Here is a 72,089-nt window from a genome sequence, read left to right as displayed (position 1 = left end):
GAATTTTTACAAGTAATTTTTTTCACAATTGTTCTATCTACAGCAAATTTTATCAAAATGTTCCTTTCTATGGAAAATTTTGTCAAAATTTTCATTTCTATAGAAAATTTTGTCAAAATTTTATTTTTATAGTAAATTTTGGCAAAATTTTATTTCCATAGAAAATTTTGTCAAAATTTTTCTTCCTATAGAAAATTTTGTTAAAAATTAAATCCATAGAAAATTTTGTCTAAATTTTATTTCTATAGAAAATTTTGGCCAAATTTTATTTTTATACAAAAGTTTGTCAAAATATTAATTTTATATAAAATTTTGTCAAAATTATATTTCTATAGAAATTTTTTTTCAAAATTTTATTCACATAGATTTTTTTTAATTTTATTTAAATAGAAAATTTTGTTAAAATTTTATTTCTTTGCAAATTTTGTCAAAATTTTATTTCTTTCCAAATTTTGTCAAAATTTTATTTCTTTGTAAATTTCGTCAAAATTTGATTTCTATAGAAAAATTTCTATAGAAAAAATTTTTATTTCTTTATAAAGTTTTGTCAAAATTTTTATTTCAATAGACAATTTGTTCAAAATTTTATTACATTTTAAATTTATTAAATTTTATATTTTATTAAATTTAAATTTAAATTTGTTCACATTGTATTTCTATAGAAAATTTGTGCAAAATTTTATTTCTATAGAAAATTTTCTCATCATTTCATTTTTTAGAAAATTTTATATCTATAGGAAATTTTATCAAAATTTTATATCTATAGACAATTTTGTCAACATTTTATTTCTACCGAAAATTTTGTCAATCTGTTTCTTTCTACAGAAAATTTTGTCAACATTTTATTTCTATAAAAAATTTTGTCGATATTTTATTTCAGAGAAAATTTTGTTATTTTTTTTATTTTCATAAAAAATTTTGTCAAAATTTTATTTCGATAGGAAATTTTGTCTAAATTTTATTTCTATAGATTTTTTATTTTATTTCTATAGAAAACTTTCCCAAGAGTTTAATTTTTTAGAAAATTGCGTTAAAATTTTATTTCTTAAGAAAATTTTGTTTAAATTTTTATTTTTATGGGAAATTTTGTCAAAGTTTTTATTTCTATTGAAATTTCAAGTACATCTACGGGATTCTAACAATATATATTCGTATTTAGGAATAAGTAAAAAAACATTTTGCTAATATTCCTTCTGTGGGTGAGTTAGCAGATTGCAATACTAGGTTTGCCCAATATCAAAATATAAAAGCCAACCCTGGTATGGTTACATTTTTACTTTAGTGTAATCTCAATGAAATGTCAATATCAATTTGATGTTATTGTATCACCATATAAAAAAGGATCATATGAATTGTTCATGTATTGAAACACTAACACATATCAAAATTGCAACAAATTAAGTGGCAAATAAAACACCAGCTATCTCACTCAATCAGCATATTACTACCTCCCTCCCCCCGAATTCCCACAATCGATGCAGTCAATGTGGTTATGTTGTTGTTGTTGTTTTTGTTTTTTTTAATATCGGTCAATATGTCAAACATATCAATTCCGTTGTCAATTTAAATTTAAAATTCATATGGTCTGGAATACATATCTGATTGGTCGGTTAGTCCATCGATATCGATGGAATGAGTAATGTGTTCGGTGTAATTTTGCAATTCATGCCGCTGGAGAATTTGTTTACCAGCAAAACATTGTTTATCACGAATTTTACAATAATTGGGAAAATTGTAATGTTTTTTCATTATTGTTTGTTTAACAAATTCAATTAGATTACTTACACAAGGTAAATAATATGGTAAATGTATGTATAAAGGATATGTGGATTAGAGTTGATTTTATCCTATGGGAAATTTTGACAAAGATTTTCTATAGAAATAAAATTTTGACGAAAATTTTCTATAGAAATAAAATTTTGAAAAAAATTTCTAAAGAAATAACATTTTGAAAAAATTTTCTATAGAAACACAATTTTTACAAAATTTTCTATAGAAATAAAATTTTTAAAAAATTTTCTATAGAAATAAAGTTTTAACAAAATTTTCTATAGAAATAAAATTTTTAAAAAAATTTTCATAGAGACCAAATAAAATTTTAAAAAATCCAAAAATCATTCATTTTGACAAAACTTTCTGTAGGAATAAAATTTTGCAAAATTTTTTATAGAAATAAAATGTTGACTACATTTTCTATAGAAATAAAATGTTGACAAAATTTTCTATAGAAATAACATTTTAAGAACATTTTCTATAGAAATAAAATTTTAACAAAATTTTCTATAGAAATAAAATTTTAAAAAAATTGTCTATTGAGGTTACATTTTGACCAAAATTTCCTTAAGAAATAAAATTTTCACAAAATTTTTTTATAGAAATAAAATTTTGACAAAATTTTCTATAGAAATAAAATTTTGGCAAATTTTTCTATAGAAATACAATTATGACAAGATTTCCTATAGAAATACAATTTTGACAAAATTTTCTAAAGCTACAATTGTGACAAAATTTTTCTATAGAAATAAAATTTTGCAAAATTTTCTATAGAAATAAAAATTTTAGAAAAATTCCTACAGAAATAAAATGTTAACAAAATTTTCTATAGAAATAAATTTTTGACAAAATTTTCTATAGAAATAAAATTTTGACAAAATTTTCTGTAGAAATAAACTTTTGACAAAATTTTCTATAGAAATAAAATTTTGACAAAATTTTCTATAGAAATAAAATTTTGACAAAATTTTCTATAGAAATAATATTTTGACAAAATTTTCTATAGAAAAAAAAATGTTGACAAAATTTTCTATAGAAATACAATTTTGGCAAAATTTTCTATAGAAATACAATTTTGACAAGATTTCCTATAGTAATACAATTTTGACAAAATTTTCTAGAGCTATAATTGTGACAAGATTTTTCTACAGAAATAAAATTTTAACAAAATTTTCTATAGAGACCAAACTTTGACAAAATTTTCTATAGAAATAAAATTTTTGGCAAAATTTTCTATAGAAATAACATTTTTGATCAAATTTTCTATAGAAATAAAATTTTGAAAAAAATTTCTACAGAAATAAAATGTTGACAAAATTTTCTATAGAAATAAATTTTTGACAAAATTTTCTATAGAAATAAAATTTTGACAAAATTTTCTGTAGAAATAAAATTTTGACAAAATTTTCTATAGAAATAAAATTTTGACAACATTTTTTATAGAAATAAAATTTTGACAACATTTTCTATAGAAAAAAAAATTTGACAAAATTTTCTATAGAAATACAATTTTGGCAAAATTTTCTATAGAAATACAATTTTGACAAGATTTCCTATAGTAATACAATTTTGACAAAATTTTCTAGAGCTATAATTGTGGCAAGATTTTTCTACAGAAATAAAATATTAACAAAATTTTCTATAGAGACCAAATTTTGACAAAATTTTCTATAGAAATAAAATTTTTGACAAAATTTTTTATAGAAATAATATTTTTGATAAAATTTTCTATAGAAATAAAATTTTGACAAAATTTTCTATTGAAATATCATTTTGACAAAATTTTCTATAGAAATAAAATTTTAACAAAATTTTCTATAGAGACCAAATTTTGACAAAATTTGCTATAGAAATAAAATTTTTGGCAAAATTTTCTATAGAAATAACATTTTTGATAAAATTTTCTATAGAAATAAAGTTTTGAAAAAATTTTCTATAGAAATAAAAAATTTTCTGTAAAAATAAAATTTTGACAAACATTTTCTATAGAAATAAAATTTTGACAAAATTTACTATATAAATTAAACTTGGACAAAATTTTCTATAGACATAAAATTTTGACAAATTTGTTTTATAGAAATAAGATCGTAAAAATTTTTTTTCAGCCATATATACTTGTCGTTATTAACTGTGGGTATGTCCTCTCACAAATTTTAAGTAAATTTTTGAAATGTTTACCATTGATACCTGACTCCGTAGCTGTGATTTAAGGCATATTTGCATATTGGCTATATCATTCTGTATATTGCCTTATTACATACGTACCTTACATGGCCAATTCACTTGTTCAATTGCCTATCTGTATTATGAAGGCTATGTGTTTGTTAAGGAAAATTTATTTTCTTTGCTTTTCATTGGTTTTGTTTATTGGTTTTCATGCTTAAACAACATCAAGAACAAGATGAACACTACTTCCACTACCCTTTAACAACGTCATCAACATCATCCACATCATCATCGTCGTCCTGGTAAAAGACCATCAGCATAACAACACTGATGCAAGTTGCAACACCAAGATTCATATCCCCCTCTCTCTCAACATCATCCCAACAATACTTGTTTGTTATTAAAGAGGATACGGAAATATGAGTAGGCTTGTATTTCCCAGGCGAGAGTGCTTTTATGAGCAAGTGTGTAGGTGTATATGTGTGTGCGAGTGTATGTTCAAGCATTGGGTAATTTTATGTTGTTTGTCATGCACTCTTGAATGCAATGCATGATGCAGTTAATGCATCACAGCTCTGCTCTTATGCCATACACATTTTCTGTTCTGGCCTCATTTTTACAACAATTTATCCATCAGCCAGGTTGAGTAGGTTACTTCATGGCATGCCTGCCACAAAGTGCAGAGTGCCTTAAATCCCAAGGCTAACAATCACAAGGAATTAACTTTGAGTGACGTCCAAAGAAAACAAAAATGAAAATGTAAAAAATCCCCCTTTCCCACAACAAAGAAGTAATGAAAAAATTCCTTATTAAACAATATTAAGTTTAATTAAAGTAAATGCAGATTTTTTTCCCTCTTCTCCATCCATTCCACGTTGATCGAGATTGTTTATTTCAGAAAGTTTACTAAAAATTTAAAAACAAAAATTGAATTAAGAAGAAAAATTGGTATACGTGGGAAAACATATCGAAAGATAGGTTGGAATACGAAAGCTGAAATCGATTTGCAAATCATAGTCCTTAAAATTTCTGTAGAAATAAAATTTAAAAAAATCTATAGAAATAAAATTTTAACAAAATTTTCTAAGAAATAAAATTTTAACAAAATTTTCTATAGAAATAAAATTTTGACTAAATTTTTTATAGAAATAAAATTTTGACAAAATTTTCTATAAACTAAAAATTTGGACAAAATTTTCTATAGAAATAAAATTTTGACAAAAGTTTCTATAGAAATAAAATTTTGACAAAAGTTTTTATAGAAATAAAATTTTTAAAAAAATTCTTCCGAAATAAAATTTTGACAAAATTTAAAAATGTAGACAAAATTTTCTATAGAAATAAAACTTTGAACATTTTTCTGCAGAAATAAATTTTTCGACAAAATTTTCTATAGAAATAAAATTTTAACAAAATTTTCTGTAGAAATAATATTTTAAAAAATCTATAGAAATAAAATTTTAACAAAATTTTCTACAGAAATAAAATTTTAACAAAATTTTCTATAGAAATAGAGGTTTGACTAAATTTTCTATAGAAATAGAGTTTTGACTAAATTTTCTATAGAAATAAAATTTTGACAAAATTTTCTATAGACTAAAAATTTTGACAAAATTTTGTATAGAAATAAAATTTTGACAAAATTTTCTATAGAAATAAAATTTTAACAAAATTTTCTATAAAAATAAGATTGTGACAAAATTTTCAATAGAAAAAAATTTTGAACAAATTTTTCAAAATTTTCTTTCGAAATAAAATTTTTACAAAATTTTCTATAGAAATAAAATTTTATCAAAATTTTCTATAGAAATAAAATGTTGACAAAATTTTCTATAGAATTTAAATTGTGGCCAAATTTTCTATAGAAATAAAATTTTGACAAAATTTTCTATAGATATAAAATTTTTACAAAATTTTCTATAGAAATAAAATTTTTAAAAATTTCCTTTCGAAATAAAATTTTGACAAAATTTAAAAATGTAGACAAAATTTTCTATAGAAATAAAACTTTGAAAATTTTTCTATAGAAATAAATTTTTTGACAAAATTTTCTATAGAAATAAAATGTTGCCAAAATTTGTTTATAGAAATAAAATTTGTACAAAATTTTTTTATAGAAATAAAATTTTGACAAAATTTTTTATAGAAATAAAATTTTAACAAATTTTTCCATAGAGATAAAATGTTGACAAAATTTTCTATAGAAATACAATATTTCTTTAGAAATAAAATGTTGACAAATTTTCTATAGATTTATTGTCCAACAAATCTTCATAAATGAATCACCCATAAAGTCGCCAAGCGAGTGATCATTTGATGCAAAACTTTTTTCTTCTTTGAGTGACCGTAGAAATGGGTCATTAGCTTCGCACATTTACACAAAAACACACACACACATCCTGCATTTTCTCTATAACAAAGAGAATGAAGCTCACCCATGTTTTATACCCATTCTCATTTAACGTTGACACACAAGCTTCAGGCTAAAAGTATCACCTGTCAGATTAATTTACGTGTTTATGCGGTTGTCACACAAACGGCCGACTATGACAATGATGCTACTTGTGTTGTTATTCCCACTGAGATGATATGCACTCTCTTGAACGCAAACACACACATCCACAAGGACAGGCTTAAGCAAATAAACAAAAGAATTCACACTCATCCTTGTTGGGAATCAAGAACAACACATGCATGTATTAAAGAGGAAATTTAAAAAGAAAAGGCAATATCACACAGTGGTCCACATTCACCTGCTACAACAAAAAAAAATATTTTTGAATTCAATCACGAAATTAATTGATTCCATTAATTTTTAATTGAAATGCTTCAATCACAGAAATCATAGTATCAATCACCAAAGGCAATTAAAAAATTATTTGATTCAATTAAATAATAAATTAATACTACCAATTTTTGATTGGTTTTTATTTTAATTAAAACATTTATTATATTTTTAAATGAATTTTATTGAAAATTAAATTAAAATTTGTGTTAAATCAATTCCATATTCATTTGAATATTGTAGAAAATTCAGTTAACATTTTAATTGGTAATATTTTAGTGATATTTTTTATGCGTAGTGGGACACAATGATTTTTTTACCCCCATAGGGTAGAAAGGGAAGGGGGCACGGGAGAACTTACCCACAATGGGCTTTGATAGCATGACGAAAACTAAATTTGATTTATATAGACAATTTTTGTCAAAATCTTATTTCTATACAAAATTTTGTCAAAATTTTTTTCTATAGAAATTTTTTGTCAAAATCTTATTTCTATAGAAAATTTTGTCAAAATTTTATTTCTATAGAAAATTTTGTCAAAATTTTATTTCTATAGAAAATTTTGTCAAAATTTTATTTCTATAGAATATTTTGTCAAAATTTTATTTCTTGTTGTTGTTTTTTTATTTCAGCTTAAAACCATACATTGACTAAACTACAAGAGTAGCTTAACCAACTGAGGAAAAGAATGTTTGTCAAATTTATTTGGGCAAAGCCCTATAGACTGCAAGATGGTTGGATGGACGCACGTTTCGGAATTACCACATTCCTCATCAGCATCCTCTACTTGCAGCAAAACTATCAACCAATTATCAGAATAAATTCAGGCAGTTTATTAAACCCAACAAAAACCACACTTGAACCCTCCGAAAAAAGGTTTTACATTGATAGCCGGCTTATGCCAAATAAATTCGAAACAAACATATCTCTTTTCCTATGCCACTGTCAAATCATCGATTTGAATTCACATGGCTGGGTTTATTTTGAGCGTGCCTCCTCTTCTTTTTCCATTTGTTTTGTTTTGTTATTGTTGGTTTTGTTCTTTAAGCATTGTTGTTGTTTTTTTATTTCAGCTTAAAACCATACATTGACTAAACTACAAGAGTAGCTTAACCAACAGAGGAAAAGAATGTTTGTCAAATTTATTTGGGCAAAGCCCTATAGACTGCAAGATGGTTGGATGGACGCACGTTTCGGAATTACCACATTCCTCATCAGCATCCTCTACTTGCAGCAAAACTATCAACCAATTATCAGAATAAATTCAGGCAGTTTATTAAACCCAACAAAAACCACACTTGAACCCTCCGAAAAAAGGTTTTACATTGATAGCCGGCTTATGCCAAATTTTATTTCTATAGAAAATTTGGTCAAAGATTTTATTTCTATAAAAAATTTTGTCACAATTTTATTTCTATAGAAAATTTTGTCAAAATTTTATTTCTATAGAAATTTGTGTCAAAATTTTATTTTTATAGAAAATTTTTGTCAAAATCTTATTTCTATAGAAAATTTGGTCAAAATTTTATTTCTATAGAAAATTTCGTCAAATTTTATTTCTATAGAAAATTTTGTCAAAACTTTATTTCTATAGAACTTTTTGTCAAAATTTTATTTTTGTAGAAAATTTTGTTAAAATTTTATCTCTATAGAAAATTTTGTCAAAATTTTATTTCTATAAAAAATTTTGTCAAAATTTTATTTCTATAGAAATTTTTGTTAAAATTTTATTTCTATAGAGAATTTTTCAAATTTTTATTTCTATAGAAAATTTGGTGAACATTTGATTTCAATAGAAAATTTTGTCACAATTTTATTTCTATAGAACTTTTTGTCAAAATTTTATTTTTGTAGAAAATTTTGTCAAAATTTTATTTCTATAGAAAATTTTGTCAATTTTTTTTCTATAGCAAATTTTGTCAAGATTTTTTTTCTATAGAAAATTTTATTAACATTTTATTTCTATAGAATATTTTGTCAACATTTTATGTCTGTAGAATATTTTGTCCAAATTTTATTTCTATAGAAAATTTTCTCACGGTATTATTTCATAGAAAACTTCGCCAAAATTTTATTTCTATAGAAAATTTTGTCAAAAATTCGTTTCTATAGAAATTTGTGTCAAAATTTTATTTTTATAGAAAATTTTTGTCAAAATCTTATTTCTATAGAAAATTTGGTCAAAACTTTATTTTTATAGAAAATTTTGTCAAATTTTATTTCTATAGAAAATTTTTGTCAAAATCTTATTTCTACAGAAAATTTTTGTCAAAATTTTATTTCTATAGAAAATTTTGTCAAAATTTTATTTCTATAGAAACTTTTATCAAAATTTTATTTCTATCGAAAATTTTTGTCAAAATATTATTTCTATAGAAAATTTTGTCAAAATATTATTTCCATAGAAAATTTTGTCAACATTTTTTCCATAGAAATTTTTGTTAAAATTTTATTTCTATAGAAAATTTTGTCAAAATTTTATTTCTATAGAAAATTTGGTCAAAATTTTATTTCAATAGAAAATTTTGTCACAATTTTATTTCTATAGAACCTTTTGTCAAAATTTTATTTTTGTAGAAAATTTTGTCAAAATTTTTCTATAGCAAATTTTGTCAAGATTTTTATACCCTGCGCCACACTGTGGAACAGGGTATTATAAGTTAGTGCATATGTTTGTAACACCCAGAAGGAGACGAGATAGACACATGGTGTCTTTGACAATAATGCTCAGGGTGGGTCCCTGAGTCGATATAACCATGTCCGTCTGTCCGTCCGTCTTTCTGTGAACACATTTTTGTGATCAAAGTCTAGGTCGCAATTTAAGTCCAATCGCATTCAAATTTGGCACATGTTCCTAATTTGAGTCAGAATAGAACCCTATTGATTTTGGAAGAAATCGGTTCAGATTTAGATATAGCTCCCATATATATCTTTCGCCCGATATGGACTACTATGGACCCAGCAGCCAGAGTTTTATACCGATTTGCTTGAGATTTTGTACAAACATAACACTTAGTCGTATAGTCAAGTGTGCAAAATTTTATTGAAATCGGTTCAGATTTAGATATAGCTCCCATATATATCTTTCGCCCGATATGGACTTATATGGCCCAAGAAGCCAGATTTTTGGCCGAATTTGGTTGAAATTTTGCACTAGCAGCACAATTAGTAGTATAGTCAAGTTTGCAAAATTTGATTGAAATCGGTTCAGATTTAGATATAGCTCCCATATATATCTTTCGCCCGATATGGACTAATACTGTCCCAGAAGCCAAAGTTTTACCCCAATTTGGTTGAAATTTTGCACAATGAGTAGATTTAGCATTGTAGCTATGCGTGCCAAATTTGGTTGAAATCGATTCAGATTTAGATATAGCTCCCATATATATCTTTCGCCCGATATGGACTTATATGGACCCAGAAGCTAGAGTTTTATCCCGATTAGCTTGAAATTTTGCACAAAAAGTGCAATTGGTAGTATAGTCATTTGTGCCACATTTGATTGAAATCGGTTCAGATTTAGATATAGCTCCCATATATATGTTTTTCTGATTTCGACAAAAATGGTCAAAATACCAACATTTTCCTTGTTAAATCGCCACTGCTAAGTCGAAAAATTATAAAAATGACTCTAATTTTCCTAAACTTCTAATACATATCTATCGAGCGATAAATCATAAATAAACTTTTGGGAAGTTTCCTTAAAATTGCTTCAGATTTAAATGTTTCCCATATTTTTTTTACTAAAATTGTGTTCCACCCTAGTGCATAACCAACTTAAATTTTTAGTCTATAGATTTTGTAAAAGTCTATCAAATTCTGTCCAAATCGAGTGATATTTAAATGTATGTATTTGGGACAAACCTTTATATATAGCACCCAACACATTTGACGGATGTGATATGGTATTGAAAATTGAGATCTACAAAGTGGTGCAGGGTATAATATAGTCGGCACCGCCCGACTTTAGACTTTCCTTACTTGTTTTTCTATAGAAAATTTTATTAACATTTTAGTTCTATAGAATATTTTGTCAACATTTTATGTTTGTAGAATATTTTGCCAAAATTTTATTTCTATAGAATATTTTGTCCAAATTTTATTTCTATAGAAAATTTTCTCACGACATTATTTCATAGAAAATTTCGCCAAAATTTTATTTCTATAGAACATTTTTGTCAAAATCTTATTTCTATAGAAGATTTTGTCAAATTTTTTTCTTTACAAAATTTTTTTAATTTTTTTTTTTTCTATAAAAGATTTTGTCAAAATTTTATTTCTATAGAAAATTTTGTCAAAATTTTATTTCTATAGAAATTTTTGTTAAAATTTTATTTCTATAGAAAATTTTGTCAAAATTTTATTTCTATAGAAAATTTGGTCAAAATTTTGTTTCTATAGAAAATTTTGTCAAAATTTTTTTCTATAGAAATTTTTGTCACAATTTTATTTCTATAGAAAAAAATTTCCGGCTAGGTTGAAAATTTGGACCACTGTGCATCTCCACCAACTAGAGAATAAGCAGTATCCGTTACGACAGTAACTCCAAAACTTTCAACTATCCACAGTTGACAAAGAAATCACCAGAGTAAACAACAACAATGACATGTTGCAGGAAAACAAAAGCCGAGTAAAATGATTGAGAATAGGTGAGAGTATCAAGAATGAGTGAGAGGACTGTTAAAATTAAAAATTTGAGAGCATCAAAGAATATTTATGAGAAAAGCTTTGAATGGAAGATCCAGTCAGATGTGACTTCGGGAGCCTCTTGAATGTTAATATACCTCCATTCTTTGGTTGAGGGTGTAACAAAAATATTAAATCCAATCCAATGGTTTCCCTTTGGTATTGATTTTGAACCAAAGATTTTCATAAAAACACATTTTTTTTTAAAATTTAAAACTTCTCTTTGTTTTAAAGAATTTTTCCCTTTATATTGTATTTATTTTGTATCCTTAAATTTAGGTTACATAGTCTTTCATATTAAGACAACATTTTCAGCCTTGTTAGTTAGGCCTTTCGTTTCATATCTCAAAGCTAGTTGAAATAATTCCTCCTCCCATATATTTAATTGCATTTCATAGGCATTTTCTGATATGCTTTAAATGCAATCTTTCCTCTCAAATACATGCACACACACTCTCTCTCACTCTTTGCCTATACTATTTGTGTATATGTCATCATAATTGTTCTAATTTCTTTTCCATATAGCATGGACATGAAACCCAAAGAAATTTTCCTAAACACAAAAAAAGAACAATATTTTGAACAAAATTCAATTTATGCAAATTTTGTGTGGCTATTACTCCATCGGTGGCTATTGTTTGGGAGTATGCATTGAGTCTTTTCTTTCGTTTTCCTCTGGAACAATAATTTTCCAGGCATTTTATTTTAAACTGAGACAATGAATTTTATGACCTAAACTAAAATATCTTTAAATTGACTATCTTCCAATTTTCTGATATATTCAACATGCAGATGTTAAGCCATTGCCATGACCAGGATTTTAGGGAAAGCTGTTTAAAGTCCTGGCATGAGTTAAGGCTTCAAGTCGAAAGCAAAGGCAATGAAAATTTGGGTTTTCATTTTCCCATTAAGATGGGTTAAAGCAAGGCAGGTGGTGGTGGTCGGTATATTCATTTGGGTATTTCTTTGCAATGGACAATTTATAAATTTTACTTTAAAAGCTTTGTTGAACTCTTATGCCAATGATACACTGAAAATAAAAACAACCAAATTTCTTTACTTGTCTGTTTTGAAAAACTCTAAATGTCAACAGTTAAGAAACGACTTTTCCAAAATTAAAAAGTCCAGAATGACTTTTCCAAATTTAGAAATATAGTTAATAGGTCGACCTATGAAAAACTCCCAAGGTCGAAAGGCGATTTTTTTTTAAATTTCGATGCGCGGTCGAAAGTTTCGTTTCCACTAATCGTAAGACTCGAATTTCAACTTTTACAAAATTTTCGAATGTTGAAAAGTGAATTTTGAAAATCTAAACAATCTATCTTTTCAATGAGATACTAAAAATCGCCGTTCAATAAGCGCAAAACTCTAAAATTGATTTTAAAAGAATTCTTGAAAGTTGAAGAGCGATTCTTTGCAGTTATGAAAAGGTCGATTTTCGTAATACTTGAAATCCAGATAGTCGATATTTTTTAAACCCCAAAAATCTATTTTTTAACGAAAGTTGACTCTTTAATAATAGCCGACAATTTACCTCTTAACATTTATAGAAAGTCGAAAAGCGATTTATTCGAATTGAGAAAAAATCGACTTTATGTTAAAAGCGGACTATTGAAATTACATTTCAAAAAATTTCCCAATATTTAAGCTTTTAAAAACTCTAAAAAACAAAAGTTGATTGATTTAACTTTTAAAAAAGTCGAAAAGTCAATTTTTCATGAATTTGGCTGTATAGGATGTTCATTTAGCATAGAAGAACGTTATATGGATTTTGGAAAAATCGGACAACATTTTTGTATCGCTTGATTAGCATACATATTACGTTATTATCGGCATTTATATTAATTATTTTATTATAATCTGCGACTACTCATATCGTAATTTCGGACTTGATATATTTCTTTGGCCATATTCTTTGTGTTTTGACGTCTCCAATCAGAAATTGGTGAAAATGGCATTTTATGGAGGTTTTTGATAATAAATAATATAATAATAATATGAAGATGGTTGATTTTTCCTTAGTCGCAAAATTCGAAAACCTACTTTTTCAAATTCAAAAAAACAAACAATATACAAAAGCGACTTAATCACAAAAGTCGACTTATACCAAACGTGCACTACGACGTTGCACGTTTAGTATAAGTCGACTTTATTTATGTATAATTTAAGAAAATTTTCGATTTACAAAAAATTATTGTTTGTCTATGCGCTGTCGACATTCAACTTTTCAATAATCGAGAAAGTAGAAAATTAACCTTTTCAAAATTTTAGTACTTTTAGCGACTTTTCCAAAATTTCGTAATTTTTGAATTTTTTAAAAGTCTATGTCGAATGTCGACTTTTTAACAATCGGAAAATTTGAAAATCCACATTTCCAATCACATTTCCAAAAAATTCCTAAAACGACTTTTCGAAATTTATAAATTCAATTTTTTATAAAATTTAAAACAAAATGTCGATTTTTAAAATGTTGAGGTTTCGATGCTCTGTTAAAAATTCAGTTTTCAATAAACGCAAACTATGACCTAACACGAAAATTAAAATTTTTAAAGATACGGAATTTATAAAAAATGTCAAAATATTATTTATATAATTTTTTTTCAAGATTTCTTTGTCAAAATTTCATTTCTATATAAACTTTTTTTCAGAAAATTTCCTCAAAATGTTATTTCTCTAGAAATTTTTGTCAAAATTTTATTTCTATAGAAAATTTTGTCACAATTTTATTTCTATAGAAAATTTTGTGAAAATTTTATTTCTATTGAAAATTTTGTCAAAATTTTAGTTCTATAGAAAATTTTGTAAAACTTTTATTTCTATAGAAAATTTTGGCAAATTGTATTTCTATAGAAAATTTTGGCAAATTGTATTTCTATAGAAAATTTTGTCAACATTTTATTTCTGTAGAAAATTTTGTCAAAATTTAATTTCTATAGAAAATCTTTTCAACATTTTATTTCTAGAGAAAATGTCAAAAATTTATTTCTATAGAAAATTTTGTCAACATTTTATTTCTGTAGAAAATTTTGTCAAAATTTAATTTCTAGAGAAAATGTCAAAAACTTATTTCTATAGAAAATTTTGTCAAAATTTTATTTCTATAGAAAATTTTGTCAAAATTTTATTTCTATTGAAAATTTTGTCAAAATTACATTTCTATTGAAAATTTTGTCAAAATTTCATTTCTAGAGAAAATTTTGTCAAAATTTCATTTCTAGAGAAAAAGTTTTTTTTTCTATAAAAATTTTTCTCAAAATTTTAGTTCTATAGAAAATTTTGTAAAACTTTTATTTCTATAGAAAATTTTGGCAAATTGTATTTCTATAGAAAATTTTGGCAAATTGTATTTCTATAGAAAATTTTGTCAAAATTTTATTTCTATAGAAAAACTTTTCAACGTTTTATTTCTAGAGAAAATGTAAACAATTTATTTCTATAGAAAATTTTGTAAAAATTTTATTTCTATACAAAATTTTCTCAAAATTTTATTTCTATAGAACATTTTGTCAAAATTACATTTCTATTGAAAATTTTGTCAAAATTTCATTTCTAGAGAAAAAGTTTTTTTTTCTATAAAAATTTTTCTCAAAATTTTAGTTCTATAGAAAATTTTGTAAAACTTTTATTTCTATAGAAAATTTTGGCAAATTGTATTTCTGTAGAAAATTTTGGCAAATTGTATTTCTATAGAACATTTTGTCAAAATTTTAGTTCTATAGAAAATTTTGTCAGCATTTTATTTCTGTAGAAAATTTTGTCAAAATTTTATTTCTATAGAAAATTTTGGCAAATTGTATTTCTATAGAAAATTTTGTCAACATTTTATTTCTGTAGAAAATTTTGTCAAAATATTATTTCTATAGAAAAGCTTTTCAACATTTTATTTCTAGAGAAAATGTCAAAAATTTATTTCTATAGAAAATTTTGTCAAAATTTTATTTCTATAGAAAATTTTGTCAAAATTTTAGTTCTATAGAAAACTTTGTCAAAATGTTAGTTCTGTAGAAAATTTTGTCAAAATTTTATTTCTATAGAAAATTTTGTGAAAATTTTGTCACAATTTTATTTCTATAGAAAATATTTTCAAAATTTTATTTCTAGAGAAAATGTCAAAAATTTATTTCTATAGAAAATTTTGTAAAAATTTCATTTCTATACAAAATTTTGTCAAAATTTTATTTCCATAGAAAATTTTGTAAAAATTTCATTTCTATACAAAATTTTCTCAAAATTTTATTTCCATAGAAAATTTTGTCAAAATTTCATTTTTAGAGAAAAAGTTTTTTTCTATAAAAATTTTTCTCAAAATTTTAGATCTATAGAAAATTTTCTCAAAATTTCATTTCTATAGAATTTTTTTTTTAAATTTTATTTCTATTGAAAATTTTTTTAAAGTTAAAGAAAAACCACCAATCTTATGGTTTGTCGAGAAGCGACTTTTCCAAAATTGGAAAAAAGTCAAAGTTTTTAAAAGTCGAAGATCTATGCCGAACCTGGAATTTTTAATAATCCCAAAATTCGAAAATTGCCAATTTCAAATTTCTTGAAAGCTCTTAAGCGACTTTTCGAAATTCAGAAATAGTCAACTTTTCCGTAACTCGAAATGTTCAAATTCAATTTATTCGAATTTTTAAAAAGTTAATTTTTCCACACGATGTCAATAGTCGATTTTTCACTAAGATTTTTTTTTTAATTTTCCTAATTTTGGACAAAGTGGTGTGTTAAAATTCTCGATAGGTCGATGATTTATTCAAGTTTTCAATATCCGAAAAAGTTTATAATCACATTTAAATAGTTGGTCCTATTGGGAAAAATTTGAGTCGAAAAGTCGATTTATTAAAATTTTGAAAAAGTCAAAAGGTTGATTTGTATATCCGATGTCGAAGATCAAATTTAAAATAATCTTAAATATGGACAGATCAACATTTCAAAAATTTGATAAACGGCTTTTTAAATTTGACAAAGTCGAATTTTTAAAAAGTTGAAAAGTCGAAAGCCGACATCTGCTAAAAGTTGAAAAAATTTCTAAAAACTTCAACGACGAATTTTCTAAATTTCGAAATAGTCAAATGTTTGACAACTCGAAAATTCAAAAAACAATTTATTCGAAATTTGAAAAATTTTCGATTTTTCGACACGTTGTCAAAATGCACAGTGGGACTTTTTGCAATTTAGAAAAAGTGGGTTTTGAAAAAAAAAATGGAATAGTCCAATGTCAATTTATTAAAATTTTTAAAAGACAAAAATTCGTTTTTTTTTGTTACCACGGTGAAATTACTTTTCGAAATTTAAAAACAAAAAGTTATAAAGTGCCTTTCCACATTTGGGAAATGTCAACTTATTAAAATTTTGATTAAATTAAAACTTTATCATCATTGATCTTGGCAATTTTATTGCTTAGTGTATGACTTTAGTTCATTGTCCTGCTAGCCAAAATGAAGAATTTCTTTCCATAGACTACGAAGGTTCAACTAGTTCAACTATTCAGCTTTTATCCTCAAGGGATGATAGTATTTTTAAATTTGCAAAAATGTTCACTTTTAATTTATGCAAATTGTCACTATTGTTGTTGTTGTCTTATACATCGACATTGTCGTTCATTACCATTTTGTTAGTTTTAGTTGGGAAAATGTTGACTTTAGTCTTGAGTTTTTAATTTTCCTGTTGTCCAATGGATTGTCCAGCCCATTGCTGTCCTTTGCATATACACATTGCATATGAAGTCTAAGGCAACGTTTTGAGTTTGAAGTATCTATTGAATTTGTTGCATTTAATTTATTACTACTAAGGTTTACATAGCTCCTCAAGGGGGGTCTTCGCAAAAGGAGCCAAAGGCTACAATTGGAAGCAAACTTTTGCACTGGGTACTTGTAACCTCTGTAAGGCCTCTGTAGGCTGAACGACTTTAAATCAATCCAAAAGAAGAACAATTTGGCATAATTGTTCTGAAAATTTTTAATAAACAAGAGCAAGCTGAATAAAATTAAATGACTGGCAAAAATATTTACCATAGGCTATTTACAATAATATGTGATATTAAAATTCCAAGCTGAAAGGGTCTATATTGACGGCTAGAAATGGTCATATCTTTATACGCCCGAGTACAATAAATTTGACTTGCATGTATCTACCAGAAATACCTGCGCTTGGTCCTAATGTCAATCGACTGATAATCACCTTCGATCTAACCGTTCCTTTAATAAATTCAAACTGATCGTCAAGTATAAATTGTGACATATTTCAAGTAAAAAGTCTTTAATCTAAAGTTTTCAATGATATTTCCAAATTTAGTTGATTTAAGCCTATCGATGATATTCACAATAAGCTAATCAATATTGAGCCATTTACACCAATACTCACCCTAAACTAGCGTTTCCACTCTGAATTTTTATTTTGGGCCAACATTTTCCCAAACTTGGACCAAAATTCGTACCAGCGGACAATTTTTTTTTTAAATTAATATAATTAAAAATTTAAAAAGTTTCCAAAAAATTCAATTCGATAGAAAATTTTGTAAAAATTTTATTTCTGTTCAAAATTTTTATTTCTATTTATTTCTACAAATTTTGTCAAAATTTTATTTCTATAGAAAATTTTGTCAAAATGTTATTTCTATAGAAAATTTTGTCAAAATGTTATTTCTATAGAAAATGTTGTCAAAATTTTATTTATATAGAAATTTTTGTCATAATTTTATTTTTACAGACGATTTTGTAAAAACCTTATTTCTATAGAATATTTTGTCAAAACTTTATTTCTATAGAATATTTTGTCAAAATTTTATTTTACAATAATATGTGATTTTTTTTAGCCAAAATTTTATTTCCATAGAAAATGTTGTCAACATTTTATTTTTAAAGAAATTTTGTCAAAATTTCAGTTCTTTAGGAAATTTTGTCAAAATTCTATTTCTATAAAAAATGTAGCCAAAATTTTATTTCCATAGAAAATTTTGTCAAAATTGTATTTCTATAGAAATTTTGTTAAAATTTCATTTCTTTAGGAAATTTGGTCAAAATTCCATTTCTTTGGGAAATTTTGTCAACATTTTGTTTCTATACAAGATTTTGTCAAAATTTTATTTCTATCGAAAATTTTGTCATTATTTTATTTGTATAGAAAATTTTGTCAAAATTTTATTTCTAAAGAAAATTTTGTCAAAATTTTATTTCTATAGAAATGTTGTCAAAATTGTATTTCTATAGAAAATTTTGTTAAAATTTTATTTCTTTAGAAATTTTGTCAAAATGGTATTTCTATAGAAATTTTGTCAAAATTTTATTTCTAAAGAAAATTTTAACAAAATTTTATTTCTATAGAAATTTTGTCAAATTGTATTTCTATAGAAATTTTGTCAAACTTTTATTTCTATAGGAAATTTTGTTAAAATTTTATTTCTATAGAAAATTTTGTCAAAATTTTATTTCTATAGAAATTTTGTCAAAATTTTATTTCTTTAGAAATTTTGTCAAAATTGTATTTCTATAGAAATTTTATCAAAATTTTATTTCTATAGAAAATTTTGCCAAAATTGTATTTCTATAGAAATTTTGTCAAAAATTTATTTCTTTAGAAATTTTGTCAAAATTTTATTTTATAAAAATTTTGTCAAAATTTTATTTCTATAGAAATTTTGTCAAAATTTCTTTAGGAAATTTTGTCAAAATTCCATTTCTTTGGGACATTTGTCAAAATTTTAATTCGATAGAAAATTTTGTCGGAATTTTATTTCTATAGAAAATTTTGTCATAATTTTGTTTCTATAGAAAATTTTGTCAAAATTTTATTTCTATAGAAAATTTTGTCAAAAATCTATTTCTATAGACAATGTTGTCAAAATTCCATTTCTATATAAAATTTAGACAAAATTTTATTTCTTCAGAAAATGAAGCCAACATTTTATTTCTATAGAAACTTTTGCCAAATTTTATTTCTATAGAAAATTTTGCCAAAATTTTATATCTATAGAAAATTTTGTTAAAATTTCATTTCTTTAGGAAATTTTGTCAAAATTTTATTTCCGTAGAAAATTTTGTCAAAATATTATTTCTATAGAAAAATTTGTCATAATTTTATTTGTATAGAAAATTTTGTCAAATTTTTATTTCTATAGAAAATTTTGTCAAAATTTTATTTTATAAAAATTTTTTCAAAATTTTATTTTATAAAAATTTTGTCAAAATTTTATTTCTATAGAAATTTTGTCAAAATTCCATTTCTTTGGGAAATTTTGTCAAAATTTTATTTCGATAGAAAATTTTATCAAAATTTTATTTCGATAGAAAATTTTGTCAGAATTTTATTTCTATAGAAAATTTTGTCATAATTTTGTTTCTATAGAAAATTTTGTCAACACTTTATTTCTATAGAAAATTTTGTCAAAATTCTATTTCTATAGAAAATTTTGTCAAAATTCCATTTCTATATAAAATTTAGACAAAATTTTATTTCTTCAGAAAATTAAGCCAACATTTCATTTCTATAGAAAATTTTGTCAAAATTTTATTTCTATAGAAATTTTGTCAAAATTTAATTTCTTTCGGAAATTTTGTCAAAATTTAATTTCTTTAGGAAATTTTGTCAAAATTCCATTTCTTTGGGAAATTTGGTCAAAATTTTATTTCGATTTTATTTATTTCGATAATTTTATTTCTATAGAAAATTTTGTCATAATTTTGTTTCTATAGAAAATTTTGTCAAAATTTTATTTCTATAGAAAATTTTGTCAAAATTCTATTTCTATAGAAAATTTTGTCAAATTTTTATTTCTATAGAAAATTTTTTCAAAATTTTATTTCTATAGAAAATTTTGTCAAATTTTTATTTCTATAGAAATTTTGTCAAAATTTAATTTCTTTAGGAAAATTTGTCAAAATTCCATTTCTTTGGGAAATTTGGTCAACATTTTATTTTGATAGAAAATTTTGTCAGAATTTTATTTCTATAGAAATATTTGTCATAATTTTGTTTCTATAGAAAATTTTGTCAAAATTTTATTTCTATAGAAAATTTTGTCAAAATTCTATTTCTATAGAAAATTTTGTCAAAATTTTATTTTATAAAAATTTTGTCAAAATTTTATTTCTATAGAAATTTTGTCAAAATTTTATTTCGATAGAAAATTTTGTCAGAATTTTATTTCTATAGAAAATTTTGTCATAATTTTGTTTCTATAGAAAATTTTGTTAACACTTTATTTCTATAGAAAATTTTGTCAAAATTCTATTTCTATATAAAATTCAGAGAAAATTTTATTTCTTCAGAAAATTAAGCCAACATTTTATTTCTATAGAAAATTTTGTCAAAATTTTATTTCTATAGAAATTTTGTCAAAATTTAATTTCTTTAGGAAATTTTGTCAAAATTTAATTTCTTTAGGAAATTTTGTCAAAATTCCATTTCTTTGGGAAATTTGGTCAAAATTTTATTTCGACATAAAATTTTGTCAGAATTTTATTTCTATAGAAAATTTTGTCATAGAAAATTTTGTCAAAATTTTATTTCTATAGAAAATTTTGTCAAAATTCTATTTCTATAGAAAATTTTGTCAAATTTTTATTTCTATAGAAAATTTTTTCAAAATTTTATTTCTATAGAAAATTTTGTCAAAATTTTATTTCTATAGAAATTTTCTCAAAATTTAATTTCTTTAGGAAAATTTGTCAAAATTCCATTTCTTTGGGAAATCTGGTCAACATTTTATTTCGATAGAAAATTTTGTCAGAATTTTATTTCTATAGAAAATTTTGTCATAATTTTGTTTCTATAGAAAATTTTGTCAAAATTTTATTTCTATAGAAAATTTTGTCAAAAGTCTATTTCTATAGAACATTTTGTCAAAATTCCATTTCTATATAAAATTTATTTCTTAAAAAAATTAAGCCAACATTTTATTTCTATAGAAAATTTTGCCAAAAATTTATTTCTATAGAAAGTTTTGTCAAAATTTTATTTCTACAGAAATTTTGTCAAAATTTTATTTTATAAAAATTTTGCCAAAATTTAATTTCTATAGAAATTTTGTCCAAATTTCATTTCTTTAGGAAATTTTGTCAAAATTTTATTTCTATAGAAATTTTGTCAAAATTTAATTTCTTTAGGAAATTTTGTCAAAATTCCATTTCTTTGGGAAATTTGGTCAAAATTTTATTTCGATAGAAAATTTTGTCAGAATTTTATTTCTATAGAAAATTTTGTCATAATTTTGTTTCTATAGAAAATTTTGTCAAAATTTTATTTCTATAGAAAATTTTATCAAAATTCCATTTCTATATAAAATTTAGACAAAATTTTATTTCTTAAAAAAATTAAGCCAACATTTTATTTCTATAGAAACTTTTGCCAAATTTTATTTCTATAGAAAATTTTGCCAAAATTTTATATCTATAGAAAATTTTGTTAAAATTTAATTTTTTGGAAATTGTGTCAAAATTTTATTTCCGTAGAACATTTTGTCAAAATTTTATTTCTATAGAAAATTTTGTCATAATTTTATTTGTATAGAAAATTGTGCCAAAATTTTATTTCTATAGAAAATTTTGCCAAAGTTTTATATCTATAGAAAAATTTGCCAAAATTTTATATCTATAGAAAATTTTGTCAAAATTTAATTTCTTCGGGAAATTTTGTCAAAATTCCATTTCTTTAGGAAATATTGTCAAAATTCCATTTCTGTAGAAAATTTTTAAAAATTTTATTTCTATAGAAAATTTTGCCAAAATTTTATTATATATACCATCATAGCGATTGAGAAAAACAGTTTGGCAACTTATAATCTACGACAAAGCTTAAGTTTCATTTCTATACCCTTGATCTTATCTTTAGTCCTCTTTAAGTATAAAATGATTAAGGTAATTAGTTGATTACTTTACCCCATGGAAAATTTTAGAAAATTTCATTAAGGTATTACTTAAATATCCTTACTTTTTGTTTTTAACCACTCGAGCTTTGTATAAAATGCGGTCAAATTCTCACCCACTGAGTATGGAATGTCCAGACACTGATAGTAAGCTTAAAGAGAGAAGAAGAGAGAGTGAGAGTGAGACACAGAGAATTACTTGGCTCTGAGTGTGATGGTATCATGCGTTACATATGAAAGTCAAGTACAAGTCAAGTCACATCATCGCCATAGCTCAAAGGCACAAACTAACCAAAGAATTTGTGTGATTGGGCGGGGGAGGGTGAGTCGGGAGAGTCATTCAATGTAATGCAGTCATATGATGGCTTACTCTTGAAACGAAAAAAAAACGTAGCAGTTTGATATTTTTAAGAGCTACTGCAGTTGAGTGCAGAGGAAACCTAAGCCCCATAGAAAGGGCTACACTTGACCATACTGTGAGTACCATGGTATGAGGCATTTGGTATGCCTGGCCAACCAACTGTAGATATTGAAGAGCTTCTATTTTACTGAAACAAAAAAAAAACAAGCAAATGGAACAAACATCAAAAGGTGTTCTTGGGTTATAGAAGAACGAACCATAAAATAACAACATTCTCAACATGCTGGTTGTTTCATACGAGGGATTCTAATGAGCAACGAATGGCTCACTTTTTCAAATTTAAAAAAGGCAAAAGTCTACTTACGATTTTTCGAATTTATTGTAGCTTAAAAAAGTCGATTTTTTGACTTTTTAAAAACTAGACAAATTTAGAATTTTTAACAAATTTTTAAATTGGGAGGCGTCTTTATAATCGACTCGACTTTATAATCGACTCGAAATTGCTAAAGTGGACTTTTCTACTTTCGACCTTTCAGAGATTAGAGAAATTGCTTTTTCGACACTTTAATACATTGAAATTTAGATTTTTCACAATTTTTTAAATTAGGAAAAGTCGATTATTCGGGTCCTTAACAATGAGAAAAATTCGTAAAGTAGGTTATTGCAAGAGTCGATTTTCGAAAAGTCTACTTTCGATTTTCAAAATTTGGAAAAAAACTATTTCTTTTTTTAAGTTTAAAAAATTTATAGTTTTTAATAACTCTTTCCAATTTAAAATTTGAAATTAAGATTTAAAAAAAGTTTTCAAATTAGGAAAAGTCAACTATTAAAAATGAGAAAAAATGGGTTATTGCAAGGATCAATTTTCGCAATGACAAAAGTCTTTTTTCGATTTTCAAAATTTGGAAAAAAATTAGATTTTTTTTGGAAAGAAATTATATTTTTAACTCTTACCAATTTAGAAAAAATCGACCATTGGACTCTTTTAAAATGTAAAAAATTCGAAAAGTGTCCTATTGTAAAAATTTACTTTTGATAAGTCAAAGTCTATATTCAACTTTTCAAAATTTGGAAAAATAGTTTTTCGGTCTTTAAAAATTTTATATATTTATATATTTTATATATTTACAAATTAAGGAAACTGTTCGACTCTTTAAAAATATGAAAAATTTGAATTGTTGGGGCTTGCCAGAGTTAGATTTTTTAAACTTTGGAAATGTCGAAAATTTAACAAATGTAACCATTAATTTTTTTTTGTAATATTCTTAAAATAGGATATTGCGATAGTCGACACTTGAAAATTTTGCTTTTTCGATTTTCAAATTTTGACTAGTCTAAGTGAGCCTGAATCTTAGTCGGGCTGCCACTTTAACCTAACCAAGTTTGTATCCCAAAATCAACTCAAAAAACTGGGGAGTGGTGGAGTACAAAACGCACAAATTACCAGCATGGAGAGAACATTAAAAACTGACTATCAAAAGTGTAAGCAAAACTGTCGCCCCATTGAAGTTTATGAGTCTGGCATTTAACCAAACCATTGGACGACGATTCCTATTTGCATGTTCCTCCATGGTTGGCATTCTCATTGACGCCCTTCTAGTGATTTTATTTTTGCAGCCCCTTGGCTAGTTTAGTTTGAACCTTACCCAGTATCCTTTTCCAAAAGGAAAATTTAAACTCTCACCCACTCGTAAATAATCAGGTATCTTCAATTGTATGGAAGCAGCTTTGTAGACTGATAGACATAACCAAGAATGAAGGACAGAGTTTTGCTGACATCACTAGGATTGTAGTAAATTGTACACCCTTCTTGCAATAATTTGGATGTTCAAAGGGTTTGGTTAAATGGGATATTGCATTAAATCAGAATTTAATAAACTCTGAGTGCTGTGGTCCGAGTGAGTAGTGTGGTGAAATTTCTATTAGGAATATAACCCTCTTATAAGTTGGTATTACTTGGAAATAAAATAAAAAATAATTTTGTCAAAAACTAATATCATTCCGAGGGTAAAAATATTTTCAATTTTCATATGTTAACAATGACAAATTTTGTATAGTTATAAAATATTTAAAAAATTTTGTATAGAAATAAATTTTTGACATAATTTTCTATAGAAATAAAAACTTTCTATAGCAATAACATTTTTACAAAATTTTCTAGAAAAATAAAAATTTGACAAAATTGTCTATGGCAATAAATTTTGGCATCATTTTCTATAGAAATAAAATTTTTGACAAAATTTCCTATAGAACTAAAATTATGAACACATTTTCTATAGAAATAAAATTTTGACAATATTTTCTATAGAAATAAAATTTTGACAAAATTTTCTATAGAAATAAAATTGTGACAAAATGGTCTATAGAAATAAAATGTTGACACAATTTTTATAAAAAAAAATGACAAAATTTTCTATAGAAATAAAATTTTGACAAAATGGTCTATATAAACAAAATTTTTGACAAAATGGTCTATAGAAATAAAATTTTGACAACATTTTCTATAGAAATAAAATTTTGACAATATTTTCTATAGAAATAAAATTACGACAAAATTTTCTCTAGAAATAAAATTTTTATATAGAAGTACATTTTTGACAAAATTTTCTATAGAAATAAAATTTTGACAAAATTTTCTATAGGAATAAAATTTTGCAAAAATTTTTTATAGAAATAAAATTTTGACACAATTATCTATGGAAGTAAAATTTTGACAAAATTTCCTATAGAAATAAAATTTTGACAAAATTTTCTATGGAAATAAAATTTTGACAAAATTTTCTACAGAAATAAAATGTTGACAAAATTTTCTATAGAAATAAAATTTAGACAAAATTTTTCATGGAAATAAAATTTTGACAAAATTTTCTATAGAAATAAAATTTTGATAAAATTTTCTGTAGGAATAAAATTTTGCAGAAATTTCCATAGAAATAAAATTTGCAACAATTTTTTATAGAAATAATATTGTGACACAATTTTCTATAGAAATAAAGTTTTGACAATATTTTCTATAGAAATAAAATTTTGACAACATTTTCTACAGAAATAACATTTTTGCAAAATTTTTTATAGAAATAACATTTTGACAAAATTTTCTATGGAAATAAAATTCTAACAAAATTTTCTATAGACATAAAATTTTGACAAAATTTTCTATAGAAATAGAATTTTGACAAGATTTTCTATAGAAATAAAATTTTGACAAAATTTTTTATAGAAATCAAATTTTTGCACAAATTTTCTATAGAAATAAAATTTTCTACAGAAATAAAATTTTCTACAGAAATAAAATTTTGACGAAATTTTCGATAGAAGTTATATTTTGACAAAATTTTCTATAGAAATAAAATTTAGACAAAATTTTTCATGGAAATAAAATTTTGACAAAATTTTCTATAGAAATAAAATTTTGATAAAACTTTCTATAGAAATAAAATTTTGACAAAATTTTCTATAGAAATAAAATTTTGACAAAATTTTCTATAGAAATACAATTTTGAAAAAAATTTCTATAGGAATAAAATTTTGCAGCAATTTCCATAGAAATAAAATTTTGCAACAATTTTTTATAGAAATAATATTGTGACACAATTTTCTATAGAAATAAAGTTTTGACAATATTTTCTATAGAAATAAAATTTTGACAAAATTTTCTATAGAAATAAAATTTTTACAAAAATGTTTATATAGAAGTGCAATTTTGATAAAAAGTTCTATAAAAATAAAATTTTGACAAAATTTTCTACAGAAATAAAATTTTGGCAACATTTTTTTTAGAAATAACATTTTGACAAAATTTTCTATGGAAATAAAATTTTGACAAAATTTTCTATAGAAATAAAATTTTGACAAAATTTTTTATAGAAATAAAATTTTGCAAAAATTTTCATAGAAATAAAATTTTGACAAAATTTTCTATAAAAATAAAATTTTTAAAAAATTTTCTATAGAAATAAAATTTTGAAAAAATTTTCTATAAGAATAAAATTTTGCAGCAATTTCCATAGAAATAAAATTTTGCAACAATTTTTTATAGAAATAATAGTTTGACAAAATTTTCTATAGAAATAAAATTTTGACAAAATTTTCTACAGAAATAAAATTTTGGCAAATTTTGTTTTACGGAAATAACATTTTAACAAAATTTTCTATGGAAATAAAATTTTGACAAAATTTTCTATAGAAATAAAATTTTGACAAAATTTTCTATAGAAATCAAATTTTTGCACAAATTTTCTATAGAAATAAAATTTTCTACAGAAATAAAATTTTGGCAAAATTTTTTATAGAAATAAAATTTTGACAAAATTTTCTATGGAAATAAAATTTTGACAAAATTTCCTATAGACATACAATTTTGACAAAACTTTCTATAGGAATAGAATTTTGACAAGATTTTCTATAGAAATGAAATTTTGACAAATTTTTCTATAGAAATAAAATTTTGACAAAATTTTCTATAGAAATAAAATTTTGCAACAATTTTTATAGAAATAAAATTTTGCAACAAATTTTAAGAAATAAAATTTTGACAAAATTCTCTATAAAAATAAAATTAAAAAAAAAGACTTTCTATAGAAATAAAATTTTGAAAAAAATGTTCTATAGGAATAAAATTTTGCAGCAATTTTCTATAGAAATAAAACTTTGCAACAATTTTTTATAGAAATAAAATGTTCACAAAATTTTCTTTAGAAATAAAAATTTGACAAAATTTTCTATAGAAATGAAATTTTGACAAAATTGGCTATAGAAGTAAACAATTTTTTTTTTATAGAATTATATTATTTTTGGTAGGAGTGGCAATCGTGATCCCAGCCCAGGTCTTGGAGGTTTAATTTAAACAGTGTAATTGGTTGGGTTCAGTGGTAAAAACTGTGGTGGTTTACCAATTGGTTTAGGGTTTAGTTATTACTTCTGATCTTAAGTATTTATTATGACTTGAATTAAGAAGAAAGTTTTAACTTCACTACTCTTCAATGTGTAGAATATTTTTTGTACAAGGGATTATGTTTTTTTTTTTTAATTTTTTTATTACCACTGCCATTTTACCATGTTTTATGGCCTTATATTATGCCTATGGTTTAACATTGGGATTGAGAATACTCTACTCGTAGATAACTTAATACAAAACAGGAAACATCCTACAAGGAAGATGTAAGGATTATGGTAAGGATCTACACTGAGTAGTTAACCCTTTTGGATTGCATTTAATCAGCTACACAGCAGTAACTAAAAAAATTTTAGGGAGTTGTGGGTAAAAACAAAAAGCAGAAAAATATCCCCGGGTTTTATAGCAAATATTATTATAAAGAAGAGTTCCCCCCATCAACTATGCAGATATTGGACTTTGAGAAATTTATTTAGCCCCTCACAAACCATGACTAACAAAGCTCTTTGCTTTTCCATTACTCTCGTGCACAAAGAAATACAGTTTGAAGTAAATTTTGAATAAATTACATCACAGCAAGTGGTAAATGGCTGGCATGTGTCTGATGCTCCTGAGTTTTTCCTTTTACCCCTGGGTGTGAGACTCTTTACATACCAACAGAAGAAGCTAACACTAACAATGGTCTTTGCTATTGACAATGTCTGATGCTCTTTGTATTGTCGGTAGTATTAACTTTTATAGCACAACCCTCATTCTCTATCTCAGGGTTATACATTCGTTTGATGCACAAAAATGCATTTGCCTGTTTAACATGTCTCTCTTACCCCTCTTAGCGAACACACATACCATCGCATCATCCTATACCAATGGATCCCTTGAATTGCGTTAATTTATTTTACATTTGTCAGTTATAAATATTAACATTTCATTTTATGGTATGTGTTTTCCTAGCAAGAAACACGTAAACACACATGGACTCTCACACAATCAAAGCAAAGGCCATCCTCTCTAGGTGGAGAGGAAGAGCGTATGTGAATTTGTGCATACGTGTTAATGTCATATTGTCATTGCATACTTTTGGGTGAGGGCTATGAAAAAATCATAAGAGAGGGTTAACAAGAGACCAAAGGGAGAGTGGGAGAGACAGAGAGCACGCACATATATCACACATCCCTCCATTATGAATTTTGTACTTTTGTCTGTTTACCATATAAGCTCGGTGACGTGATGGAGGGAGGTGGAGTTGGGGGTTCAAAATTGCATGACGTCTATACCAAACAACCAGCAAACCATTCAACCAGCCAGTCAGTCATCCCGTCTTTTCGACCACTCAGCCATTGCTTTGTAATGCAATTTCTTATTCACAATAAAGGAGTGTAAGTAATTTAAGGTAAATTAACCTAAGAAGGTTTATTTTGAAATTAAATCCAATATGGAGAGGATAATTAAAAGTGCAACAACTCGGTAGTATGAGCTGATGTGGTAGATTGGTGGGGGGATAGAATTTGTGTTTCCAGGAGAAGGAGATGTAAAAGTTCCTTTATTACATTACCAGGGCCAAATGCAATGGGCAGGAAAACTGAAGGCTATGACCAGCAATGCAGAAAGCTTTTAACAGTAGTCCATAGACATCATAGATCATTATCTAAATTAGCAAAATGGGCACATCCTGTCCACAGGAGTTCAATTACTCACATTCTATTTTGAGAGTTAGTTAAAAGAGGAGTGTATTCTTCAATAAGCTTTGCATATAGTCAGAGAACACAGAATGGTATTCAAAAATTTTCTATATAGGAGGGTTGACATTAAAATTTGAATGACCTTATGGTGCGCGAATTGATTGAGTTCCAAGATAAAGTGACTTGTATGCAGGCTAGGGGTTGTTAGGAAAATAAGACAAAGGTCCTTGTGATTTTTTTTGCTATAATTCATTTTTTGTCATGATAGCAATGATAAGCTCCATGAAGTAGAGGTGACCACGTGAGCTCTAAATAAAACTCAATACCACCAATGTTACCATTTTGCAACTTTAATGACTAAGTTTCGACTTTTTATACCCTCCACCATAGGATGGGGGGTATATTAACTTTGTCATTCCGTTTGTAACTTATCGAAATATTGCTCTAAGACCCCATAAAGTATATATATATATATATATATATTCTGGGTCGTGGTGAAATTCTGAGTCGATCTGAGCATGTCCGTCCGTCCGTCTGTTGAAATCACGCTAACTTCCGAACGAAACAAGCTATCGACTTGAAACTTGGCACAAGTAGTTGTTATTGATGTAGGTCAGATGGTATTGCAAATGGGCAATATCGGTCCACTTTTACGTATAGCCCCCATATTAACGGACCCCCAAATTTGGCTTGCGAGGCCTCTAAGAGAAGCAAATTTCATCCGATCCGGCGGAAATTTGGTACATGGTGTTAGTATATGATCTCTAACAACCATGCAAAAATTGGTCCATCGGTCCATAATTATGTATAGCCCCCATATAAACCGGTCCCCCGATTTGGCTTGCGCAGCCTCTAAGAGAAGCAAATTTCATCCGATCCGGCTGAAATTTGGTACATGGTGTTAGTACGTGGTCGCTAACAACCATGCAAAAATTGGTCCACATCGGTCCATAATTATGTATAGCCCCCATATAAACCGGTCCCCCGATTTGGCTTGCGCAGCCTCTAAGAGAAGCAAATTGCATCCGATCCGGCTGAAATTTGGTACATGGTGTTAGTATATGGTCTCTAATGACCATGAAAAAATTGGTCTAAATCGGTCCATAATTATATTAGCCCCCATATAAACCGGTCCCCCGATTAGGCTTGCGCAGGCTCTAAGAGAAGCAAATTTCATCCGATCTGGCTGAAATTTGGTACATGGTGTTAGTACATGGTCTTTAACAACCATGCAAAAATTGGTCCACATCGGTCCATTATTATGTATAGCCCCCATATAAACCGGTCCCCCGATTTGGCTTGCGCAGCCTCTAAGAGAAGCAAATTTCATCCGATCCGGCTGAAATTTGGTACATGGTGTTAGTACGTGGTCGCTAACAACCATGCAAAAATTGGTCCACATCGGTCCATAATTATGTATAGCCCCCATATAAACCGGTCCCCCGATTTGGCTTGCGCAGCCTCTAAGAGAAGCAAATTTCATCCGATCCGGCTGAAATTTGGTACATGGTTTTAGTACGTGGTCGCTAACAACCGTGCAAAAATTGGTCCACATCGGTCCATAATTATGTATAGCCCCCCATATAAACCGGTCCCCCGATTAGGCTTGCGCAGGCTCTAAGAGAAGCAAATTGCATCCGATCTGGCAGAAATTTGGTACATGGTGTTAGTACATGGTCTCTAACAACCATGCAAAAATTGGTCCACATCGGTCCATAATTATGTATAGCCCCCATATTAACGGACCCCCAAATTTGGCTTGCGAGGCCTCTAAGAGAAGCAAATTGCATCCGATCCGGCTGAAATTTGGTACATGGTGTTAGTATATGATCTCTAACAACCATACAAAAATTGGTCCACATCGGTGTATAATTATGTATAGCCCCCATATAAACCGGTCCCCCGATTTGGCTTGCGCAGGCTCTAAGAGAAGCAAATTTCATCCGATCTGGCTGAAATTTGGTACATGGTGTTAGTATATGATCTCTAACAACCATACAAAAATTGGTCCACATCGGTGTATAATTATGTATAGCCCCCATATAAACCGGTCCCCCGATTAGGCTTGCGCAGGCTCTAAGAGAAGCAAATTTCATCCGATCATGGTCTCTAACAACCATGCAAAAATTGGTCCACATCGGTCCATAATTATGTATAGCCCCCATATAAACCGGTCCCCCGATTTGGCTTGCGCAGCCTCTAAGAGAAGCAAATTTCATCCGATCCGGCTGAAATTTGGTACATGGTTTTAGTACGTGGTCGCTAACAACCGTGCAAAAATTGGTCCACATCGGTCCATAATTATGTATAGCCCCCATATAAACCGGTCCCCCGATTAGGCTTGCGCAGGCTCTAAGAGAAGCAAATTGCATCCGATCTGGCAGAAATTTGGTACATGGTGTTAGTACATGGTCTCTAACAACCATGCAAAAATTGGTCCACATCGGTCCATAATTATGTATAGCCCCCATATTAACGGACCCCCAAATTTGGCTTGCGAGGCCTCTAAGAGAAGCAAATTGCATCCGATCCGGCTGAAATTTGGTACATGGTGTTAGTATATGATCTCTAACAACCATACAAAAATTGGTCCACATCGGTGTATAATTATGTATAGCCCCCATATAAACCGGTCCCCCGATTTGGCTTGCGCAGGCTCTAAGAGAAGCAAATTTCATCCGATCTGGCTGAAATTTGGTACATGGTGTTAGTATATGATCTCTAACAACCATACAAAAATTGGTCCACATCGGTGTATAATTATGTATAGCCCCCATATAAACCGGTCCCCCGATTAGGCTTGCGCAGGCTCTAAGAGAAGCAAATTTCATCCGATCATGGTCTCTAACAACCATGCAAAAATTGGTCCACATCGGTCCATAATTATGTATAGCCCCCATATAAACCGGTCCCCCGATTTGGCTTGCGCAGCCTCTAAGAGAAGCAAATTTCATCCGATCCGGCTGAAATTTGGTACATGGTGTTAGTATATGGTCTCTAATGACCATGAAAAAATTGGTCTAAATCGGTCCATAATTATATATAGCCCCCATATAAACCGATCACCAGATTTAACCCCGGAGCCCCTTGGAAGACCAAAATTCATCCGATTCGGTTGAAATTTGGTACGTGAGGTTAGTATATGGTATCCAAGAACCATGCAGGGATTGGTTCATATCAGTCGATAATTTTATATAGCACCCATATAAACCGATCCCCAGATTTGACCCCCGGTCCCTTTTGGAGAAGCAAAATTCATTCGATCTGATTGAAATTTGGTACGTGGTGATAGTATATGATATTTAACAACCATGCCAAAAGTGGTCCATATCAGTCCATAATCATATATAGCCCCCATATAAACCGATCCCGAGATTTGGTTTTGGAGCCTCTTGGAGGAGCAAATTTCATCCGAGTTAGTTGAAATTTGGTACATTGTGCTAGTATATGGCCGTTAACAACCATGCCTAACTAGGTCCATATCGGTCTATAGTTTATCCCTCAGATAAATCGATCCCCAATCACACAAAAATTGGTCCATATCAAGTTCACAATTGTATATAGCCCCCATATAAGCGACCCCCATATTTCAATTCTGGCTCTCTACGTACGGTGCAAAAAGTCCTTATAGATTCGTAATTATTTGTAGACTTGCCTATACATAACTTTTTTGTCTAATATATACCACGTATGGACTAACTCACAATTTAGAAAACGATGTTAAGAAGTTTTAAGATACCACAACCCAAGTAATTCGATTGTGGATGACATTCTTTCGTAGAAGTTTCTACGCAATCCATGGTGGAGGGTATATTAGATTCGGTCTGGCCGAACTTACGGCCGTATATACTTGTTTTTTTATTCAATATGTTTGTAATTTGTATAAAACAAAAATTTATAAAATGGTTGAATTAGTATAAATTAAATTTATCATTTCCCAATCGTCAAAAATTAAGGATGACTGTCCAGGGTTAAGGGTTTCGCTATTCCTATATTTTTATTTCGCTATATTTTTATTTCTATAGAAAATTTTGTCTACATTTTATTTCTATAGAAAATTTTGTCAAAATTTTATTTCTATAGAAAATTTTGTCAAAATTTTATTTCTATAGAAAATTTTGTCAAAATTTTATTTCTATAGAAAATATTGTCAAAATTTGATGTCTATAGAAAATTTTGTAAACATTTTATTTCTATAGAAAATTTTGTAAAAATTTGATGTCTATAGAAAATTGTGTAAACATTTTATTTCTATAGAAAATTTTGTCCAACATTTTATTTCTATAGGAAATGTTGTCGAGAGAAACTTTGAAACTTTTAGTGCTAATGTTTTGGAAAATCTACTCTGTAATTTGGAATGCGGCTATTAACGACTTCAGCTTTTGCTTACCTGTTTTTCTTTCCAATAATAACTTTCCATAGGATTTTTATTATCTTGGTTCTTCCATAGAAATTTTCCAGTCGACCATAAAATTTAACCAACAATATACCATATTAAATATGAAGTAATTTTATATAAAACTACTATCAGTTTTTTTTTTCCTAGTCAACACCAACACAAAAAGACAGTTTACTTAAATTCATTTCAGACTCCGTTTTGTTATTGGGTTTTGTTTTGTCTGACATGTAGATAGTTTGAGCAAATATTTTGAAAATAAATTAAATTTCTATAAACGATGTATAGAATAGAGAATCTTCCATAGAAACCAACAAGAAGGCTAACCGCAAATAAATATCAGAGTCCGTTTGTAAGTCGGTCATCATGGATGTCGGTTTCTATTAAAATCTCAATGTGCTACAATTACTTTACCAATAAAAATCAATTCAATTCTGGAGTCATTTTTTCTTCTTCTCCTTCATGATATGCTTTCACTTTATTTGATGCACATGATACTCGTATGGGGAGGAGAAATCAAAAAAACAAAAAAAAAAAAGAAAATAACCATAGTAGATGCATTCCAAACAACTGACTGAGAATAATATACAAATTGTGATGATTTTGTAGAATAAGGCCGAATGGTCACGTCAACGTACAATACACTTTGAGTAAAATATGAGTTTTATAAAAGAGACAAAAGTTCGGCAAGGACGGATGTTTTATGGCCTACATCATGACTCACAAATTTTATTTCTATAGACAATTTCATCAAAATTTAACTTCTATAGAAAATTTTGTCAAAATTTTATTTCTATAGAAAATTTTGCCACAATTTTATTCATTTGAACATTTTGTCAACATTTTGTTTCTATAGAAAAATTTGTCAAAATTTTATTTCTATAGAAAATTTTGTCAAAATTTTATTTCTGTAGAAAATTTTGTCAAAATTTTGTTTTTATAGAACATTTTGTCAAAATTTTATTTCTATAGAAAATTTTGTCAAAATTTTATTTCTAAAGAAAATTTTATTTCTATCGAAAAATTTGTCAAAATTTTGTTCTATAGAAAATATTGTCAAAATTTAATTTCTATAGAAAATTATGTCAAAATTCTACTCCTAACCAATTTTTTTTCTCAAAATTTAATTTCTATAGAATACATTGTCAAAATTGTATTTCTCGCGAAAATTTTTTCAAATTTTATTTCTATAGAAAATGTTGAAAAAAAAACAAGTATATACAGCACTAAGTTCGGCCGGGCCGAATCTTAAATACCCACCACCATGAACCAAATATTAGGGTTTCCTTTGAAATTTCAGGAGGGCTTGAGGATTTGAGGACACTTCCCGAAGATAAATTTAAAGATTTCACCTATGAGGACTATATCAGATTCTGGATTTATAAGAACCATTTTTGTTTGAGTTTTAAAGGAATCAACATCTCTTGTAAGTGTGCAAGAAAATTATAAAATAACGTCTTGATTTGAAATCTTAAATCTGTAGAAGTAAAATCTGGAAATTTTACATTGAGTTTCAAGCAATTTTCAGTGTGCCTTCTACACCCTCAAGAAGTGAAGTCGGTCTATATGGAGGCATTACCAAATGGACCGATAAAAACTTAATCCGATACACGTTTTTGTGAGCCTAAAATACCAGAATATTTACAATTTCAGGCAAATCAGATAAAAACTACGGTTTCTAGAAACCCAAGGAGTTAAATCGGGAGATCGTTCTTATGGGGGCTATACTAAAATATGAACCGATACTCACCGTTTTCGGCACACCTCTTTATGACCCGAAAATACCTCTAGATTTCCAATTTCAGGCAAATAGGATAAAAACTTCGGTTTCTAGCAACCCAAGGAGTTAAATCGGGAAATCGTCTATATGGGCGATATACCAAAATATGGACCGATACTCACCATTTTCGGCACACCTCTTTATGGTCCTAAAATACCTCTAGATTTCCAATTTCAGACAAATTGGATAAAAACTACGGTTTCTATAAGCCCAAGACCCCAAATCGGGTGGTCATTTTATATGGGGACCATACCAAAACATGGACCGATACTCACAATTTTTGGCACACGTATTTGCGGTCCTACAATACCTCTAGATTTCCAATTTCAAGTAAATTGAATAAAAACTGCGGTTTCTATAAGCCCAAGAAGTACGATCGGGAGATCGGTCTATATGGGGGCTATACCAAAAAATGGACCGATACTCACCATTTTTGGCACACCTCTTTATGGTCATAAAATACCTCTAGATTTCAAATTTCAGGCAAATTGGATAAAAACTACGATTTCTATAAGCCCAAGACCCCAAATCGGGAGGTCGGTTTATATGGGGACTATATCAAAACCTGGACCGATATAGCCCATCTTCGAACTTGACCTGCCTGCAGACAAAAAATGAGTTTGTGCAAAATTTCAGCACGATTGCCTCATTATTGAAGACTGTAGCGCGATTACAACAGACAGACGGACATCGTTATATCGTCTTAGAATTTCTCCCTGATCAAGAATATATATACTTTATATAGTCGGAAATCGATATTTCGATGTGTTACAAACGGAATGACAAACTTATTATACCCCCGTCACCATTCTATGGTGGTGGGTATAAACATAATTTCGGTAGAAAATTTTGTCAAAATGTTTTCCTATAGAAAATTTTATGAAAAGTGTATTTCTATAGAAAATTTTGCAAAATTTTTTTCTATAGAAAATATTGTCAAAATTTTATTTCTATAGAAAATCTTGTCAAGATTTTATTCCTATAAAAAATTTTGTCAAAATTTTATGCCTATAAATTTTTTTTCAATTTTTTTCCTATAGAAAATTTTGTCAAAATTTTATTTTTATAGAAAACTTTGTCAACATTTTACTTCTATAGAAAATATTGTCAAAATTTTATTTCTATAGAAAATTTTGTCAAAATTTTATTTCTATAGAATATTTTGTCAAAATTTTATGCCTATAGAAAAATTTGTCAAATTTTTTTCCTATAGAAAATTTTGTTAAAATTTTATTTCTATAGAAAATTTTGTTAAAATTTTATTTCTATAGAAAATTTTGTCAAAATTTTGTTCTGTAGAAAATTTTTTATTTCTATAGAAAATTATGTCAAAATTGTATATCTGCCGAAAATTTTGTCAAATTTTATTCCTATAGAAAATATTGGAAAAAAAAAATAATTTCTGTAGAAAATTTTTTCAAAAAATAGAAAATGTTGTCATACTTTTATTTCTATAGAAAATTTTGTCAAAATTTTATTCCTATAGAAAATTTTGTCAAAATTTTATGCCTATAGAAAAATTTGTCAAATTTTTTTCCTATAGAAAATTTTGTTAAAATTTTATTTCTATAGAAAATTTTGTCAAAATTTTATTTCTATAGAAAATTTTGTCAACATTTTATTTCTATAGAAAATTTTGTCAAAATTTTATTTCTATAGAAAATTTTGTCAAAATTTTGTTCTATAGAAAATTTTTTACTTCTATAGAAAATTGTGTCAAAATTCTACTCCTAACCATTTTTTTTCTTCAAAATTTAATTTCTATAGAAAATATTGTCGAAATTGTATTTCTGGCGAAAATTTTGTCAAATTTTATTCCTATAGAAAATATTGGGAAAAAAATAATTTATATAGAAAATTTTTTCAAAAAATAGAAAATGTTGTCAAAATTTTATTTCTATAGAAAATTTTGTCAAAATTTCATTCCTATGGAAAATTTTGTCAAAATTTTATGCCTATAGAAAAATTTGTCAAATTGGTTTTGTCAAAATTTTAATTCTATAAAAAATTTTGTCAAAATTTTATTTCTATAGAAAATTTTGTCAACATTTTATTTCTATAGAAAATTTTGTCAAAATTTTATTTCTATAGAAAATTTTGTCAAAATTTTGTTCTATAGAAAATTTTTTACTTCTATAGACAATTATGTCAAAATTCTACTCCTAACCATTTTTTTTCTTTGAAATTTAATTTCTATAGAAAATATTGTCGAAATTGTATTTCTGGCGAAAATTTTGTCAAATTTTATTCCTTTAGAAAATATTGGGGAAAAAATAATTTCTGTAGAAAAATTTTTCAAAAAATAGAAAATGTTGTCAAAAGTTTATTCCTATAGAAAATTTTGTCAAAATTTTATTCGTATAGAAAATTTTGTCAAAATTTTATGCCTATAGAAAAATTTGTCAAATTTGTTTCCTATAGAAAATTTTGTCAAAATTTTATTTCTATAGAAAATTTTGTCAACATTTTATTTCTATAGAAAATTTTATCAGAATTTGATTTCTGTAGAAAATTGTGTCAAAATTTTATTTCTATAGAAAATTTTGTCAAAATTTTATTTCCATAGAAAATTTTGTCAAAATTTTATTTCCATAGAAAATTATGTCAAAATTTTATTTCCATAGAAAATTTTGTCAAAATGTTATTTCTAAAAATAAATTTTGTCAACATTTTATTTCTATAGAAAATATTTGCAAAATTTTATTGCTGTAGAAAATTTTGTCAAAATGTTATTTCTATAGAAAATTTTGTCAAAATGTTATTTCTATAGAAAATTTTGTCAAAAATTTTTTTTCTATAGAAAATTTTGTCAACATTTTATTTCTATAGAAAATTTTGTCAACATTTTATTTCTATAGAAAATATTGTCAACATTTTATTTCTGTAGAAAATTTTGTCAAAATTTTATTTCTATAGAAACTATTGTCAAAATTTTATTTCTGTAGAAAATTTTGTAAAAAATTTTCTTATAGGAAATTTTGTCTAATTTGTTTTTCTATAGAAAATTTGGTCAAAATTTTATTTCTGTAGAAAATTAAAATAGTCTAGTAATCAGAAAATTACTCCAAGTGTAGAATCTTATGGACAATCAGAATCTGGGGAAATTTATGTGGAGAGGTATGCAGTTTTCTAGCACAGGTTGCAAAAAAAATCCACAAATTCTAGTGTTTGTTACTTGAACAAATAATGATGACACACAAACATCCCTCGATCCCCAGCCTTCCCATGATCAATAGACCAGTACGGACATACTAGACTTGGATACAAAAGCCATCAATGAATTGAATGGAAGACCCCCAGTGAATGAATTAAGGGAGAAATAAGAAGAATAAAATGCTCAATATCTGAATGCATTGCTCAATGCGACTTAAGTATTATAATAAAGATGAAGCAAGTATAACTGCCCTCCCTCTCCCCTCAAGATAATACCGTCAACTCTCTTGTGTAGTGTAGTATAAACAACCATCCATACAGTCTATGAGTAAACATAGTAAAATTCTCAACCACAAGGCATATGTATACAAAAACACATACGTGTTTATAGATGAATATGTGCGCTCTTGTGTGAGTATGTTTGAGTGAGTCCTTTCATTCATTTGCTCATCCAGTCATCTATCTATCCATTGATTCCATTCGATTCGATTCGATATACCTTTATTTGTTTCTCTTTGAGAATATCTCAAATATAAACATTTATAGTATATTTTTGGTAAGTGTGTGTGTGTGTGTGCAAGTGTTTTATTGGACAGACACTCTTATATCCATTGGTGATCGATCCAATGATAGAGATGTCTATGCGAGGTGAAAGTTTTATGGGAAATTTATCTTGAAAAATATTGGAGATTCCAAAAAAAGTATTTTCGTAATTTGTCAATAGATGGCGCTGGAGTAGTATGTATCACACTGTGCCGTACCATATGGTGTAGGGAAGGGGTCATTTTAAACATCAATTACATATAAAATTTTTTATTTAACCAACAAAAAAATTAAAATTAAAAATTAAAATATTTGGAATTATGTAACAACTATTCAAAAACAACTTTTCTAAATATTTTTAAATTTCTTTTTATAAAAATAATGCCACAATGATAGATACACAGAATTCTAGTTTGTCCGCTATGGCTAGCCAAGATATTTTGCTGTGGGTACGAAAAAAAATCAGGGAAGCTATATAATCTGGGTCGTGGTGAAATTCTAAGTCGATCTAGCAATGTTCGCCCATCCGTCTGTTGAAATCACGCTTAAAACTTGGTACTGATACTGATGTAGGTCGGATGGTATTACAAATGGACTTTTAATTGAAGCCTCTTATAAAGCGACCATCCAGATATGGATTGAGGAGCCTCTTGGAAGAGAACATTTCTTCCGTTTGAGTGTACATGGTGTTAGTACATGGTTTCTTACAACCTTGCAAAATTTGGTATATATCGTTCCATAAATATATATAGCCCCCGTATAAATTCTACCACAAATGGTAGATTTTTTTACTGTTTGGGAGATTGGTAGAAAGAATTCTTGATGTTTTGGTAGATTTTGCAAAATTTTACTATCCAATTTAAAAGTAATTCATAAATAGAAAGTAATTCATAAATAGAAATAAATCTTTGCAAAAAATTTCTAAAGAAATAAAATTTTGAAAACAAAAAACTTGACCGCAAAAAACTTTCTATAAAGATAAAATTTTTTATAGAGTTAAAATATAGCAAACATTTTCTATAGAGATAAAATTTTACAAAAATGTTGACAAAATAATCTGCAGAGGTAGAATTTTACAAAAGCAATAGCAATAAAATGTCACATCTTCTATAGAAAAACAAATTTACAAAAAGTGACTATAGAGATAAAATTGTGCAAAAATTTTCTATAGAGATAAAATGTTACACAAGTTTTCTATACCAATAAAATGTTGACAAAATTTTAATGTAGCAATAAAATCTTGACAACATTTTCTATAGAAATAAAATTTTGACAAAATTTTCTGTAGAGATAACATTTTGACAAAATAGAAATAAAATTTTGACAAATTTTTCTATAGAAATAAAATTTTGACAAAATTTTCTATAGAGATAAAATTTTGCTAAAATTTTCTATAGAGATAAAACTTTGCAAAATTTTTGTACAGCAATAAAATGTTGACAAAATTTTCAACAGAAATAAAATTTTCACAAAATTTTAAATAGAAATAAAATTTTGACAAAATTTTCTATAGAGATTAAATTTTGTAAAAATTCTCTTTACAGACAAATTTTGCAAAAGTTTTTTTTAGCAATAAAATGTTGACAAATATAGTTTTTTGTTACGTAGATTTTTGGTAAAATATTCTCCATACTTTGGTAGATTATTTTTGGCTCGGGTGACAACCGTGCATGCGGATCCTCTAGGAGCAGCAAATTCGGTTATGTTAGGTGGCAGCCCTATATTTCAGGCTCACTTAGACAATTCAGTCCATTGTAATACTGAAGTGGTGAACTTATCTCTTATCACCGAGTTCTGCCCGATTCCATGTCAAGGTCAATTACAAGGGACCTCCTTGTTATAGCCAAGTGCGAACAGCGTTTCACATTTCTACAGAATCCATGGCGGAGATTCGACTTGGCCGAATTTATGGCCGTATATACTTGTTTTATCGCTTTTTTTTTGAGTGTATGATTCATGTGATTTCATTTCCCCTTTAACATGGGATATAAATAAAATACTCGTACTCTATGTTTCTATCCCTACCTCTGCTGTATTTGTTTCCGTTCATATGCACTCTCGCATTGGCGTTTATCCTCTGATGCAAGTTACAAAGGCAATTGCTTATGGATTCTTACCTTGCGCTTCATCCATTGCTGTTAAGCTTTCAATACTGCAATTTGATTTATCAATAAACACAGGGCGTGCTCATTGTAAGTTTCCAGCTATTGATGTTCACATATATCTACGTACAAAACGTATCACGGAAGGATATAGAAATAAACAAACGTACATGGCTGGGGAGCTGGGGGTGTTATACGTGGGCATATGTGTGTTTTACAACACAGAAGGATAAAAAAACAGAAAAATACATATGCAACGTATGGATGGATAACATTATAGATTTCCGATATCAATTGAATTACATTATCATTCTGAAAAGATAGGAGATGGATTATGATGCAGATACAAATAATAAAAGTGACTTCCTTCCATCAAGGAGTACCAACATTGTTGCAATATTTTGTAATAAAAATTTTGCTATAAAGGTGAATTTCTTTATTTCTGATACTTGAATTGAATATTTAAAAAGACCTTAAGGGCATTCAATAAAATAGTCAAATTTGAAAGACCGATGACGATGTGAGACTTAAGAGACATTTTCAAGTTCAGGCTAATTTAATTTGAACCATGGATGGATCTATAGAACTAAAATTTTGCCATATGTTTGGTTGAAATAAAATTTTGACACAATTTTCGATAGAAATAAAATTTTGACAAAAAAAAATTTCTATAGAAATAAAATTTTGCCAAATTTCTAAAAAAAATAAAATTTTGCCAAATTTCTAAAAAATAAAATTTTTAAAAAAATTTCTATAGAAAAAAAATTTTCGCATTATTTTCTATAGAAATAAAATTTTGACAAAATTTTCTACAGAAATAAAATTTTGACAAAATTTTCTATAGAAATAAAATTTTGACAAAATTTTCTATAGAAATAAAATTTTGACAAAATGGTCTATAGAAATAAAATTTTGACAACATTTTCTTTAGAAATAAAATTTTGACAACATTTTCTTTAGAAATAAAATTTTGACAAAATTTTCTATAGAAATAAAATTTTTACAAAATTTTCTATAGAAATAAAATTTTCACAAAGTTTTCTATAGAAATAAAATTTTGATAACATGTTCTTTAGAAATAAGATTTTGACAAAATGGTCTATAGAAATAAAATTTTGAAAAAATTTTCTTTAGAAATAAGATTTTGACAAAATTTTCTACAGAAATAAAATTTTGACAAAATTTTCTATATAAATAAAATTTTGACCAAATGGTCTATAGAAATAAAATGTTGACAAAATGGTCTAAAGAAATAAAATTTTGATAAAATGTTCTTTAGAAATAAGATTTTGACAAAATTTTCTACAGAAATAAAATTTTGACAAAATTTTCTACAGAAATAAAATTTTGACAAAATTTTCTACAGAAATAAAATTTTGACAAAATTTTCCATAGAAATAAAATTTTGACAAAGTTTTCTATAGAAATAAAATTTTGACAACATTTTCTATAGAAATAAAATTTTGACAAAATTTTCTATAGAAATAAAATTGTGCAAAAATGGCCTATAGAAATAAAATGTTGACACAATTTTTATAAAAAAATGACAAAATTTTCTGTAGACATAGGATTTGACCGCATTTTCTACAGAAATAAGATTTTGACCAAATTTTCTACAGAAATAAAATTTTGACAACATTTTCTATAGAAATAAAATTTTGAAAAAATTTTCTATAGAAATAAAATTTGGACAAGATTTTTTTAGAGAAATCAAATTTTGACAAAATTTTCTATAGAAATAAAATTTTGACAAAATTTTCTATAGAAATAAAATGTTGACAAAAGTTTCGTTAGAAATAAAATTTTGACAAAATTTTCTATAGAAATAAAATCTTGACAAAATTTTCTACAGAAATAAAACTTTGACAAAATTTTCTATAGAAATAAAATTTTGACAAAATTTTCTACAGAAATAAAATTTTGACAAAATCTTCTATAGAAATACAATTTTGACAAAATTTTCTATAGAAATAAAATTTTGACAAAATTTTCAATTATTTTCAATATCAAAATTTTCACAAAACTTTATACAAATAAAATTTTTGACAAAATGGTCTATAGAAATAAAATTTTGACAAAATTTTCTTTAGAAGTAAGATATTGACAAAATTTTCTATAGAAATGAAATTTTGACAAAATTTTCTATAGAAAAACAATTTTGACACAAGAAATAAAATTGCATTTCATCTAAAATGTTTCGATCATCTTAAATGTTATCGCTCTAGGATAAGAAAGAAAATTGTATATGTTAACAATATAGCCCGCTTCAATATTACCTAATTTAAGAGTCAATTTGTTGAAATTGCCATAAATTTAAACGTTTGCCATACATTTTCAATAAACATTTCCACAATGAGTGAGTGAGTGAGGCACCGTGTTGCCCTCTCTTCTGCGAGTGGAGATCGGCAATAAAATTTATTTACTTCCACTTAACCACAATCGATAGACAGGTACTGTTGCGGATACTAAGGTGAGGATGCCTACTAAGAATCCCCCCATACGTAATATTTTTGAGGGAACGAAAAGAAAAACTAAATAATTCACAATTGATAGATGCCGCCAGTTGGAGAACATGAACATAACATCAAAAGCTAACGCGAGCCGAAGTCTTTGTACACTTCATGTAAGATGAAATCCTCAAACGCGAAAAGAGGATATATAAATGCCAAGATCACAGACGTTGAGGAAAATTATATAATTGGTGCTTGGTTGTAACTGGGAATGAACCACGGTTTCCCACAGCTTGTAGAATTCTCCAAATAATTATAGATTTTTGACTGTTTGGTAGAATTCTTGAGGTTTTCGTAGATTTTCTAAAACATACCTAAGAAGTACTTCACAAAAATTCTAAAGAAAAAAGTTTTGACAAAACTTTCTATAGAAATAAAATTTTGACAAAATTTTCTATAGAACTAAAAAATGGTCTATAGAAATAAAATTTTGGGAAAATTTTCTATAGAAATAAAATTTTGGTAAAATATTCTATTGAAATAAAATTTTGACAAAATTTTCCATAGAAATAAAATTTTGACAAAATTTTCTATAGGGAAAAAAAATTGACAAAATTTTCTTTAAAAATAAAATTTTGACAAAATGGTCTATAGAAATAAAATTTTGGGAAAATTTTCTATAGAAATAAAATTTTGGTAAAATATTCTATTGAAATACAATTTTGACAAAATGGTCTATAGAAATAAAATTTTGACAAAATGTTCTATAAAAATAAAATTTTGACAAAATTTTCTATAGAAATAAAATTTTGAAAAAATTTTTATAGAAATAAAATTTGGACTAAATTTTCCATAGAAATAAAATTGTGACAAAATTTTCTATAGGGAAAAAAATTGACAAATTTTCTATAGAAATAAAATTTGGACAAAATTTTCCATAGAAATAAAATTTTGACAAAAGTTCCTATAGAAATAAAATATTGACAAAATTTGCTAAAGAAATAAAATTTTCTATAGAAATAAAATGTTGGCAACATTTTCTAAATAATCAACGAAGTTAGCATACCACCTCAAATAATGTAGATTAAATACGGGAAACACCGAATAATGAAAAATCCTAAAAACAAAAAAACAGCAAGCTAACCAATATGAGGTAATATAATATGAGTTGCTATTCTGGAGGACCACCTCCCCCCTTACACTTCTCTTCATGGTGGTCTTACTTACTGTGAATGAGTTAAAGTAAACCATTGGAATAATCACGAATTGTGTTTGTACCATTGCGCATGCGCCCATTCTATGGCCATGGCCTTTTTGGAAAATACCAATTGAGTTTTGCCAATGTTGTTCAATGAATTTGTTGCAGTCCAATCCTTACATGGTAAACTTCTAGTGGACTACATTGTTGCCACAAACATAGCCAATATCATCATAAAAAAAAAATGTTTTCTGTGAACGCAATGTAACGTATGGAAGACCGGCATATATACAAGAAAAAAATTTATAGATTTGTGTTCACATGGTTAATGGAGAAGAACTTTACAAAAAGTTCGATTGCAACCGTTAGGTTAGGTATAGTGGCAAGACGTCGTTTTTAGGCTCACTTAGAATATTCAGTCCATTGTGGTATCACAGGAGGGGGTAACTTCTCTTATCAATCGGTGATGCCTGATTCTATGTTAAGCTCAATAAAGAGGGAACTCCTTTTTAAAGCCGCGTCTGAATGGAGTTTCAGATCGAGCCCATCCTCCTCATCACAAGCATCCTAACTGTGTTCCGTTTTCCTAAAGCCGCCCGACAAAGTCCGAGGACCAAAGGGTCTTGGCGCACGCCATATCCACTTCCTCATTACCTCTACGACATTACCTCTACTGTTAAACACATTTCTTTGATCTACTCAATAAAGATAACCTTCACTGAACAAAGGAAAACTAGTCTTCTTCCTTACTCTGTCCAAACCTAATTCCTTTTCTTTGGCATACCCCAGCGCCGAGAGTCTTACCCCAGCCAGGAGCCCATAGCTCCAATTCCTCAATTGTACTTTTGAGCCATGCGAGAGATTCCGTTTTTTTCCCATTGCGGGAATTTATGTCCCTTCCTCGATTGTATGTTCCCAAAGTAAACTAGGTTGCCCCTTGTTATCTTCTTCCGGGATTATCCTTAACGTAGATCCCTGCCATATCTTCAATCCCACAATTGGGCTTTTAAGCCCTGCGAGAGTTTCCGGGTTTTCGCAATGGAAGATTTGCCTTGATTGTATATTCCCATAGTAAGGAGTATCCCCAGTTCCTTGCCAAATTCTCTGGGAAACTTGCAGTAACAGGTTACTCTCTAACGCTTCCAAGTGTCCTCTTGGAAAAAAAACCTTGTTGTACAATCTTTGCCTTTGGTCATTCCTTGGTTTTTTATCATCGTGATTTCAGTTGAAGCCCAATCGAGTTTGAACCTTCCATTAGCTTATTCACACCATTTTCTCTGGAAGTTTGGGTTAAGCAAATTTAATTTGAACTATTCTAGAGAGCTGAGATTTAATCTTATCTATATCTCTTGCTTCAAATTTTGGCTGCATTTACATTTCTTGCTGTTTGCTTACTACAATTATACTTGCACAAAAAAAACTATCTTAAAATTTCAATTAAAACCATTCAACATGGCTGACATTCGCAAAACATTCGTTTCCACTGTTTGTTTTATTAAGCATCTCTTAAATCATGATTACCAAAGAAATAATTCTTACAAAAAAAGACGAAAACGAAAAATATCATAAATTTTGAACAGCAGTAAAGAACAACAGATTGGCAGAAGGGCAAAGAAGAACCAAGAAAAACAAAAAGAATTTTATTTATTTGTCTCAAGAAATGAGACCATGAATCAAACAACAGCATACGACAAATAATCTGAAACAATAAAAGAAAAATGCAAAAATGTTGCATGTCCCATAAATAAAACGGCGAACCGAAGAGAGACACACACTACCAAAGGCCAATATGGTCAACGTAGGGTTTGTGAGCACGGTTGCCACAGTTGGTATCAAAACTGGTAGATTTTTACTGTTTGGTAGAATTCTTGATGTTTTGATAGATTTTGCAAAATATTCCTCTTCAACTAAGATTTAATCCACACGTTTTCTATAAAAATAAAATTTTGACAAAATCTGTTATAGAAATAAAATTTTGACAAAATTTTCTATATAAACAAAATTTTGACAAAATTGTCTATAGAAATAAAATTTTGACAAAATTTTCTATAGAAATAAAATTTTGACAAAATTTTCTATAGAAATAAAATGTTGACAAAATTTTGTATAGAAATAAAATTTTGACAAAATTTTCTATAGAAATAAAATTTTGACAAAATTTTGTATATAAATAAAATTTTGACAAAATTTTGTATAGAAACAAAATTGTGACAAAATTAGACTTTTTGGTTTGGTAGTTTTTTAGTAAAAATTTCCTCCAAATTTTAGTAGATTTTTTTTTGGCTCGAGTGGCAACCGTGTTTGTGAGTCTTAAAACAGCAGTGGAAAAGAAAATACCATGGCATTGGTAGGAAAACTTGAAATGATATTGGTCTTTGTTAGCTTCAACCAACGAGAAACTCCATTCATCGTTGGTCATAATTGCAAACAAAGTAGCAATGCAAATTTAAATTATCCCACAAAAGTTCAACTTCACTTTTTCCTCCCCTCTTGAGGATGTCCAACAAACTGCCTTTCATAGCCAACAACAGTTTCGGGTTATCGAAATGATGGTGCATCCCGTATGACACCTTTGATGTGGCGATAAGATTTCTTTAACGGTTATAAGTCAAAGGAAAGAAAAATGCCTGCCGATGAAAATGAATGATTTTAAAAGTCTGTGGGTATGCATTGCGAACTGCAATATTTGTCTCTTTCAACAGACAACGATAATGTTGTTTAAATATGGTGCCAACTTACCACTTTGAAATTATTCTTTCACACGTCCATTGGGAAAGGATAGGATCATTTGTTTTTAATTATGAATATCATTGATTTGTTTTAGCCACGAAGTTATACAGTAACAAGGCGAAATTATAGAGTGACCAAATTTTCTATAGAATTAAAATTTTGACAAAATTTTCTATAGAAATAAAATTTTGTCAAAATTGTCAATAGAAATAAAATTTTGGTAAAATTTTCTATAGAAATAAAATTTTGGTAAAATTTTCTATAGAAATCAAATGTTGACAAAATTTTCTATAGAAATAAAATTTTGACAAAATTTTCTATAGAAATAAAATTTTGACAAAATTTTCTATAGAAATAAAATTTTGACAAAATTGTCTATAGAAATAAAATTGAAAAAAATTGCTATAGAAATAAAATGTCGACAAAGTTTTTTATAGAAATAAAATTATGGCAAAATTTTCTATAGAAATAAAATTTTGAAACAATTTTGACAAAATTTTCTATAGAAATAAAATTTTGACAATAATTTGTATAGAAATAAAATGTTGACAAAATTTTCTACAGAAATAAAATTTTGACAAAATTTTCTATAGAGATAAAATTTTGTCAAAATTTTCTTTAGAAATACAATTTTGTCAAATTTTTCTATAGAAATAAAATGTCGGAAAAAATTTTCTATAGAAATAAACATTTGAAAAAAATTCTATATAAATAAAATTTTGCCACAATTTTCTATAGAAATAAAATGTTGTTGTTGTTTTTTATTGCAGCTTAATGCTTAAAGAACAAAACCAACAATAACAAAACAAAATAAAATGTTGAAAAAATTTTCTATAGAACTAGAATTTTGACAAAATTGTCTATAGAAATAAAATTGAAAAAAAATTGCTATAGAAATAAAATGTCGACAAATTTTTCTATAGGAATAAAGTTTTTTATAGAAATAAAATTATGGCAAAATTTTCTATAGAAATATAATTTTGAAAAATTTTGATAAAATTTTCTGTATACATAAAATTTTGGCAAAATTTTCTATAGAAATAAACATTTGACAAAATTTTGTATAGAAATAAAATTTTGACAAAATTTTCTATAGAAATAAAATTGAAAAAAATTTCTATAGAAATAAACTGTAGACAAATTTTTCTATAGGAATAAATTGACAACATTTTCTATAGAAAATTTTCTATAGAAATAAATATTTTTTTTTCTATAGAAAAAAAATTTTCAAAATTTTATATAGAAATAAAAATTTTGACAAAATTTTTCTATAGAAGTAAAGATTAGGACAAAATTTTCTATAAAAGTTTACTCTTGACAGAACTTGCTGTAGAGAGAAAATTTTGTCAAAATTTTCTATAGAGATAAAATTTTATTAAAATTTTCTATAGAAATAACATTTTGTCAAATTTTTCTATAGAAATAAAATTTTGGCAAAATTTTCTATAGAAATAAACATTTGACAAAATTTTCTATATAAATAAAATTTTGCCAAAATTTTCTATAGAAATAAAATGTTGACAAAATTTTCTATAGAAATAAAATTTTGACAAAATTTTCTATAGAAATAAAATTGAGAAAAATTTCTATAGAAATAAAATGTAGACAAATTTTTCTATAGGAATAAAGTTTTTTTTATAGAAATGAAATTATGGCAAAATTTTCTATAGAAATAAAATTTTGAAAAAAATTTGATAACATTTTCTGTAGACATAAAATTTTGGCAATATTTTCTATAGAAATAAACATTTGACAAATTTTTCTATAGAAATAAAATTTTGACAAAATTTTCTATAGAAATAAAATTTTGACAAAATTTTCTGTAGAAATAAAATTTTGACAAAATATTCTATAAAAATTAACTATTGACAAAATTTTCTATATAAATAATTTTATTGCAAAATTTTCTATAGAAATAAAATTTTGTCAAAATTTTCTATAGAAATAAAATTTTGTTAAAATTTTCTATAGAAATAAAATTTTGACAAAATTTTCTATAGAAAAAAAAAATTCAAAATTGTCTATAGAAATAAAAATTTTGACAACATTTTGCTATAGAAGTAAAGATTAGGACAAAATTTTCTATAAAAGTTTACTCTTGACAGAACTTGCTGTAGAGATAACATTTTGTCAAAATTTTCTATAGAGATAAAATTTTGTCAAAATTTTCTATAGAAATAACATTTTGTCAAAAATTTCTATAGAAATACAATTTTGTCAAAAATTTCTATAGAAATAAAATTTTGGCAAAATTTTCTATAGAAATAAAATGTTGACAAAATTCTCTATAGAAATAAAATTTTGACAAAATTGTCTATAGAAATAAAATTGAAAAAATTGATATAGAAATAAAATGTAGACAAATTTATCTATAGGAATAAAGTTTTTTATAGAAATAAAATTATGGCAAAATTTTCTATAGAAATAAAATTTTGAAAAATTTTAATAAAATTTTCAGTATACATAAAATTTTGGCAAAATTTTCTATAGAAATAAACATTTGACAAAATTTTTTATAAAAATAAAATGTTGACAAAATTTTTTTATAGAAATACAATTTTGACAAAATTTTCTATAGAAATAAAACTGAAAAAAAAAATGCTATAGAAATAAAATGTCGACAAATTTTTCTATAGGAATAAAGTTCTTTTATAGAAATAAAATTATGGCATAATTTTCTATAGAAATAAAATTTTGATAAATTTTTCTATAGAAATAAAATTTTGACAAAATTTTCTATAGAAATAAAATTGAAAAAAATGCTATAGAAATAAAATGTCGACCAATTTTTCTATAGGAATAAAGTTCTTTTATAGAAATAAAATTATGGCAAAATTTTCTATAGAAATAAAATTTTGATAAAATTTTCTGTAGACATAAAATTTTGGCAAAATTTTCTATAGAAATAAACATTTGGCAAAATGTTCTATAGAAATAAAATTTTGACAACATTTTCTATAGAAATAAAATGTTGACAAAATGTTCTATAGAAATAAGATGTTGACAAAATGTTCTATAGAAATAAAATTTTGACAAAATTTTCTATAGAAATAAAATTTTGATAAAATTTTCTGTAGACATAAAATTTTGGCAAAATTTTCTATAGAAATAAACATTTGACAAAATGTTCTATAGAAATAAAATTTTGACAAAATTTTCTATAGAAATAAAATGTTGACAAAATGTTCTATCGAAATAAAATTTTGACAAAATTTTCTGTAGAAATAAAAATTTGACAAAATTTTCTATAGAAATAAAATTTTGACAAAATTTTCTATAGAAATAAAATGTTGACAAAGTTTGCTATAAGATTTCTTAACATCACAGATTTCTTAACATCACTCATATTCATAAAAGTGAGCGAATATTATCGCATCACTTAATTTGATGCAACCGATGTTGATGGTATCACAGTTGCAGTTCTCTAAACACACAATCCAATGGTCGTTTGTTCCTGAGAATTTTGAATTTCTTTTCTCTCATTGCCCGTATGTCATTGTGCCATGTTTGTCTTGGCTTCGGATGTTTTCATTTTACATTTAGCAGATTTATTTACATTTGCACTACTCCGTTTTCACATCCTCCATTTTCACATGCTCCCATTTACGCATCCTCACTCAGTCAGTGCAAAAGTGAAAAGTCTTGTTATTGCAACCGAAGGAATTCAAGAACTTTTCAGGGGTCTGAAATTCTTGGTAACCGCTGAACTCTCATTCACATTTCTTTGGTGTTTTCTTTCTTTGTGTGTGCATGAGTGTTTGTGTCAAGGCACTCGTTTGTTATTTTCCTACATTTTCTTGAAATTTTTCCTTTGGCACATTGGTCTTGTAAGGAGTTTTTTTGTTTGTTTGTTTTTTTTTTGGGTGACATTGCTTTTGTTGCTGTTGTTCTGCTTTCCAAGATGACATATTGTTTGTCCTCCACCATATGCTGATTTCCACTGCAGTTGGCTGAAAAGCTTATCATACATACATATAGCTCTGATGATTACAATATTACCCCTTTTGAGTCCAAAGCAGCCATCTCGTTTTTAGTACGTCTGTCCGTCCGTCTGTCTGTTTGTGTTTCTCTATCTGTGTGTCCGTCCGTCAACATCATCATGCATTAATTTGTGCTGTAATGCATTAAAAAATTAATACATCATCATGTTGCACATTGCTCATTGCCCTTATTGCTGATGTCTTTGCTCCGATGTTGGTGCTGTTGTTATAGTTCATGATGTTGTTGTTAAGCTTCAATGAAATTGAGTAATTATTTAATGGGCTTAACTTCAGCATGTTGTGGCCCCTCTATTTATAGGAGGATGTTTTCACTCAACCATGTAAATAAGATTTTTTAAAAAGGGAAATAAAGGATTATGGTGAAATATAGTTCTGGCTGTTTTAATTGCAAAAAATGTCATTTTTTCTCAATAGTTTTTCACATATGATATTAGATGACATTTTTATAATGTGTGAAATTTTCCAGTAAAAGAAATAGGCAACATCTTTCTAGTGAAATTGATAGTTTGTCAAAATTTTATTTCTATAGAATATTTTGGAAAAATTTTATTTCTTTCGAAAAATTTGTCAAAATTTTATTTCTATAGAAATTTTTTAAAAAATTTTTATTTTAAAATTTTGTCTTTATTTCTACAGAAACTTTTGTCAAAATGTTATTTCAATAGAAAGATTTTTTCAAAATTTTATTTTTATAGAAATTTTGTCCAAATTTAATTTCTATAGAAAATTTTGTAAAAATTTTATTTCTATAGAAAATTTTGTAAAAATTTTATTTCTATAGAAAATTTTGTCAAAATTTTATTTCTATAGAAAATTTTGTCGAAATTTTATTTCTATAGAAAATTTTGTCAAAATTTTATTTCTATAGAAAATTTTGTCAAAATTTTACTTCTATAGAAAATTGTTTAAAAATTTTATTTATTTCGAAAAATTTTTCAAAATTTTATTTCTATAGAAAATTTTTTAAAAATTTTATTTCTACAGAAAATTTTGTCAAAATGTTATGTCTATAGAATTTTTTTTTTCAAAATATTATTTCTATAGAAATTTTGTCAAAATTTAATATCTATAGAAAATTTTGTAAAAATTTTATTTCTATAGAAAATTTTGTCAAAATTTTATTTCTATAGAAAATTTTCTCAAAATTTTATTTCTATAGAAAATTTTGTCAAAATTTTATTTCTATCGAAAATTTTGTGAAAATTTTATTTCTATTGAAAATTTTTTTAAAAATTTATTTCTATAGAAAATTATGTCAAAATTTTATTTCTGTAAAACATTTTGTCAACATTTTAATTCTATGGAAAATTTTGCCAACATTTTATTTCTATAGAAACTTTTCCCAAAATTTTATTTCTATAGAAAATGTTCTCAAAATTCTTTCTTTCTATAGTGAATTTTGTCAACATGTTATGTCTATCAAATTTTATCAAAAGTTTATTTCTTTTGTCAAAATGTCATTTCTATAGAAAATTTTGTCAAAATTTTATTTTTTAGAAAATTTTGTCAACATTTTATTTTTTAGAAAATTTTGTCAAAATTTTATTTCTATAGAATATTTTGTCAAAATTTTATATCTATAGAAAATTTATCAAATATTTATTTCTATAGAAATGTTTGTCAAAAAAAAAAAAATTCTATGGAAAATTTTTTGAAAATTTTATTTCAGTAGAATTTTTTTATTGCATTGGGGTTCGATCCATTATGGGACGACCCCGGACCCCAAGGTGTGGTGTCTACATGACAGTACTCATTATACCCAGTTTTTTGGTTATCCACTCTATTTGCTATGGCCTCATAGACCATTCTGGTTACTGTTTGCCTCCCATTTGCCATACCATTGAGCAGCCATTCTTCATGATATTGTCATCGTTTCGCTTTAAATTGTAAACGATCCCTCAACATTAATGCGTGGCAAGGCGTCATAATTCATTTGGATCGTAAAATCTCTACGAGAACGGCATACATAGTTTTTAAAATTTTAAAAATATGGCTTGTTCTTTTCAACTGCGTATTTTGCTTTAAAATTTTGAAATTATTCTTTATTTTGTCTCTCCCTTCAGAAATTCCAAGCTGTATTGTACAGATTTTTAATTTCCTGTCCCGCAGTTTGTTTTTCGATTGTTAATCGGCAACATATGTGTTAGTCTCCCCCAAATGAGACAATCTCACAGACTAAGAATTGGATATTAAAAACCCAAGCAGTAATACCACTAGCCAACTTAGCCAATGGCACACCATCGACCAGCCGAGTAACTCTTTATGTGGTCGAAAGCAATCGAAAAAGTTGTGAACATATCCATCTGTGGTGGTGACTACGTGTATGCCAAATTTTAGGTTTATCATCGAAGAGAAGAAATCCATAAATATAAACAAAATCAAAATTTTTAAGTATTTTTCTGACATTTGTTTTAAATATTTTGCATTCTCATTATACACAAGGGCTCGTTGGTGGTATGAAAATGTAGGGAAAATGTTTGGAAAATTTTTTTTATTTAAATTTCTTGTGCAAAACAATTAACACAACTGAGAAAGGTGTGATATAAATTAAATTAAATTCAATTCAATTCAATTAAATTAAATTAAGTAAAATTAAATTAAATTAAATTAAATTAAATTAAATTAAATTAAATTAAACTAAACTAAACTAAACTAAATTAAATTAAATTAAATTAAATTAAATTAAATTAAATTAAATTAAATTAAATTAAATTAAATTAAATTAAATTAAATTAAATTAAATTAAATTAAATTAAATTAAATTAAATTAAATTAAATTAAATTAAATTAAATTAAATTAAATTAAATTAAATTAAATTAAATTAAATTAAATTAAATTAAATTAAATTAAATTAAATTAAATTAAATTAAATTAAATTAAATTAAATTAAATTAAATTAAATTAAATTAAATTAAATTAAATTAAATTAAATTAAATTAAATTAAATTAAATTAAATTAAATTAAATTAAATTAAATTAAATTAAATTAAATTAAATTAAATTAAATTAAATTAAATTAAATTAAATTAAATTAAATTAAATTAAATTAAATTAAATTAAATTAAATTAAATTAAATTAAATTAAATTAAATTAAATTAAATTAAATTAAATTAAATTAAATTAAATTAAATTAAATTAAATTAAATTAAATTAAATTAAATTAAATTAAATTAAATTAAATTAAATTAAATTAAATTAAATTAAATTAAATTAAATTAAATTAAATTAAATTAAATTAAATTAAATTAAATTAAATTAAATTAAATTAAATTAAATTAAATTAAATTAAATTAAATTAAATTAAATTAAATTAAATTAAATTAAATTAAATTAAATTAAATTAAATTAAATTAAATTAAATTAAATTAAATTAAATTAAATTAAATTAAATTAAATTAAATTAAATTAAATTAAATTAAATTAAATTAAATTAAATTAAATTAAATTAAATTAAATTAAATTAAATTAAATTAAATTAAATTAAATTAAATTAAATTAAATTAAATTAAATTAAATTAAATTAAATTAAATTAAATTAAATTAAATTAAATTAAATTAAATTAAATTAAATTAAATTAAATTAAATTAAATTAAATTAAATTAAATTAAATTAAATTAAATTAAATTAAATTAAATTAAATTAAATTAAATTAAATTAAATTAAATTAAATTAAATTAAATTAAATTAAATTAAATTAAATTAAATTAAATTAAATTAAATTAAATTAAATTAAATTAAATTAAATTAAATTAAATTAAATTAAATTAAATTAAATTAAATTAAATTAAATTAAATTAAATTAAATTAAATTAAATTAAATTAAATTAAATTAAATTAAATTAAATTAAATTAAATTAAATTAAATTAAATTAAATTAAATTAAATTAAATTAAATTAAATTAAATTAAATTAAATTAAATTAAATTAAATTAAATTAAATTAAATTAAATTAAAGTAAAGTAAAGTAAAGTAAAGTAAAGTAAAGTAAAGTAAAGTAAAGTAAAGTAAAGTAAAGTAAAGTAAAGTAAAGTAAAGTAAAGTAAAGTAAAGTAAAGTAAAGTAAAGTAAAGTAAAGTAAAGTAAAGTAAAGTAAAGTAAAGTAAAGTAAAGTAAAGTAAAGTAAATTAAATTAAATTAAATTAAATTAAATTAAATTAAATTAAAGTAAAGTAAATTAAAGTAAATTAAAGTAAATTAAATTAAACTAAATTAAATTAAATTAAATTTTTTAGTTAAATAAATAAACCTAAAATTTAATAAATTTAATTTTAAGTTAGTTTATTTAATTAAACTAATTTTAAATTAAATTAATTTTAAAATAAATTGAATTAAATTAATTCGCAAAAATTACCATAATGTCTTTATTCCTTTATACTCTTTCCATCCTCATAATCTTTTTTTTTTTTGTAGATATTCCCCAAAGAGGCGGTATCTCGTCAGATGATGTTGCTCTTGTAACTTTTAAGAGGCTATTAATTTCTGTCTTCGATTGTCTACGGCTACCCCTATGTCTTCTTTAAAACAGCACTTCTGTCATGTCTGGCTTTCATTTTCATTGTATTCGCATGCTTCCTTCTGCTTAAGGAATCTTCTTAGCATTTTAACTCTGAAAATTCTAAGAAGCTTGCAGCATCACTCAACGTTAGGTGTATTGATGTGGGATTTTGGTATTAAATAAAATTTCATTTTCAATATAAGCCTTGTTTCTGTCTTGCTGTTCAACGAAGTGGCATAAATTAAGTCAGAAATTTTTGTATATAATTTTTTATGGGAATTGTTTCTTGTTGTTGAGATCTCCTTCATGGATTTTGTTATATGAGATGGGTTCTTCCACAACTACGGAGGATGGATGTTTGCTACAATGTTAAGAAAATATTTTAAGGCGTGTATTTAATCATTTCTTGGTCGGTGTTGTTTTTTTTTTGTCCTGCTAATGCAAAATGACTCATTTTTTGGATTCTTTTATGGTTATTTTAATGTGATATTTTATATTTTTCAATTTGTTTTATTTTATGATTACGGTGGTTTGCCTATTTATGAATCTTACCTAGGAACAAAAACGCCCAGTGAAATTTTAATAAAAATATAATTTGTTTCTTAACAAACAAAAAATATCTTGATATTATTTGAAATTTACCTGACGTGGAAAAATTAAATCAAATTTTTATAGTCTTTTATTTTGAACCCAATTTGATTTGATGTTTTATTTTGATGAACAGACGACGATATTTTTATCAAATGGGGGACATTTTATAGACCAAAAAAAAAAAATATTTTATCAAAAATTATTTATCTATTAAAGGACCAGAAATATTGAGGAATACATAACGATTTTTTACACAAATTGTAATTTATTGTTCATGGATAATATGTTTAAGTATTAATTTTATCATGCCTACGATATTTATGTTTCTATGAATTTAATCGAAGAATATACAACATAACTAGCATTTGATTTCTAAAACATTTTTTTTTAATTTGGTTTCTAATTCAAAATAATTTTCTTTTTTCAGGTAAGTGAATAAGTTCGAAGACAAACACACCAGTATTACATGTAGAATATATAACAAATGGTCTGAGTATATCCAGTATCTATTATATTTCTTGGAAAAATTGAATCAGAAACTGAAGTTCGGCTATAATTTATACTGTTTCGTCGGTAAGTATAGAGCCCCTAATAAAACCAACTCAATGCCAGTCATGAGGAGCCTTTAATTTGAGTTTCACTGTAATAGGTACCTATTACGAATCACGCGTATTTATTTATTTATGGTAAACAAATATCTAAACAATATTAAGAGAAAAATATGAAAATTTCATTTTTAATTTTTTTTTTAGCGTTGCTAATAGTTTGTATCCGTGATGGCAATGAGTTCCAAAGACGAGAATCGTGTACGAGAAATTGTCTACAGACACAAGGTATTTAATATTTAATGGCAGGTGTCCCCTGGTATGCTGTGGTATACTTACCGGTGAGAGGGTTCGTCACAGAAAATTTATATTTACAAGACCCGAGTAGATAAAATATGTTGATTTCGGTTTATTATTATTTATTGATGAATTCAGAAGAAATTGGTTAGAATCACACGTTATTGGTTACGGACAGTATGCTGGAGGTGGCTGCGTCCCTGACGTGACCTGGAACGACACTACGTCCAACGGTTGTCAACTCTGCTGGTCGAACGTGAATTATTTTTAGGCCTCTGCTCGATCTTCGTGTAAGTTATTTTGTGGAGTAGTATGAGGCATTTCGATTTTAGTCAATTTGCAAATATCATATAAAAATTTTTATATGTCGGCGACCCTTGTTGAAGACATATCTCGCTATATTATTATATGCTATTTTCAATCAAAAAATTCACATCCGTATAAGAGAGTTGGTATTAATAAAACCGTCTACTTGTACATATCGTCCATAGGCTCTGAAGCATTCCATGTAGACATTCCAAGATCGCTTTTCATTTCCCGTGCAAGTTCTCTGGTGCTGCATTGTGGAGTATTATAGACAGATTTAATAATTTTGTTTTCAATTTCCGGTTGTGTGAGTTTATTTGTTTTTTGAATTTTCTAATTTGTTCCGACCCGCAATGATAGTATATATCTTCTAACAGCCATGCCATATTCGTCTGTAATAATCTCTACCAGATGTTTTTTAATCGCATTATTCCAATTAACGTAATAGGTACATATTACGATTAAGTGTGATGGAAAATCAAGCCACCATGCAATGAACATCAATGGCAACTTCAAGGACCTGTAGACGGATTTACTCTAAACTTATCACTTTGATCAATGACTAAAAGTGATGGTCGGGTCGACCACCTGCGACACCTTTTTGGCAAGTTGAACCCTTCCTGAGGTAACGATATCAATAGCTGGTAGTCCCTGAAGATACACCTCCTTCTTGAACACAGGAATGCTGTGTTTATGCTAAAGAAATTGGGATCAGTCGAGCCAACTATGTCTTCGGCTAAGCAAAGCAATTCCTTAAAATGAGCGATAGGAATTCTTGAAGCTCCGTGAGTTGGCGACGTTACTATATATCGTCTATCATGCAAAACTTGGTCCATAATTATCTATAGCCTCCATATAATGTAATAGGTACATATTATGATTGTTAGTAGATCAAGCCATCATGCAACGAAATTCAATGTCATCCACTGGGTTATCAACTTCAGGGCCTAGGGGACGGATTTCGTCTAATGTTTCCAATTTGAGCAATGACCAATGGCCTATTAGTCGACCAGTAGAAGAATCGACAAACTGCGACACCTCTTTGGTAAGTCGAACCTTTCCTAAAGTAACGATATCAAAAGCTGGTAATCCCTCAAGAAAGAGGTTTAAGAAACCCTGAAATGCTGTCCTTATTCTAGAAAAAATAGGATCAGTCGACCCAAGCATGTCTTCGGCTAAGCAAAGCAATTCCTTAAAATGAGCGCTAGAAATTCTTGAAGCTGAATGAGATAACTATATTCTGTCTTCTAACAACCATGCAAAAATTGCTCCACAATTATCTATTGCATCCATTTAGCGTAATAGGTACATATTACGATTAAGTGTGATGGAAAATCAAGCCACCATGCAATGAAAATCAATGGCAACTTCAGGGACCTGTAGACGGATTTACGCTAAACTTATCACTTTGAACAATGACTAAAATTGATTGCCGGGCCGACCACCTGCGACACCTTTTTGGCAAGTTGAGGTAACGATATCAATAGCTGGTATTCCCTAAAGATAAACCTCTTTCTTGAACGCAGGAATGCTGTGTTTATGCTAAAGTATGTAGGATCAGTCGACCCAAGCATGTCTTCGGTTAAGCAAAGCAATTCCTTAAACAGAGTGCTGGGAATTATTGAAGCTGAGTTGGCGATGCTAGCATATTTCTTCTTATAACCATGCAAAATTGGTCCATATCGTTCCATAATTATCTATAGCCTCCAGACAATGTAATAGGTACGTATTACGATAATTATGTATAGCCTCCATACAATGTAATAGGTACGTATTACGATTTTCAAGTGTGTCAAGTCATCATGCAACGAAATTCAATATCATCCACTGGGTTATCAACTTCAGGGCCTAGGGAACGGATTTCGTCTGAAGTTACCAAGTTTACCAATGACCAAAAGATATTGCCTATTAATCGACCAGTGGAAGGGTTGACGGATTGCGACACCTCTTTTGGCAAGTCGCAAGGTAACGATGTCAAATGCTGGTAATCCCTCAAGAAAGAGGTTTAAGAAACCCAGAAATGGTGGCTTTGTACTAAAAAAATTAGGATCAGTCGATGCAACCATGTTGTCGACTAAAATCGGCGCAAGGAATTCTTGAAGCTGCATGAGTTTGGCGATGTTACTATTTGTATTTTAACAACCATGTAAAAATTGGCCCATAGTTATCTACATCCTCCATATAGCGTAACAGGTACATATTACGATTTTCAAGTGCTGTGGTACATCAAGCCGGCTGGTATGATAGCACGGTTGCCACTCGAGCCAAAACTAATCTACCAAAATTGGAAGTAAATTTTACCAAAAACTACCAAACAATACAATTTATTTTCCAAAATTATTTATTTCTATAGAATATCTTGACAAAATGTTATGTCTATAGATAATTTTGTCAAAATTGTATTGCTACAGAAAATGTTGTCAAAAGGTTATTTCTATAGAAAATTTTGTCAAAATTTTCTTTCTATAGAAAATCTTGTCAATATTTTATTTCTATAGAAAATTTCGGAAAAATTTTATTTCTATAGATTTTTTTTTCAAAAATGCATTTCTATAGTATATTTTGTCAAAATTTTTTTCTATAGAATATTTTGTCAAAATTTTATTTCCACAGGAAATTTATTTCAATAACAATTTTGTCACAATGTTATTTCTAAAGAAATTTTTTGCCAAAATTTTATTTCTGTGGAAAATTTTTGTCAAAATTTTATTTCTATTGAAAATTTTGTCAAAATTTTATTTCTATAGAAAATTTTGTAAAAATTTTATTTCTATAGAAATTTTTTGTCAAAAATGGATTTCTATGGAAAATTTTGTCAAAATTTTCTTTCTATAGAATATTTTGTCAAAATTTTATTTCCACAGGAAATTTATTTCAATAGAAAATTTTGTCAAAATTTTATTTCTATAGAAACTTTTTGTCAAAATTTTATTTCAATAGAAAATTTTGTCAAAATTTTATTTCTATTGAAAATTTTGTCAAAATTTTATTTCTATAGAAAATTTTGTCAAAATTATATTTCTATAGAATTTTTTTTTTCAAAATTTTTTTCTATGGGAAAGGTCTATTTGCTTCCAAAATTGAAAGCAAAGTTTACCAAAAACCACCAAACAAAACAATTTTTTCCAAAATTTTATTTCTACAGAATATCGTGTCAAAATTTTATTTCTTATCAAAATTTTATTTCCATAGAAAATCTTGTTAAACTTTTATTGCTATAGAAAATTTTGTCCAAATTTTCTTTCTATAGATAATTTTGTCAAAATTTTCTTTCTATAGAAAATTTTGTTAAAATTTTATTTCAATAGAAAATTTTGCCTAAATTGTATTTCTATAGAAAACTTTGTAAAAATTTTATTTCTATAGAAATTTTTTGTCAAAAATGGATTTGTATGGAAAATTTTGTCAAAATTTTATTTCTATAGAATATTTTGTCAAAATTTTATTTCCATAGAAAATTTTATTAAAATTTTATTGCTATAGAAAATGTTGCCAAAATGTTATTTCAATAGAAAATTTTCTCATAATGTTATTGTTATAGAAGATTTTGTCAAATTTTAATTTCTATAGAATTTTTTTTTGTCAAAATTCTATAGAAAATTTTGTCAAAATTTTATTTCAATAGAAAATTTTGCCTAAATTGTATTTCTATAGAATATTTTGTCAAATTTTTTTTCTATAGAAAATTTTGTCAAAATTTTATTTCTATAGAAAATTTTGTCAAAATTTGATTTCTATAGAAAATTGTGTAAAAATTTTATTTCTATAGAATTTTTTTTTCAAAATTTTACTTCTATGGGAAAGGTCTTTTTGCTTCCAAAATTGGAAGCAAATTTTACCAAAAACAATTTTTTCCAAAATTTTATTTCTATAGAATATCGTGTCAAAATTTTATTTCTTATCAAAATATTGTCAAAATTTTATTTCTATAGAAAATTTTGTCAAAATTTTATTGCTATAGAAAATTTTGTCCAAATTTTCTTTCTACAGAAAATTTTGTCCAAATTTTCTTTCTACAGAAAATTTTGTCCAAATTTTCTTTGTACAGAAAATTTTGTCAAAATTTTATTTCTATAGAAAATTTTGTCAAAATTTTATTGCTATAGAAAATTTTGTCCAAATTTTCTTTCTACAGAAAATGTTGTTCAAATTTTCTTTCTACAGAAAATTTTGTCAAAATTTTATTTCTATAGAAAATTTTGTCAAAATTTTATTGCTATAGAAAATTTTGTCCAAATTTTCTTTCTACAGAAAATTTTGTCCGAATTTTCTTTCTACAGAAAATTTTGTCAAAATTTTCTTTCTATAGAAAATCTTGTCAATATTTTATTTCTGTAGAAAATTTTGTCAAAATTGTATTTCTATAAAAATTTTTTGTCGAAAATGCATTTCTATAGAAAAATTTGTCAACATTTTATTTCTATATGTAGAATATTTTGTCAAAATTTTATTTCCATAGAAATTTTATTAAAATTTTACTTCTATAGAAAATTTTTGTCAAAATTTTATTTCAATAGAAAATTTTGTCAAAATTTTATTTCTATAGAAAATTTTGTCAAAATTTTATTTCAATAGAAAATTTTGCCTAAATTGTATTTCTATAGAAAATTTTGTCAACATTTTATTTCCATAGAAAATTTTTGTCAAAATTTTATTTCTATAGAAATGTTTTGTCAAAATTTTTTTTCTATAGAAAATTTTTGTCAAAATTTTATTTTTATAGAAAAATGTTTGTCAAAATTTTATTTCTAAAGAAAATTTTTGTCAAAATTTTATTTTTATAGAAAAATTTTTGTCAAAATTTTATTTCTGTAAGAAAGGTCTCTTTCAAGCAGATTTACTGAAGTTAAGCTCTCAATTTAATGTTTTTTAATATTTAAACAAATTGTCGACACTTTGTTTTCATCGGCATTTCCCCCATCACGAGCCACTGTTACTCCTGAAATCTCTCATCAACCGCATTATTGTCATTAATATTAAGCTCAAAACCTCAATCAGCTCTTTATTTAAATTTTTTACTTTTGAAATTTCTTGGAAAACCTAAATATTTTAAGTATCTATAATCGCTAGTCCCAGCTTCTTCTTCATTTGTTTTTCACCAACTCAACAATACCTACTTCTAGTTTATTGAAAATAAAAATCCCAACGAGAATGATCATTTTTCAAAAATTCTAATATTCTTCAAAAGCCTTTTTTCACGGTTGTGGTTTTGCCGCTGTTGTTCATTCCTATCGCTATACTACAGTCCATTAATTTATTGTCAACATTTAATGACAGCCAGTGCCGCCAAGTGGTGGTGGTAAGGCTCAATTAATACCAATGCCTCTCAAAGAGTTTGAGGATGTCTCAGAACTAAGCTACGAAATAAATGAAATTGGAAGAAATAATAATTAATTTATAAAAATGTCAACAAAACGTTATTAATTTTTAACAGCTTAATGTGTCATTCATTTATATAAAGCCAGATACACAACGATGATGGGTAATGTCATACGAAATGCCAGAGGTTTTGAATAAAATGTAGGCATGATAATTCCTACTCGGCTGTGACATATGGACATTTAAAGGGGCTAAAACACGAAAAGAATGCATTAAAATATAATTTCAGAATTCTTAAAAAAAAATAATTTAAAATTATAATAATAAAAAAATAAAATTATAATAAACAAATAAATATTTGTTTATTATAATTTTAAATTATTTTTAAAATTTTATATAATATAAAGACAGCTTAAATTAAGATGCAATTCCATTAAATTAATTTAAATTAAATTAATAATAACGTAAAAAATGTAATATATTAAAAATTGTTAAGAAAAACTGCCTTTAGTTATAACTCCATGATACTTTAACTTGTTTCGATATTCTCTATAAATGGGACACACCACCACCTCCTTAACTTTCTGTTAACTGATTTTCATTTCACTTAATTAAAAACATAATCATCGAACCATTAAAACATATTAAATGGCTCACATAAATTTAATGTTTGTAATCTCTTACCATTAAATTAAACTTTTCTCTACAAATTTTCCAACATTAACGAGGGTTAAATGTCCAGATTATTATCTAAGGGAAAATATTTGCGTATTTGGCATTTTTGGCCTATCTTTGAAATAAAATGACAACATATGCGTCACGTTGTTTTTTTGTTTGTAGGCTTGCCCATTTACATCCAATGAAGAAAAGAAATCACATCGTTATTTCAATATGGTGAAGAAGAGTTTGGTTCGTGAGAGGTGGATTAACAGAGGGGTGGGGGTTTAAAAATGTGTTTCTTAAGAGTTTCGAAAGTAGCTTAGAAAAGAAAATATGCACAAACAACAAGGTATAAACCAGGGATCCGGAGCGGAGCGGAGCAAGCCCTTTTTTTGCCGGAGCGGGAGCGGAGTGGGAGCGGCATTTCTAAAATCCGGAGCGGAGCGGGAGCGGAGCGGTTTCCAAATGAAAAACCGCTCCGCTCCGAATAAAATATTACTTGAATGAAATGTGTAACATTGAAATTACACTGTGTAGGTAATTTCAAATATAGCGTAGTGTGAGTAAACGTTTAAAATGTACGATATGTATTTTTGTACGTACGTACATTGGGGAAAACACAACGTGTTTTTAGTAATTGTTTTCAAAAACGGCAAATGTCAAAATATATATCTAGTATGTGTTGTAAAAGTAACAACAGTACTTTCGATCAATTTCATCCCGTATTAAATACTACAAAGATGTTTGTAATGAACGTCAAATAAATGCAATTAAACGATCTTATTTATATTTAATTTTTTAGTTTTCTACACTGAAAAAAATATTGTCGTGAAGTCAAAGATTCCATGTCCTTAGAATAAGAATGCAAATTTTGCTTAACATGGAAGACGCATTTCTCTAAAATAAAGTTTTTTTTCTTGTCCAAAAGGCAATAAACTTTTGAATGAAGTTGTAATGTCCTTATAATTAAGTGATTTTACTTAAAAATGTGTATCATAACATGAAAGATAAAATTTTTGAGGTAAGTTCAACGTGACTTTAATAATTAAGAAAAATTCTTTAAAATTAATAAAATTGTCCTTAAATTTGTTTCCTTTTTGCATCTTGCCTACAAAGCAAAAAATCGTTAAAAAATAAGACATGTTTTTCAACACTTTATTTTAAAGACACTTTTTACTTGAAACATTGCATAATCTCTACTGGAAGTCGAGTCTTAATAAGGAAAAAAAATAACTCGTTAACTCGTTTTTAAAGGATTTTGATAACAACTGACGAAAAAAATCTAAAAAAATTAAAAATTAACATTTGCTTCCTAGAAGCAAGTACATAACCCCCAAATTTAAGAGAGAATTACGTCTTTAAAGTATCCTTACTTGTATTCTCCGCTTCTTTGGCTCGGAATTAATACCCAAACTGTTAAAGTAAAGACAAAATCTTTGGAACCGGGCATGCTTTTTTTCATTCACATTTGCTTTACTATTGTATACGAAATTAGGTAACACTAGATCTGAGTAAGAATATTCGTAGGTATACCACGGACTGATGTCGATGGAGGTTGTTGCAAACATAAACATACACACACACATTACAAATATAACAAAACCTCTTCTCTACGTCTGTTGCAAAACAAAAAAAAAAAACTTTCGGAGAGTAGTTACTTCTACTCTGTGTATAGACTTTCAATTCCAATCAGCGTTGCCGTTTTGGTCCGATCGGACCGAAATTGGTCCAAAAGATTTCTAATTTTTAAATTTGGTCCGATGGTCAGACCAAACAGAATTTGGTCCATTTTGGTCCATTTTCATAAATTTGGTTTCTATCACATATTAAATAGTAGATGGTGCACCGCAAAGAATATTGTCGGGAGGCCAAATATTCCACATGCTTAAAATACGAATACGAATTTTGCTTAGAATAGAAGACGTATTTCTCTGAAAAAAAGTTTTTCCTTGTCTAAAAGTCTCTAAACTTTTCAATGAAGTCTGTTTGTCCTTATAGCTAAGTGATTCGACATAAAAATGTGTATCCTAACATGAATGCAAATTTCGTTTTAATGAAGTCAAAATGGATTTAATATTTCTGAAAAAATCTTCAAAATTAATAAAATATTTCAACACATTGTTTTAAAGTCATTATACCCTAAACCACATAGTGGTTAGGGTATAATAAGTTTGATCTGCCAAAAAATGTGCCTACAAGAAATATTGATTTTAGACTCCATAAAATATATACCGATCGACTCAGAATAACCTCCTGAGTCGATCTAGCGCTTGGCGTCCGTCCGTCCGTCCGACCGTCCGTCTGTCCATGTATTTGTTGTTCACAGGATTTCGGTCGCAATTATTAACCGATTTTGATGAAATTTGGTACAGGGAGTTTTTTTGGGCACAGGGACGAACGTTACTGAATTTGGAAGAAATCGGATCAAATTTAGATATAGCTCCCATATATATGTATTGCCCGATTTCGACAAATGGGGTCACGTTGCACTTTTTTTACTAACCGATCGTCGTCAAATTTAGCACAAAATAATCTTCTGTATCACCCTTTAAGTCTGAAAATTTCATCGAAATCGGTTCAGATTTAGATATAGGTCCCATATATATGTATCGCCCGATTTTGTCAAATTAGGTCATAAAACCCTTATCTATCAACCGATCTTACTCAAAGTTGGCGAAATGTAATCTTCTATAGCACTAACTATATGTGCAAAAAATCATCGAAATCGGTTCAGATTTAGCTATAGCTCCCATATATGTACCGCCCGATTTTTCTAAATAAAATAAAACTCAATTGAACAAATAATACAATGTTTGTACTATAATTTTCTCGAAGAGGAGCGGAGCGGAGCGGAGCGATTTTTTTTTCTCGGAGCGGAGCGAGGAGCGGAGCGGTTTTTTTTTCTCCGGAGCGGGAGCGGAGCGGAGCGAAAAAAATGGACCGCTCCGGATCTCTGGTATAAACCGATGGAAGCAATTTTAAATAACATGAGAAAAAAACAAAAAAATACTAATCTTATTAATCAGGGTAATAAAATTACTCATTTTCCATACAACTAAGCTGTTTTTAATAAAGTTTGTTAATTCTAGGGGTTTTTTTTGACCAATAATGATGGTCATGTTTATGACATGTTTTAAACATTGATTAGAATGGCCGCTTTGAATACACCAATGGCCAATTGGTTTCCAATTTCAGTATTACAGTTTTAGTTATCTCCTCACATATCATTTTAAATTATTTCATATAAAAATTTCGATTTTTCTGTAACTAAAAATAACATTTTGACAAAAATTTCTATAGAAATAACATTTTGATAAAATTTTCTATAGAACTAAGATTTTGACAAAACTTTCTATAGAAATAACATTTTGAGAAAATTTTCTATAGAAATAAAATATTGACAGAATTTTCTATAGAAATACAATTTTAAGAAAAATGTCTACAGAAATTTAATTTTAAGAAATTTTTCTATAGAAATAAAATTTTGACAAAATTTTTATAGACATAATTTTTTTTTTTTTGGAAAAAAAAATTTTGACAAAATTGTTTACAGGAATAAAATTTTGAAACAGCTCTCCATCCAAGCTGAATTCAAAAACAACAATAATAGAAATAAAATTTTGACAAAATTTTTTATAGAAATAAAATTTTGACAAAATTTTTTATAGAAATAAAATTTTGAGAAAATTTTCTATAGAAATAAAATTTTGAGAAAATTTTCTATAGAAATAAAATTTTGATAAAATTTTCTTAGAATAAAATTTTGATAAAATTTTCTGTAGAAATAAAATTTTGATAAAATTTTCTGTAGAAATAAAATTTTGACAAAATTTTTACAAAATACTCTATAGAAATAAAGTTTTGAGAAAATTTTCTATAGAAATAAAATGCTGATAAAATTTGCTTAGAATAAAATGTTGATAAAATTTTCTTAGAATAAAATTTTGAGAAAATTTTCTTAGAATAAAATTTTGAGAAATTTTTCTATAGAAATAAAATTTTGAGAAAATTTTCTTAGAATAAAATTTTGAGAAAATTTTCTTAGAATTAAATTTTGAGAAAATTTTCTATAGAAATAACATTTTGAGAAAATTTTCTATAGCAATAAAATTTTGATAAAATTTTCTTAGAATACAATTTTGAGAAAATTTTCTGTAGAAATAAAATTTTGAGAAAATTTTCTGTAGAAATAAAATTTTGAGAAAATTTTCTGTAGAAACAAAATTTTGAGAAAAGTTTCTGTAGAAATAAAATTTTGAGAAAATTTTCTGTAGAAATACAATTTTGAGAAAATTTTCTATAGAAAAAAAATGTTGACAAAATTTTCTATAGATATAAAATTTTGACAAAATTTTCTATAGAAATAAAATTTTGGCAAAATTTTCTGTAGAAATAAAAGTTTGACAAAATTTTTAGAAAATTTCTAAAATTTTGACAAAATTTTTTACAGGAATAAAATTGTGACAAAAATTCTATAGAAATAAAATTTTTACAAAATATTCTATGGAAATAACATTTTGACAAAATTTTCTATAGAAATGAAATTTTGACAAAATTTTCTATAGAAATGAAATTTTGACAAAATTTTCTATAAAAATAAAATTTTGACAAAATTTTCTATAGAAATAAAAATTTGACAAAATTTCTATAGAAATACAATTTGAAAAAAATTTCTATAGAAATACAATTTTGACAAAATTTTCTATTGAAATAAAATTTTGTCAAATTTTTTCTACAAAAAGTAAAATTTTGACAAAATTTTCTATAGAAATAAATATTTTACAAAATTTTCTATAGAAATAAAATTTTGTCAAATTTTTTCTACAAAAAATAAAGTTTTGACAAAATATTGACAAAATACTCTATAGCTGATAGCCTAAGTAGCTAATGCTAGATTTTTCTCTATTATTCTTATATTTACTATAAGTTTAATAAATAAATAAATAATAAAATTTTGATAAAATTTTCTATGGAAATAAAATTTTGACAAAATTTTCTATAGAAATGAAATTTTGGCAAAATTTTCTGTAGAAATAAAAGTTTGACAAAATTTTCTATAAAAATAAAATTCTGAAAAATTGTCTATAGGACAAAAATGTTGATGAAATTGTTTACAGGAATAACATTTTGACAAAATGTTCTATAGAAATAAAATTTTCTATAGAAACAAAATTTTTAGAAAATTTCTAAAATTTTGACAAAATTGTTTACAGAAATAAGATTGTGACAAAAAATCTATAGAAATCAAATTTTTACAAAATATTCTATGGAAATAACATTTTGACAAAATTTTCTGTTGAAATAAAATTTTGAGAAAATTTTCTATAGAAATAAAATTTTGAGAAAATTTTCTATATAAATAAAATTTTGACAACATTTTTTAAAGAAATATTTGATAGTTTTAATGTGAAATTTTCTACAAATTTTGTAAGATTTTTTTTGGCACTAGTGGTAACCGTCGTTACCATACATTTTTATAAAATGTAAAAATTATTAATAAAAACAATTTTTCGTCTCCCATTTGCTTTTCGCTGTAAGTAAATTCGGTTGGAAGAAAAGTATTTACGTTTATTATTTTACAGGATGTAAAAAGAATTTCATAAATACTACTCTAAAATTATTTTTTTTCTGGCAAATTGCAGTAGTAATGAAGATGTGAGGGAAATCTTCATTACTACTACGAGGTTTTTTTAGTTCTTAGCACCTTTTTCTGTAATGTAAACAATAGAAAAAATTATTATAATTTTTTTTTAATTTTACCTTTCGCCTGGACGGAGAATCGAACTACGTACAGTTTGTAAGCCAACACATTATCCATTGGGCTATGTAGCTGTTATTGTCAGCAGCTGACAATTATCATATAGCCATCAATGCAACGCATACAATCAAGCAGTTGTATTTAGAGAGCATAGTTTTGGGCGCCCACGCGCCGATCCAAAGAAACTTTATTTAACAGAAACATGCTTTCAGTTGACCACAACTTTTCGAAACGGAAATAATGTAATTTTACATATACACTAAAAATGTTCGAGAGATTTCGAAAAGTTGTCCGGCATGACGTACTCCACTTCGTTCTAGGAGGATATCTTTTAAGGAGATATGAATATAAAAAAAGATCTTTGGCTCCGACTACCTTGTCATTGAGCTAAGAAATTCAGCCCTTTTTAACAAAGAGAGGAAAAGTTAAAAACACAAACAGGTCTCATAAGCATAATGTTATTTGTGGGCTGGAAACATGTAACATGTTTATCGCAACCATGTAATTTCCTCAGATGGTTGACGAGAGGAATAAATTTTTGAAATCTCCCACTGTGCCATAGCGTTAATGGTAATGGTGAATTTGCTACAACGGATGAGTAATAAGTCTTAAAAAGATTTAAAAATAATAAAACTCGTGTATATTTTTTTATTTTTCTAAAAGAGATTTGAGACTTTATCTTATGAAATGAAAAGGGCAACGAAGGCATCCTAAGGGTCACACTCAGCCCCAACATTATCTCATACACAAGGCTACATTGGCTTAGCTTCCCATGTCCGCTGCTGAAATTCTTATAACAAAAATAAAAACAAAACACAGTCTTTTACGGTCAGTTGCCACAAAATACAAAAAGACGATTTTAAGAAGATTTTGTTTGTTGCCACCAAAAATGGCTGTAATAAACAAAAGAAGATCCCAGTAAAAGAGAAAAACAGGAAAAAAGGCTAAACAAATTCTCAGAGGTGACAAATTTTGAAGGGATTAATGTAGCAATCACACAAGAACAATGACAACAATCACAATAGAGATGACCAAAATGAATAGGAGATGGGAGGAGGGGTTGGACGAAGTGATGTGTTGGCGATCGGTTAATGGAAAAAGGGTTTCTCAGTTCGTAAGTTTTTTTTTTTTTTGGGTAAAACAATAAAACAATTTAAGCCCAAACACTTTTCACCGACCAAAATACAAAAAGGGGACCAATTGTCATAGCCACTTTTTTTTGCTTTTATCTGACTGTTTGGCCCCCGCTCCATCATCCACAACGGAAGTTTACGGTAAACGAAATAAAAAGACTAGAAAAGCGATAAAGATGCCACTGAAAGCCATGATGATAGTGATGGTGGGAATCCCCTACTCTCTGAATTAGGGTAGTCCTGCAAAGAGTATTAGACAAAAAACGAGCACATTGAGACAATAGTTATCCATTAGCTTATATTGGAAACATTTTAATTCTATAGAAAATTTTGACAAAATTTTATTTATAATTTTCTATAAAAATGTCAAAATTTTATTTCTATAGAAAATTTGGTGAACATTTTATTTCTTTAGGTAATTTTATCAAAATTTTTTTTTCTTTAAGAAATTTTGACAAAATTTTATTTCTATAGAAAATTTTGTCAAAATTTTATTTCTTTAGGAAATTTTATCAAAGTTCTATATGCTATAGAAAATTTTGTCAAATTTTTATTTGCTATAGAAAATTTTGTCAAAATTGTATTTCTTTAGGAAATTTTATCAAAGTTCTATATGCTATAGAAAATTTTGTCAAATTTTTATTTGCTATAGAAACTTTTGTAAAAATGTTATTACTATAGAAAATTTTGTCAAAATTTCATTTCTATAGAAAATGTTGTAAAATTTTTATTTCTATCGAAAATTTTATCAAAATTTTATTTCTATAGAAAATTTTCTTAAAATTTTATTTCTATAAAAAATATTGTAAAATTTTTATTTCTATAGAAAATTTTATCAACATTTTATTTCTATAGAAAATTTTCATTCGTTTTGTTATTGTTGGTTTACTCTTCAATCATTATTGTTGTTTTTGATTTCAGCTTAAAACCATGCATTGGCTAAACTACAAGTGTAGCTTAACCAACAGAGGAAAATAATGTTTGTCAAATTTATTTGGGCAAAGCCCTATCGACTGCAAGATGGTTGGATGGACGCACGTTTCGGAATTACCACATTCCTCATCAGCATCCTCTACTTGCAGCAAAACTAACAACCAATTATTAGATTAAATTTTACATGATAGCCGGCTTATGCCGAAATAACTTCGTACAAAATTTTCTTAAAATTTTATTTCTATAGAAAATTTTGTCAAAATTTAATTTCTATACAAAATTTTGTTAAGATTTTATTTCCGTAGAAAATTTTGTCGAAATTTTATTTCTATAGATAATTTTGTCAAAATTTTATTTCTATAAAAAGTTTTGTCAATATAGAAAGTTTTGTCAATTTTTTTTTTCTATAGACTTTTTTGTACAAAATTTTATTTTATAGAAAATTTTGTCGAAATTTTATTTCTATAGAAAATTTTGTCAAAATTTAATTTCCA

Source organism: Haematobia irritans, chromosome 4 (assembly GCF_050003625.1).
Source record: "Haematobia irritans isolate KBUSLIRL chromosome 4, ASM5000362v1, whole genome shotgun sequence".
NCBI classification, from domain to species: domain Eukaryota; kingdom Metazoa; phylum Arthropoda; class Insecta; order Diptera; family Muscidae; genus Haematobia; species Haematobia irritans.
This window is presented reverse-complemented; position numbering follows the sequence as displayed.